The sequence below is a fragment of the Rhinoderma darwinii genome, chromosome 1 (genome assembly GCF_050947455.1).
Source record: "Rhinoderma darwinii isolate aRhiDar2 chromosome 1, aRhiDar2.hap1, whole genome shotgun sequence".
Classification (NCBI taxonomy): domain Eukaryota; kingdom Metazoa; phylum Chordata; class Amphibia; order Anura; family Rhinodermatidae; genus Rhinoderma; species Rhinoderma darwinii.
This window is the reverse complement of record NC_134687.1, coordinates 6035057-6107145: the sequence shown is the minus strand read 5'-3', so window position 1 is coordinate 6107145 and position 72089 is coordinate 6035057. Positions and strand designations below refer to the sequence as shown.

The 72089-nt window shown below is 41.7% G+C and overlaps 1 protein-coding gene across 1 annotated transcript; it reads left to right on the top strand.

The window, feature by feature from the left end:
- Positions 1-28153: 28153 nt before the first annotated feature.
- Positions 28154-71121, top strand: LOC142665302 (vomeronasal type-2 receptor 26-like). Its single transcript, XM_075844961.1, has 8 exons — positions 28154-28350; positions 28800-28921; positions 43437-43506; positions 44858-45149; positions 54930-55709; positions 57258-57488; positions 59637-59760; positions 70214-71121. The coding sequence occupies exons 1-8, from the start codon at positions 28154-28156 to the stop codon at positions 71119-71121; spliced, it is 2724 nt and encodes a 907-aa protein (XP_075701076.1).
- The last annotated feature ends 968 nt before the right edge of the window (positions 71122-72089 follow it).

Here is a 72089-nt window from a genome sequence, read left to right as displayed (position 1 = left end):
AGGTATGAATGCCAAGATGTGGACCCCGGAGGCTGAAGCCGCATTTGAATCCTTAAAGAAAGCCTTCACATCTGCCTCCATTCTGCACCATCCGGACGTATCCTTACAGTTTTCGTTAGAGGTGGACGCCTCCTCGGTGGGTGCTGGTGCACTGTTGTTCCAGAAAAGACCAAAAGGCAAGGCCGTGGTATGTGGCTACTATTCCAAGCTGTTTTCTCCCGCAGAGCGTAACTACTCGATTGGGGACCGGGAGTTACTGGCCATCAAACTGGCTCTGCAGGAGTGGAGACACTTACTGGAAGGCGCGGTTCATCCTATCCTGATCTTCACGGATCACAAGAATTTGACCTACCTACAGACAGCCCAGCAGTTGAATCCTCGTCAAGCCAGGTGGTCGCTGTTCTTTGCTCGGTTCCGGTTCGAACTCCACTACCGTCCCGCCGACAAGAATGTGAGGGCCGATGCCTTGTCTAGATCTTTCGAAACCGAGGACGTCATGGAATCTCCACAGAATATCATTGACCCATCCTGTATCTTCTCTGTGAATCCCCTGCAAGTCAGAGACATTCCTCCGGGTAGGACTTTTGTGCGTCTGGTTGACCGAGGAAGAATTCTTCGCTGGGGTCACAGCTCTAAGCTGGCAGGTCACGCGGGTGCTCATAAGACCAAAGATTTAATCACCCATCAGTTCTGGTGGCCCACGCTGCCCAAAGATGTCATGGACTTTGTCTTCTCTTGCACAGTCTGTGCAGCAAATAAAGTTGCTCACTCCAGACCTGCGGGCCTGCTCCAACCACTGCCTGTGCCCATTGCCCCGTGGCAACATGTCGCTATGGACTTCGTCACGGATCTTCCTCCTACTGCGAGTTGCAGTGTGATCTGGGTGGTGGTGGATCGATTTTCCAAGATGGCTCACTTCATCCCGTTGACCGCTCTGCCGTCTGCTACGCGATTGGCTTACCTCTTCATACAGCACATCTTCCGTCTGCACGGATTGCCCCTGCATATTGTCTCGGACAGAGGTGTCCAGTTCACCTCGAAGTTTTGGAGAGCACTCTGCGGGCTCCTTGGTGTGAAATTGGACTTCTCTTCGGCCTATCATCCCCAGTCCAACGGGCAAGTCGAGAGAGTTAACCAGATTATGGAGAACTACCTACGTCACTTTGTGTCCAGGCGCCATGATGATTGGGTGCAGTTGCTCCCGTGGGCAGAGTTCTCCTATAACAACCACACCAGTGAGTCGACCACATCCAGTCCATTTTTCATTGTATACGGCCAACATCCTCGTATACCTCTTCCTGTTTCTACAATGTCCCAGGTGCCTGCAGCCGACTCCACCTTCAGGGACTTTCTACAGATATGGCAACAGACCCGATCTTCTATCCTCTTGGCGGTGGACCGCATGAAGAGAAAGGCAGATACATGAAGACGGGTGCCTCCGCAGTTCCTTCCAGGGACTAAAGTCTGGCTGTCTTCTAGGAATATCCGGCTGAAGGTGCCGTCATGCAAATTTGCCCCGAGGTTCCTTGGTCCCTTTGAAGTCCTGCTACAAATTAACCCGGTATCCTACAAGCTGCGGCTCCCAACCCACTCTCAGGATTCCTAACTCCTTTCACATCTCCCTGCTAAAACCGGTGGTCCTGAACCGCTACTCCAGGACTCCTAGTCCCACAGTGGTCCCTGGCGGCCCATCTGGGACTTTCGAGGTAAAGGAGATTCTGGCTACCAAGAAGGTGGGAGGAAGGACATTTTATTTGGTGGACTGGAGGGGGTTCGGCCCAGAAGAGACGTCTTGGGAGCCAGAGGAGAACATCGATGCCCCTGTCCTTGTGAGGAAGTTTCTCTCTCGCTCTGGTCCCAAGAAGAGGGGGTAAAGAGGGGGGATACTGTAACGTCTATGGCCACGGCCCGTCGATCGGTCGTTAACCCCGACGGCCGTGGCCATGGACAGCTTACCTGCCTGCAGCATCATCCCCCAGTCAGGCGCCGGCACTCTCTTCCGGATTCCGAGTGTCTCCGGCGGGTGCGCGCGCCCGCGCGTGCACGGCCTTAAAGGGCCAGTGCGCGCGTTTTTGCAAAAACTGCAATCTGGCCCAGGATGCCCTGGGCTATAAAAAGGGTTCTGCCCTCTTGCCCTTTGCCAGAGCGTTGTTAGTTTTCCCATTGTTCGTCTTGCTTATGGTCTCCCAGTGTCTTCCAGCCTCCCAGTGTACCTTGCTCCTGTATTCCGTATCCCGTATCCTTTTTCCGTGCTACCTAGTGCTATTGCCGTGCTGTGCTACCTACCATGCTGTACTACAGTCTACGCTGCCCTGCTACGCCTCACTGAACGACTTCCCACCGCCTGGTTCTGGACATGTCCGCCTCGCCACTGCCTACGATTGCCTCAGGTACTCTCGCTGAACCATTGAACTGTGTACTTTCCGGTTTGGCCAGCTGCCATCCCAACTACGCGGTACGGCCCAGTGGGTCCACACCCCGCATCGTGACAACTATACTTGCAGTTTTCCTACTACATACTAATTTTATATGTAATTAATCTACAGATTCAAGACTGTCTTTGATGCACAACGTTAGACATTCAGAAGTGCACGTAGAAACGGGAAAAAAAAAGGACCGGCATCCTTCTTTAATACCAGTTTGATTACTGCAAGGTCTCAGGGTGCAGCAAATCATAAACCAAGTAATTTCTTATATACTTTTTTCCTACTATGAACTCATTTTATATGTTTAAATTTATATGCATGCTACAGGTGCATTGCCTGCTTTAGAACCCACCACTATGCTTGCAGTTTACCTACTATGAACTAATTTTATATGTATTGGATCTACAGACTCAAGATGGTCTTTAGCAAACAACGCTAGACATTCTGATTTAGACCAACAGTGTGATAACTAAAAGCCTTCAAGCTCGGCATACGACGCCTCCAAGCCTACAGGTGAAACTGCTAGAGTGGCCGTCGGTGATCCGAAATTACTCAAAAAGCCCTATGATTGCGAATAGAGATGAGCGAACTGGGACAACCGAACCCGGTTTCGGTCCGAACTTCCGGAAAAGTTCGGTTCGCAGCGAATCCGAACTTCACCGGGTTCGGCCGAACCCGTTTTGACCGAAATCGGTCAAAAATATTATAAAAATCGGCAGCCACTTGTCTCTATCAATCACTGATAGAGAAAAGAGGCTGCTAATTAAAAATAAAATAAAAAGCATTTCATACGTACCTGGTCGTTGTCTTGGTGACGAGTCCCTCTTCTTCCTCCAGTCCGACCTTCTTTTCTGACGCGGCAGCCTGTGATTGGCTGCAGAGGCCTCTGCAGCCTGTGATTGGCTGCAGAGGCCTCTGCAGCCTGTGATTGGCTGCAGCGCTCACATGGGCTGCATCGTCATCAAGGAATGTCGGGCCGGATGTCGAGAGGGACGCGTCACCAAGGCAACGGCCAGGAGACCGGACTGGAGGAAGCAGAAAGTTCTCGGTAAGTATGAACGTGTTTTTTTTTTCAGGTTACTCTATATTGTGATCGGTAGTCACTGTCCAGGGTGCTGAAACAGTTACTGCCGATGAGTTAACTCTTTCAGCACCCTGGACAGTGACTATTTACTGACGTCGCCTTGCAACGCTGCCGTAATGACAGGTGCACACATGTAGCCACCCGTCATTACGGGGCCTCATGCACATGACCGTAAAAACACCCGTTATTACGGGTCGTAATTACGACCCAAAATAGCGGGCCCATAGACTTCTGTTACCCACTGGTACCTTCCCGTTTTCTCACGGGAAGGTGCCCGTGCCGTTAAAAAGATAGAACATGTTCTATTTTTTTATTTTACGGGCCGTGCTCGTAATTACGACTCGTAATTACGAGCACGGCCGGCCACGGGCAGCCGGCCGCTTTTGCGAGCCGTGCTGTCATTATAAAGTATAGCAGCACGGCCCGTAAAATAGAAAAATAGAACATGTTCTATTTTTTTAACGGCACGGGCACCTTCCCGTGAGAAAATGGGAAGGTACCCGTGGGTAACAGAAGTCTATGAGCCCGTTATTGCGGGTCGTAATTACGACCCGCAATAACGGGTGTTTTACGGTCGTGTGCATAATGGGAGCACGGCTCGGAAAAACGACCGGCTGCCCGTGGCCGGCCGTGCTCACCTCCTGAAATACTCTGTGCTGCCTTAAACTCTGTGGACAGGTCAGGATCCTGTTTCTTTTAAATGCTTCTAGGGAACCCGCTCGATCCACTAATATAAGGCTGCGCTACAGTGCAGCATTTAAAAGAGACAGGATCCTGACCTGTCCACAGAGTTTAAGGCAGTACAAAGTATTTCAGGAGATGAGCGTGTAGATTCAGTGCTGCTGTGAACTCTGCTCTTACCACTACGTAGCTCTCAGTCTGTTACCTCTCCTCCACTACTGTCCTCAATAACACCTTCATGATTGGCAAGTCACCACGTAACGGTAAGAGCAGAGTTCACAGCAGCACAGAGTATTTCAGGAGATGAGCGTGCGGATCTTGTGCGCGGTGCTGACTTGCCAATCATGTGAAGGTGTTATTGAGGACAGGAGTGGAGGAGAGGTAACAGACTGAGCTACGTAATGATAAGAACAGAGTTCACAGCAGCACAGAGTATTTCAGGAGAGGAGCGTGCAGATTCAGTGCTGCTGTGAACTCTGCTCTTACCATTACGTAGCTCTCAGTCTGTTACCTCTCCTCCACTCCTGTTCTCAATAACACCTTCACATGATTGGCAAGTCACCACCCCGCACAAGATCCGCACGCTCATCTCCTGAAATACTCTGTGCTGCTGTGAACTCTGCTCTTACCATTACGTGGTGACTTGCCAATCATGTGAAGGTGTTATTGAGGATAGGAGTGGAGGAGAGGTAACAGACTGAGAGCTACGTAATGGTAAGAGCAGAGTTCACAGCAGCACAGAATCTGCACGCTCCTCTCCTGAAATACTCTGTGCTGCTGTGAACTCTGCTCTTACCAGTACCTCTCCTCCACTCCTGTCCTCAAGAACACCTTCACATGATTGGCAAGTCACCACCCCGCACAAGATCCGCACGCTCATTTCCTGAAATACTCTGTGCTGCCTTAAACTCTATGGACAGGTCAGGATCCTGTTTCTTTTAAGGGCATGCCCCCACGTGGCGGATTTCCTCCGCAACTGTCCGCATCAATGCCGTGCAGAATCTGCGTTGCAGATTCTGCGGCGGATATGCCCAAAATGTGCAGTAAATTGATGCGGACTAGCTGCTGTGGACTGCGGTAAAAGTGCTTCCCTTCTCTCTATCAGTGCAGGATAGAGAGAAGGGACAGCACTTTCCCTAGTGAAAGTAAACGAATTTCATACTTACCGGCCGTTGTCTTGGTGACGCGTCCCTCTTTCGGCATCCAGCCCTACCTCCCTGGATGACGCGGCAGTCCATGTGACCGCTGCAGCCTGTGATTGGCTGCAGCCGTCACTTAGACTGAAACGTCATCCTGGGAAGCCGGACTGGAGACAGAAGCAGGGAGTTCTCGGTAAGTATGAACTTCTATTTTTTTACAGGTTGCTGTATATTGGGATCGGTAGTCACTGTCCAGGGTGCAGAAACAGTTACTGCCGATCGCTTAACTCTTTCAGCACCCTGGACAGTGACTATTTACTGACATCTCCTAGCAACGCTCCCGTAATTACGGGAGCCCCATTGACTTCCTCAGTCTAGCTGTAGACCTAGAAATACATAGGTCCAGCCAGAATGAAGAAATGTCATGTCCAAAAAGCAAGACGCATCCGCAGCACACATAACATGTGCATGACAGCTGCGGACTTCATAGCGGAATTTAGAATCCCCATTGAAGTCAATGGAGAAATTCCGCCATGAGTCCGCAACCAGTCCGCCACTGGTCCGCAACAGACAGAGCATGCTGCGGACACCAAATTCCGCTCCGCAGCCTATGCTCCGCAGCGGAATTTTACGCATCGTCTAAAAGAACACTGCTTAATAGAAGTGGAAGTCAATGGAGAAACGGCTCCGCTGCGGACTAACGCTGCGGAGTGTCCGCAGCGGAATTCAAGTGCAATTCCGCTACGTGGGGCTTTAGCCTAAATGCTGCACTGTAGCGCAGCCTTATATAGTGGATCGAGCGGGTTCCCCAGCAGCATTTAAAAGAAACAGTGTATGTGTTTGTGTATGTGTGTGTTTGTGCATATATGTGTGTTTGGGTATGTGTCTTTGTCTGTTTTTGTTTTTATATGTGTGTTTGTGTATATGTGTGTGTGTGTGTGTGTGTTTATGTGTGTTTGTGTATATATGGGTGTGTTTGTGTATATGTGTTTGTGTATATGTTTGTGTATATGTGTGTGTGTATATATGGGTGTATTTGTGTATATGTTTGTGTGTAGATGTTTGTGTGTGTGTGTTTTTGTATATGTGTGTGTTTGTGCATATGTGTGTATATTGGTGTGTGTTTATGTGTGTGTGTTTGTGTATATATGTGTGTGTTTGTGTATATGTGTATGTTTGGGTATGTGTGTTTTTGTTTGTATATGTGTTTGTGTATATGTGTTAGTTTGTGTATATGTGTGTGTATATGTGTGTGTGTGTTTGTGTATATCTTGTTGTGTTTAACTGTGTATATGTGTTTGTGTATATGTGTGTGTGTTTGTGTATATGTGTGTGTGTTTGTGTATATGTGTGTGTTCGTGTATATGTGTGTGTTTGGATATGTGTGTTTTTGTTTGTACATGTGTGAGTTCGTGTATATGTGTGTGTTTGTGTGTGTGTGTGTGTGTGTGTGTGTGTATATCTTGTTGTGTTTGTGTATATATGTGTGTGTTTGTGTATGGTTGTGTGTGCGTGCGTGTATATGTGTGTGTATATGTGTGTGTGTGTTTGTGTATATCTTGTTGTGTTTAACTGTGTATATGTGTTTGTGTATATGTGTGTGTGTTTGTGTATATGTGTGTGTGTGTATATGTGTGTGTTCCTGTATATGTGTGTGTTTGGATATGTGTGTTTTTGTTTGTATATGTGTGAGTTCGTGTATATGTGTGTGTTTGTGTGTGTGTGTGTGTGTGTGTGTGTGTGTATATCTTGTTGTGTTTGTGTATATATGTGTGTGTGTGTGTGTGTGTGTGTGTGTGTGTGTGTGTGTGTGTGCGTGCGTGTGTATATATGTGTGTAGGTGAGTAGAAGTATTGGTATTGTTCACATTGATAACTGTTTTTTTATGTTGTTGCAGATTTTGATGTACCGATTGGACTACATCTTCGATTCGTTGGACTTCTGTGTAGATCTACGTTTTTTCAAATTTTAATAAAATGGTTAATGAGGGTTTTGTTGGGGATTTCTTATTTCAATAAAAAAGAATTGTCTTTGTGTTTTTTTTTAAACTTTATTAGTGCCTAGATAATGGCAGTTGGCTGATTGACAGTGTCCATTATTAAGGCGGTACTTAGTGTTAGCCGGTTCAGAGGCTAGCACTAACCACCCATTATTACCCCGGTACCCACCACCACCAGGGGTGCCGGGAAGAGCTTGTTGTGATGGTCGGGTACTGGGGCGGCCGTAGGCTGGTATAATGAGGCTGGGAAGGGCCAAAAACAGTGGACCTTCCCACCCTTGTAATGCTAGGCTGCTGCTGCTGTGTTGTATCGGGCTGGTTATGAAAATGGGGGGGACCCCCACGTCTTTTTTTTTTTAAAATTTAACAAATTTAACAATAGACGGGTCCCCCACATTTTTAATAACCAGCCATATACAAGGCCGCAGCAGTCTGGCATTACATGGGTGGGAAGGGCCACTGGTTTTGTCCATTCCCAGGCTAATAACACTGTGTTGTATGTGGCTGGTTATGATAAATTGGGTGGAACCCCATGTCTTTTTTTAAAAAAAATAAAAATTAATAAATAATTTAAAAAAATGACGTGGGGTCCCCCACACTTTTATAACCAGCCAGATACAACACAGCAACAGCAGCCTAGCATTACAAGTGTGGGAAGGTCCACTGTTTTTGGACCTTCCCAGCCTCATAATACAAGCCTGCGGCCGCCCCAGAGCCCGACCATCACAACAGATGGTCGGGTACTGGATCATACCTGGCTCTTCCCGGCACCCCTGGTGGTGGTGGGTACCGGGGTAATAATGGTGGTTAGTGTTAGCCTCTGCACCGGCTAACACTAAGCCTCGCCTTAGTAATGGATGTTGTCACTCAGACAGCGGCCATTACTAAAGTGGTAGTAATAAAATTTGAAAAGAAAAAGACAAAGATATAGATAAAATATTTTATTGAAATAAAGCACCCCCAACACAACCCTCATTAACCATTTTATTGTAGAAAAAAAAACTGTCATCTAAGTAGTCCTCGAAACCGACGTAGTCCAAACACCAAACCTGTAAAAAAAAAATGAAATAAAACATGTCGTAGGCGTAGATTCAGTTTAATGTGTGATACTGACTGTTATACCATGTATAGAAGCCTGCCGCGAAGTTGACTTAGATACAGGGCACCAGCAGACAGTATCATACATGGCCATACAGACATATATACAAACAAACATACATGCAAACATACATACATACATATATACAAACATACATACATATATACAAGCATGCACATATATACATGCAGATATACATACATGCAAACATACACACATATATACATACATGCAAACTATCATACATACATACATGCATACACACACACATGAAAACATACATACAGACAAACATGCAAAGATACATACATATATACAAGCACGCACAAATATACATGCAAACATAAATACATGCAAACATAATTACATACATGCACATATATATAAACATACATGCAAACATACATGCAAAAAAAAAACCATGCAAACATAAATACATGCAAACATAATTACATACATGCACATACAGTGGAGGAAATAAGTATTTGATCCCTTGCTGATTTTGTAAGTTTGCCCACTGTCAAAGTCATGAACAGTCTAGAATTTTTAGGCTAGGTTAATTTTACCAGTGAGAGATAGATTATATAAAAAAAATAAGCATTGGTAACACATTAAGCCGTAATGGATTAAAATCCTGCAGTGCCCGCAAGGTCCCCCTGCTCAAGAAGGCACATGTACAGGCCCGTCTGAAGTTTGCAAATGAACATCTGGATGATTCTGAGAGTGATTGGGAGAAGGTGCTGTGGTCAGATGAGACTAAAATTGAGCTCTTTGGCATTAACTCAAATCGCCGTTTTTGGAGGAAGAGAAATGCTGCCTATGACCCAAAGAACACCGTCCCCACTGTCAAGCATGGAGGTGGAAACATTATGTTTTGGGGGTGTTTCTCTGCTAAGGGCACAGGACTACTTCACCGCATCAATGGGAGAATGGATGGAGCCATGTACCGTCAAATCCTGAGTGACAACCTCCTTCCCTCCACCAGGACATTAAAAATGGCTCGTGGCTGGGTCTTCCAGCACGACAATTACCCAAAACATACAGCCAAGGCAACAAAGGAGTGGCTCAAAAAGAAGCACATTAAGGTCATGGAGTGGCCTAGCCAGTCTCCAGACCTTAATCCCATCAAAAACTTATGGAGGGAGCTGAAGATCCGAGTTGCCAAGCGACAGCCTCTAAATCTTAATGATTTACAGATGATCTGCAAAGAGGAGTGGGCCAAAATTCCATCTAACATGTGTGCAAACCTCATCATCAACTACTAAAAATGTCTGACTGCTGTGCGTGCCAACAAGGGTTTTGCCACCAAGTATTAAGTCTTGTTTGCCAAAGGGATCAAATACTTATATCTCTGTGCACAATGCAAATAAATATATATAATTTTGACAATGTGATTTTTTTTATTTTTTTTTATATAATCTATCTCTCACTGGTAAAATTAACCTAGCCTAAATTCTAGACTGTTCATGTCTTTGACAGTGGGCAAACTTACAAAATCAGCAAGGGATCAAATACTTATTTCCTCCACTGTATATATAAACATACATGCAAACATACATGCAAAAATAAAAACATGCAAACATACATACATGCACATATATACATACATGCATGCCAACATACATATATGCCAACATACATACATGCAAACATACATACATACATACATGCAAACATATATACAAACATACATACATACATACATACATGCACATATATACATACATGCCAACATACATGCACATATATACATACATAACAACATACATACATACATACATACATACATACATACATACATGCAAATATATACATGCAAATATATACATGCCAATATACATGCAAACATACATGCACATATATACATACATACATACATACATGACAACATACATACATACATACATACATGCCAACACACATACATGCCAACATACATACATGCTAACATACATACATGCCAACATGCATACATGCAAACATACATACATACAAACATACATACATACATACATGCAAATATATACATGCAAATATACATACAAACATTCACATATATACATACATGCCAACATACATGCAAACATACATGCACATATATACATACATACATGACAACATACATACATACATACATACATGCCAACATACATACATGCAAACATACATACATGCAAACATACATACAAACATACATACATGCAAACATACATACATACATACATGCAAATATATACATGCAAATATATACATGCCAATATACATACACGCATGCACATATATACATACATGCCAACATACATGCAAGCATACATGCACATATATACAAACATACATGACAACATACATACATACATACATACATATATGCCAACATGCATACATGCCAACATACATACATGCAAACATACATGCACATATACACATACATACATGACAACATACATACATACATACATACATACATGCAAACATACATACATACATACATACAAACATGCAAACATACATACACATACATACATGCAAATATATACATGCAAATATACATACAAACATGCACATATATACATACATGCCAACATACATGCGAACATACATGCACATATATACATACATGACAACATACATGCATACATACATGCCAACATACATACATGCAAACATACATACATACATACATACATGCAAACATACATACAAACATACATACATGCAAACTTACATACATACATACATGCAAATATATACATGCAAATATATACATGCCAATATACATACACGCATGCACATATATACATACATGCCAACATACATGCACATATATACAAACATACATGACAACATACATACATACATACATATATGCCAACATGCATACATGCCAACATACATACATGCAAACATACATGCACATATACACATACATACATGACAACATACATACATGACAACATACATACATACCGGCAAACATACATACAAACATGCAAACATACATACACATACATACATGACAACATACATACATACATACACACATACATGCAAACATACATGCAAATATATACATGCAAATATACATACATGCATGCACATATATACATACATGCCAACATACATGCAAACATACATGCACATATAAACATACATACATACATACATACATGACAACATACATACATACATACATACATACATACATGCCAACATACATACATACATGCCAACATACATACATGCAAACATACATACAAACATACATACATGCAAACATACATACATGCAAATATATACATGCAAATATATACATACATACCAACATACATGTACATACATACATAAATGCATACATACATACATACATACATGCCAACATACATACATACATGCAAACATACATACAAACATACATACATGCAAACATACATACATACATACATACATACATGCAAATATATACATGTAAATATACACATGGCAATATACATACATACATGCACATATATACATACATGCCAACATACATGCAAACATACATGCACATATATACATACATACATGACAACATACATACATACATACATGCCAACATGCATACATGCCAACATACATACATGCAAAAATACATGCACATATACACATACATACATGACAACATACATACATGACAACATACATACATACATGCAAACATACATACATACATACATGCAAACATACATACACATACATACATGACAACATACATACATGCAAATATATACATGCAAATATATACATGCAAATATACATACAAACATGCACATATATACATACATGCCAACATACATGCAAACATACATGCACATATAAACATACATACATACATACATACATACATGACAACATACATGCATACATACATACATGCCAACATACATACATACATGCAAACATACATACATGCAAACATACATACAAACATACATACATACATACATGCAAACATACATACATACATACATACATGCAAATATATACATGCAAATATATACATACATACCAACATACATGCAAACATACATGTACATATATACATACATACATAAATACATACATGACAACATACATACATACATACATGACAGCATACATACATGACAACATACATACATACATACATGCCAACATACATACATGCAAACATACATACATACATGCAAATATACATACATAAATAAACTCACCTAAGACGTTCCCACGAAGATTTGTAATGTAATGTAGTGTAGTGTAGTGTAGTGTAGAGTGCGCTGCAGCCTGTGATTGGCTGCAGAGGCGGTCACGTGGGATGAAGCGTCATCCCTGGAGGCCGGCCTTCTGACGTCATCCTGACGTGCGTGACCGCCACTACAGCCTGTGATTGGCTGCAGCGGCGACATGGATGGAACATCATTTCTGGAGGCCGGACAGGAGGAAGGTAAGTATGAACGTATTATTTTTTTTATAAATTAAATAAAAATTGTATTTTCCGCACGCCGAGCATGTACTGTCAATGTTGCTGAAAGAGTTAGTGCAGCCCATTAACTCTATCAGCACCCTGGACAGTACTACGCTCGGCGCACGGAAATGACAGGTTCGGTCCGAATCAAACTTTTTAGTGAAATTCGGCGAACTAGCCGAACCGAACTTTTGATAAGTTCGCTCATCTCTAATTGCGAATCTGTGCAGACACGATATGGTAAACCAACGACTACAAGTCAAACAAATTCTTCAGAACTAAATATATCTCGCGAGTCAGTACCATATGAATTTATGCAGTGCTTTTGTCGACAAATTAAACTTTCTATTTGCTTTTAGTGCTCTCAAACGATTTAAACAATCTGAATTGAAATAATAAATCACAAGGTGTAGTGGTCATTTTTACAAAGGTTTATTAGCGCTAAAACAATTCTGACTAGATATGTCTGGGGGAGGCCTTAAATGGCACAGAGAATGGATGACGACACACAGACGACCAACGAACTACAGGTATAGTAAGTCTGTCAAGAAAGCGGTAAAAGCAACGAACCACATGTATCGTAGGTCTGTAAAGAAAGTGGTAAAAACCATAAATCATCTTAGATGACTAAAAGTGCCTTACATTATACAAAATATTGTGGAAGAGGTAGGTTTCAGAGAAAATACTCCTGAGAATTGTGTGCCTTTACCTGTAGAATGTCTCACACCTCCTACACATAATGAAATAGTACGCCAAGGGTCTCCTGAGCCAGAGAATGTTGTTTAAGAAGTACCCGTAGAACCTGAATTGAATAACCCCAACGGTGCTACAGAAGAGCCTGTATTTTTGGAGCACATCAACCAGTACCATAAGGATTTTGACAATTTTAAAGCTGTTGAGCATTTTCAGCACTTCAGATTAGCAAATATAGACCGTTTACCGTCCTTTGATCTGGCCCTCCGGGGTGTGCGTAACACTTAAACCGACTGAGGGCTGACGTGGGGCCCAATGATTTTGTTCAGTTAAAACAGCGGGTGACGGCCTCAATGGTTCTTTGTTTTCTACCAAAAGAACCATAGACGCCTTTGACGAGGATTCATTTTTGAACGCTGTGGTCAATTTACTGCAGAGTAACGCTGAACCTATCGGGCATGGGACATTAAGACTCGTTGTTACAATTGTTAGAAAAAGATTCGGAGGTGTTATGACCTGCAGACGGCTCAGATCGACCCCTTACAGCCGAATTATTAAAACAAAGAGACGTTGGCTTTATGTTTTATACAACACAGCTAACAATTTATGTCTTTTTAGACACTGAAAATGTTGCAGACTCTGTATTGTTGGCGAGGGCCTCCGAAGTTCATAGGACTTTGGACATACCCAATGACTGGCTAGTCAGTTTTAGCGACATACCTGCGTTTGAAAAGCATGTGAATGTGACCATTAAGATCTATTATCATCACCAGGGTGAATGGCATTGTTTCCACACAGAAACTCACTGCAAAGTTTTGTTTCTTTAACATGATGGCGTAGCATTACTACGGTATCAAAAAAAACGTAAAAGCGTTTTTTGGCTTTAACTATTTTTGGGACTACTGCCACACGGCTTTTCATCAGAAAAATAACCATTCATGCCGTTATTTTTGTAAAGCTTGTCAAAGAAAGACTTGTGTTGATAAAAAGGGTATGTCTCCTAGGTGCCCCAGCTGCCGTACATTTTGCCATTCACACGATTGTTTAAAGGGAAGGTGTCATGATTTTTTTTTATTTATTATATTATATTGCTTTTAATATAAAATAAACAAACATTGTATTTATTAGAGTTGTCACTTTCTACTTTTTACTGTATTCAAACTTTTACTTGTCTATGGGGCAGCCCTTTTTTTCATCTCTGTATGTGTCGATTAACGACACATACAGAGATGCTATACGGCACATACAACCCCATAGAGAATACAAACGGGAGCCGTTCCATTCTCAGAAGCGGGCGCCTTCTGTGGCTCGTTTGTAGAGAGAAATCCAGCACCATTTTCATGTGGACCAGAAGCCGTTGCTGGACAGTAGATGACTACTTCCGGCTGCGGCTTCCGGCCATATGTTCAACGAAGCGAAGGTGCAAGGAAGAGGAGCATAGACCAGCGGAGGTGGCGGCAGGAGCATGTAATTTATGTTTGTGTATGATGTGTGTATTGTGTTTGGGTATGTTCGTGTATGTTTGTGTCATACTGTCTACTGAGCCCTGTATCTAATCCTCCTAGCACTGTGCAGTCACTCAGAAAATGGCGGCACACAGTGTAGAAGGTTTGAAGACATTGAAACCCCTCGTTCTCCTGGCACTAGCCAGAAGAAGGGAGGGTGGGATTGTGTGAGGATACTAGAGGAGAGTGTGTCCACCCCAAATTTGCAGCATAAATCAATGAGGTTGCTTTACCACAGTGACCATGCTGCAATTTTGGGAACTGCTCCTCTAGGAGCCAGCACATGGAAATGTTAAAATTTAAAACAATGTGTAATCACTTATATACTAATTGTTTAACTGAAAAAAAATACAACATTTCTAGCGACACATTCCCTTTAAAGGTCCACATAAATCTTGTCCGCCTAAAAAACATAAATTGTAAACATAAATTGTAAATTTGTGCAGCAAACAAGTTTCTAAGACAAATCGGCATGAATGTGTAGTTTAAAATGTCAAATTTGCCATGCCATGATTGACACTTTTCAAGGGCACGTTTGTTGTTTGAGAAAAATTACGCCGGATGAGACGACTCAAAGATCAATTTTTTATGATTTTGAGTGTATGCAGGAGATCAGTATACATATACCAAACTAGCTTTTATACCCGGCGTTGCTCGGCAGGTTGACTTACGGTATAGGTAGAGTAAAAGCTCACTATTTAAATACCTCTCAGTATGAAATTAATTGCTAGAGAGTGTAAATAATGTTAGTGGAAGCATAAAAGAAATGAAATGAAGCAAAATATTCATTGCAGATTTATATAGTGTTGATTTAGGGCTGCATGTTACCCATAACATCAAATCGGAGCTCAGATTTCAATTCTTAACCTGATCTGGCAAAAAGAAAGCTGCGCTGTGATTGGTTGATAGGAGCATCAAAGACTGTTTTAGTGTGTTCTGATAAATCTGCCACCGCTTGATGTCGGAGATCCATCCCTGCAGTAACTTTTTTCTAGAAATGTATAATGCACTAAATATTTCAATTTTATGCAGAGCAGTAATTACGTTTCTCCTACTATTTGGGAATATTAGTATTGTGGGATTTTTTAAACACTAACAAAACTAATTTCCAGAATCTACACAACTTTGGACAATTCCACATCTGATGTGTTAGGTCTCCTCATCTTACTTTAACCCCTTCCCTCTTTAGCCACTTTTGACCTTCCTGACAGAGCCTCATTTTTCAAATCTGACATGTTTCACTTTATGTGGCAATAACGTCGAAATGCTTTCACCTATCCGGGCAATTCTGAGATTGTTTTCTCGTGACACATTGGACTTTAAGATAGTGGTAAAATTTGGTCGATACATTCAGTATTTAATTGTGAAAAACACGAAAATATAGTGAAAAATTGCAAAAATTAGCATTTTTCTCAATTTAAATGTATCTGCTTGTAAGACAGGCAGTTATACCACACAAAATTGTTGCTAATTAACATCCCCCATGTGTCTACTTTAGTTTGGCATCGTTTTTTGAACATTCTTTTATTTTTCTATGACCTCACAAGGCTTAGAACTTTAGCAGCAATTTCTCAAATTTTCAAGAAAATTTCAAAAGGCTATTTTTACAGGGGCCAGTTCAGTTGTGAAGTGGTTTTGAGGGCCTTATATATTAGAAACCCCCAAAAAGTCACCCCATTTTAAAAACTTCACCCCTCAAAGTATTCAAAACAGCATTTAGAAAATGTCTTAACCCTTTACACATTTCACAGGAATTAAAGCAAAGTAGAGGTGAAATTTACAAATTTCATATTTTTTTACAGAAATACATTTTTAATACAATTTTTTTTATAACACAGAAGGTTTTACCAGAGAAATGCAACTCAATATTTGTTGCCCAGTTTCTGCAGTTTTAGGAAATATCCCACATGTGGCCGTAGCGTGCTACTGGACTGAAACACCGGCCTCAGAAGCAAAGGAGCACCTAGTGGATTTTTGGGCCTTATTTTTGTTAGAATATATTTTAGGCACCATGTCCGGTTTGAAGGGCTCTTGCGGTGCCAAAACAGTGAAAATCCCCAAAAAGTGACCCCATCTGGGAAACTAGACACCTCAAGGAAATTATCTAGGGGTGTAGTGAGCATTTTGACCGCACAGGTTTTTTACAGAAATTATTGGAAATAGGCCGTGAAAATTAAAATCAACATTTCTTCAAAGAAAATGTAGGTTTAGCGATTTTTTTTCTCATTTCCACAAGGACTAAAGGAGAAAAAGCACCGCAAAATTTGTAAAGCAATTTCTCCCGAGTAAAACACTACCCCACATGTGGTAATAAATGGATATTTGGACACACGGCAGGGCTTAGAAGGGAAAGAGCGCCGTTTGGCTTTTGGAGCTCAAATTTAGCAGGAATGGTTTGAGAGGCCATGTCACATTTACAAAGCCCCTGAGGGGACAAAACAGTGGAAACCCCCCACAAGTGACCCCATTTCGGAAACTACACCCATTGAGAAAATTATCTGGGGGTTTAGTGAGCGTTTTGACCTCACAGGTTTTTTGCATAAATTATTGGAAGTAGGCTGTGAAAATGATCATCTAAATTTTTTCAAAGAAAATGTAGGTTTAGCTAATTTATTCTCATTTCCACAAGGACTGAAGGAGAAAAAGCACCGTAAAATTTGTAAAGCAATTTCTCCCGAGTAAAACAATACCCCACATGTGGTAATAAACGGCTGTTTGAACACACGGCAGGGCTTAGAAGGGAAAGAGCGCCATTTGGCTTTTGGAGTCCACATTTAGCAGGAATGGTTTGCGGAGGCCATGTCACATTTACGAAGCCCCTAAGGGACCAAAACAGTGGAAACCCCCAACAAGTGACCCCATTTTGGAGACTACACCCATTGAGGAAATTATCTAGGGGTATAGTGAGCGATTTGACATCACAGTTTTTTTGCAGAAAATATTGGAAGTAGGCCCTGAAAATAATAATCTACATTTTTTCAAAAAAAATCTAGGTTTAGCACATTTTTTCTCATTTCCAGAAGGACTGAAGGAGAAAAAGCACCACAAAATTTGTAAAGCAATTTCTCCCGAGTAAAACAATACCCCACATGTGGTAATAAACGGCTGTTTGGACACACGGCGTGGCTTAGAAGGGAAAGAGCACTATTTGGCTTTTTGAGATCACATTTAGCAGGAATGGTTTGCGGAGGCCAGGTCACATTTGCAAAGCCCCTGAGGGGACAAAACAATGAAAACGCCCAAAAAGGGACTCCATTTAGGAAACTACACCTCTTGAGGAATTCATCTAGGGGTGTAGTAAGAATTTTGACCCCACAGATGTTTCATAGAATTTATTAGAATTAGGCAGTGAAAATAAAAACAGTCCTTTTTCTTCAATAAGACGTAGCTTTAGCGCAAATTTTTTCATTTTCTCAACAAATAAAGGAAAAAAAGAACCCAAAATTTGTAAAGCAATTTCTCCCGAGTACGGCAATACCCCATATGTGGTCATAAACTGCTGTTTGGGCACATGGCAGGGCTCAGAAGGAAAGGACCGCCATTTGGAGTGCAGATGTTGCTGGATTGGTTTCTGGGCGCCTGTGGGCCCAAAACAGTGGAAACCCCCCAGAAGTGACCCCATTTTGGAAACGACACCCCTCAATGCATTTACCAAGGGGTGTAGTAAGCATTTTAACCCTGCAGGTGTTTTGTAGAAATTAGTGTTCACTCGATGTTGCAGAGTGAAAATGGGATTTTCTTCCATAGATATGCCAATATGTGGTGCCCGGCTTGTGCCACCATAACAAGACAGCCCTCTAATTATTATGCGGTGTTTCCCGGTTTTAGAAACACCCTACATGTGGCCCTAATCTTTTGCCTGGACATATGACAGGGCTCAGGAGTGAAGAGTACCATGCGGAGTGGAGGCCTAATTTGGCGATTTACAAAGTATTGGTTCACAACTGCAGAGGCTCAGATGTGAAATAATAAAAAGAAACCCCTGAGAAGTGACCCCATTATGGAAACTGCACCCCTCAAGGCATTTATTAAGAGGTGTAGTGAGCATTTTCACCCCACAGGTCTTTTCCATAAATGAATGCACTGCGGATGGTGCAAATTAAAAATGTATATTTTTCCCTAGATATGCCATTCAGTGGCAAATATGTCATGCCAAGCTTATGACACTGGAGACACACACCCCAAAAATTGTTAAAAGGGTTCTCCCGGGTATGACGATGCCATATATGTTGAAGGAAACTGCTGTTTGGGCACGCTGTAGGGTTCAAAGCCGAGGGATCACCATTTAGCTTTTGGAGAGCGGATTTTGCTTGGTACTAAATTTGTTTGAGTATTGCTGGTGTTTTATAATGTGGGGGTACATGTAAGCGGGGCGGAGTATATAAGGGGCATAGTCAGGTGGTATGAAAAAAAAATAATAATCCATAGATGTGTGTTACGCTGTGAAGCAATCCTTTCCGCACAGGCCAGTGTCGCACTGATAAATGGTGTAATTTCTTATCCCCCTTTTGGCCCACACTCCGCGCCTTTGCAGTTTGGGGAATTTTGCTGGGAAGTGTTGTCCTGGTATAATACGGGCACCGTCGCTTCCAGCGGATATGTTTGGGCCCTCCCTTTCCTGGTTCCCTAATTTTAGGTCCTTGATAAATCGCCTCTTCAAACTGAAGAAATGTTCCCCTCGGGCACAACTGCATATTTTTTTATTTCCTGACTTATTGGAGCCATAACTAATTTTATTTTTCATAGACGTAGCGGTATGAGGGCTGGTTTGTTGCGGGACGAGCTGTAGTTATTATTGGTACCATTTTGGGGTACATACGACTTTTTGATCACCTTTTATCCTATTTTTTGGGATGCCAGGTAAACAAAAAAATGCAATTCTGGCACAGCTTTTTTCGTTTTTTTTTATACAGCGTTCACCATGCGTTATAAATTACATGTTAACTTTATTCTGCGGGTCAGTACGATTCTGGCGATACCTAATTTATAGCACTTTTTTATGTTTTACAACTTTTTTCACAATAAAATTACTTTTGTAAAAAGAATGTATTTTTTTTCTGTCGCCAAGTTGTGAGAACCATAACATTTTAATTTTTTTGTCGACGGAGGTGTATGAGGGCTTGTTTTTTGCGGGACGAGCTATAGTTTTTATAGGTACCATTTTTGGATACGCGCGACTTTTTGATCACTTTTTATTCTAATATTTGTAGGGCAAAGTGACTAAAAAACAGAAACTCTGGTAACGTTTTTTACGGGTTTTTTTACGCTGTTCACCGCGTGCAATAAATAATACAATATTTTGATACCTCAGGTCGTTACGGTCGTGGCGATACCAAATACATATGGTTTATTATTATTTTTCAATAATAAAGGACTTGATAAGAGTAAAAGGGGGATTGTGTTTTATTTGATTACTTGAAACTTTTATTGTTTTCAAACTTTAATTTTTTGCACTTTTTTTTTACACTTTTTTATACTTTTTTTACACTTTTCTTCAAGTCCCACTAGGGGACTTGAAGGTCCAACGGTCAGATTTTTTTTTTTCTAATACATTGCACTACCTATGTAGTGCAATGTATTAGATCTGTCAGTCATTCACTGACAGCAAGCCGATTAGGCTTCGCCTCCCGGCGGGGCCTAAATCGGCTTCCGTAATGGCAGAGCAGGAGAACATTGTGTCTCCTGTTGCCATAACAGCAGTCGCCAGTCCCGATTGCCTGTCAGGGCTGGCGATTTGCTAGTAACCGCTACGATGCAGCAATCGCTTTCGATTGCTGCATCGAAGGGGTTAATGGCAGGGATCGGAGCTAGCTCCGGTTCCTGCCATTACAGGTGGATGTCAGCTGTACAGTACAGCTGACTTCCACCGCTGATGACGCCGGATCAGCTCCTGACCCGGCGCCATCTTGCCGGCAGCTACGGAAGCCGATCAGGCTCCGCCGCCGGGCGGATCTTGACCGGCTTCGGTGCTAGGCAGACCGGGGGGCCAGTATTAGGCCTCCGGTTGCCATTGCAGCCACCGGAACCCCGGCAATTTCATTGCTGGGGCTCCGATGAGCTGCAAACACCTTAAGTGCAGCGATTGCGTTTGAGCGCTGCACTTAAGGGGTTAATGGCGGGGATCAAAGCTAATTTCGGTCCCCGCCGTTACAGTCGGATGTCAGCTGTAAGATACAGCTGAGATCCGGTGATGATGGCACCGACTCAGCTTTTGAGCCGGTGCCAAACATTTGACGTACATGTACGGCAAGATGCGGGAAGTCAATGCTTTCCATGACGTACATGTACGGCAAATGTCGGGAAGGGGTTAAACTTGGGGCAGAATTCTGTTTATCTCTTACATTTTATAAGAACTATAATAAGCTTTTTATACAGTTGTGACATCCTTTGGGATGGCTATAAACATATCTTGGTAACACTGAATCTGGTATCTAATTCCATGATTTTTATATTATGACTCCAAAATCATTATCTCATTACTTTATTTAAACCTCCATTCAAATGTTTTATTTAGAAGAATTTAATTGTTATTATTATTATTACTGAACAATTTATACTCAACCCCTGAGCTCTAATAGCAAAATCTGTAGCAAACCAGATGGTACAGGTCAACTGGAAACCACAAAAGGTCTCTAAACAAACATTTTTAAGAACTCAAAACAAGGACATTTAATTTGCAATGCTAAAAATATAAACATGCTGCAATGCCCATGTGGGGAAGTGTACATTGGTAAGACTGCACGGTTTATTAAGCTGGGTCCTAATGAACATCGATCAGCTATTAAAAAATGTTAGCAAAAAAATGAAGGAAAAAGTGAAGGAAGCTAAAAGAGTATTATCTAAAAAGGATTATAAACAGCAAATTATTTTGCTAGGCTTTTTTTTTTTTTTTTTAAAATGGGCCATAAAGTTTTTGATCTAAGATGGTTTATTTATTGAAGAAGTAGGGGAAAGTGGTGATGAACAGATAAGAACACAGTTGCTTTGAAGAGAGGTGGATTGGATTTTTACATTGGACTCTTTGACTCCTAAAGGGTTAAATGAACACTGCAGTTTTAATGTATCCAAAAAAGAGAGATAGAAGCAGCACTCAAAAAAACTCTGGTTTATTCATCCAGCATGCACTGCAACAGTTTTAATGTATGTTTATAGGTCTCTGTCCTGTGAAGCGCATGGTAACATGAGGTACTGGACCGAACGTTGCTGGAAAGGTAGAGACACATTGTTCATGACTTCTATTAGAGAATGTTGTAATACGCTTCTAGAAAAATTGCTCCTATGTGAATAATATTTCTGATTTGTTTAACTTTCCAAAGGGGGTATTTTAAACTTGTTTTTATTAAATTAATTAATAGGGACTCTTGTATTGAAGGGTATATAATCAGGTGATGGGACACACCATGCATGCTTGAAAAAGGGATTGCTACCGTGAAATGTTTCGGTATGTTTAACGCTTGTTGCCCTCCAGCAATGTCTTTCCATGTGAACTATGGCGAGACTAACCACTTTTACATTAAATGGTGAATATTATATGCAATGTTATTTCTGTGCTGACAAATTTTGTACTGAATTGTATAAAAAGTTTTATACCTGTAAAAATCGTAAATTCATTTATGCTATGATCACGTGGTCATGACATCATAAAGGTCCTTTAGTCCACTATGATTTAGCAAAGGTCCTTTAGTCTGCAGCAAGAGAAGAAGCAGAAAACTTATAGGACAGCACTAGGTTGGGCAGCATCTACTGTATACACGTCACCAGTCAAAGAGCTGTGTGCTGATGGCGTGGATAGCTAATGCCTACGGAATGAGACGCAGAGAGGGAGCACGGAATGGCTGCTTTATACCTTTGCAGTCCAAGCTGAAGCTATTAGCACTGTAAGGCCGGGTTCACACGGAGTATTTTGCAGTAGGAATATCTGCCTCAAAATTCCGTTTGGAACTTTGAGGCAGATTTTCCTCTCCCTGCACGCCGATTTTCGCGGAGTTTTTTGCTGCGTTTTTCGCCCGCGGCCATTGAGCGCCGCGGGCATAAAACACAGCGAAATACGCTTTCTCTGCCTCCCATTGAAGTCAATGGGAGGTCAGAGGCAGAAGCGCCCGAAGATGGGGCATGTCGCTTCTTTTTCCCGCGAGGCAGTTTTTACTGCTTGCGGGAAAAAGACGCCGACGCCTCCCATTAAAATCAATGGGAGGCATTTTCGGCCCGTTTTTGCCGAGTTTTGCGACGCGGTTTCCGCGTCAAAAAACTCGGCAAAATATTCCGTGTGAACCCAGCCTAAGGGTATGTTCACACGATGAGAGGCATTTACGTGTGAAAAGACAGACTGTTAACAGCTGCCTCGTTTCACACGTAAATGCTCCTCCTCGCATTTTGCGAGCCGTCTGAGACGCTCGTAAATCTTGAGCCGTGCTTCATTGAGTTCAATGAAGAACAGCTCAAATTACGTGGCAAAGAAGTGCCCTGCACTTCTTTGCCGAGGCAGTCCATTTACGCGTCGTCGTTTGACAGCTGTCAAACGACGACGTGTAAATTACAGGTTATCTGCACAATACGTCGGCAAACCCATTCAAATGAATGGGCAGATGTTTGCCGACGTATTGTAGCCCTATTTTCAGACGTAAAACGAGGCATAATACGCCACGTTTACGTCTGAAAATAGGTCGTGTGAACCCAGCCTAAGCTTCACATTTAGTGGCAGCTCAGTGGTCCCACTCAGCATCTAATTCACATATTTTTCTGTGTTCCAGTTGGGTCCAAGTTTTAAATCAACACCCCACCGCTCCAGGCTGCTGGCAGATTTGAAACAATCATCTGACAGAAGTATTTATGAATTAAACAAAAAAAGGTTTGTTAGTACAATGCTGCTGACCCATACATTCTGTCACCCTAGGCCTCTGCCCTCAGGTGCCTTATTGTAAATATGGCCCTGCATTGTGCATCATAAAGGTCACAAAAGTCTCAAAATTTTACGTGAATAAAGACTATTGCGGCTTTTCTGACTTTTTTTTGGGCAGAAAACTGGTGTCAATCGTTTTATAGATTCCCCCTATTGTTTTTATTGTATTTTAACAAGTAAATTGAGTTGCAGGAAAAAGAAGGAGACGATAGGAGTGCTAGGGAAAACATGGTATCATATCACCATATGCGATAACAAATATTTTAATGTAGAAGAACTAGTTTAGTAAGGTGTGTTCAAGACGTACGTCGCCCTATCGCTGGCATTCTAATATTGAGGGCATATCGGCGTTCCGTGCCCACCGTTATGCTCCCGGCTGGCGTGGACGCTTGTGCAACTCTGCTCGCTGCCGCTCTCCTTCGCCCTGTTTTGCACAAAGTCTCACAATCATCCCCAACCATTTTTTTGATGCTCAGTACCTACTTAAGGCATCCTCACTGGTCACCTGATGCCTAAGCAACATTAGTGTTCATAATTGTCCTTTGAATTTGGGAAATTCTACAACCTAGGGTTGGTACGAGGGAAGACTCTAGGTCAAAATTAATTATGCCAGTAAATCGGTATTGAGGTAATATTACTACCACAATTCAGACCTATCACGAATGGTGCCACAGGAAACGTAGTCCATTAAGTCCTGGTGACTCATCTCCGACTACCAACTTTTTGTCTGAAGAAACCCTTAGCGGTGGCTTCCGTTGATGGTCAACATCTTCCGGATCCCATTTAATTTGCCACACAGACTCTGACTCTATAGGTGGGAGAACTACATTCTGAAAAGATCTCCTACTCTATGTTACCAGTGACCATTACTTCACTGTTTTTGTGACTACCCTGGCTACCTACTGACTCCTTGCTTGTCAGATTGACTTATCGTCACGGACAACTCCTCCTCAGGATTGTTTCTATCTTTTGTCCCTACCGGAGACTGATTAGATGGATCTCATTGTTCATTCATAGACTATTGTGGTCTTAACAAGATTACTGTGAAGAGTAAGTACCCGAATTCTTTGAAGGGAACCGTGAATGTGACAAGTCGAAGACGGCCTTTAATACTCAAGATGGCTACTATGAATACCTCATAATGCTGTTTGGAGTTTGCAATGCTCCTGCTGTGTTTCAAGAGTTTGTGAATTATATTTTCTGGGACCTGTTATACGACAACATGGTGGTTTATCTTGATGACATCCTGATCTTCTAACCCAATTTGACTTTTCACCGGAAACATGTCTGCCAAGTTTTTTATTGGTTTCGCGAAAATAACCTCTATATCAAGTTAGAAAATATGTCTTTGAGAGATCCTCTCTTCCTTTTTTAGGTTATATTATCTCTGAACAGGGTTTAAGGATGGATCCTGACTAATTATCTGCTGTATTGAATTGGCCTCGCCTTTAGAGTCTTTCAGAAATTTAACACTTCCTTATGTTTGCAAACTTTTACCAGAAATTCATTCCTAGCAACTTGGTAGTCTCTCCACAACGAAATCCAGATAGCCATAGAGGGGAAAAAGGTTGAATATCGGGGTGGCTCTTAAACAACGCCCTTAGAGTTAGCCCAAAGACAAATTGATTGAGTAGCACACTGGGTTCACAACTCGCTGGTTATTACAAAGATACAGTATCAAAATGATGTCATATCATAAAAATGATCTAAAAGAACACAAATAGGGGATATAAAACGTGGACACTCAGACGTGCGTGGAGAGGTGGTAATAGTATTTTAACATCCGTGGTTAAACTAGGAAAAGTTTAGGATCCCAAAACATCAGATGCAGTTAAAGATTATTCGAGGTACCAGGTGGTTAGACTAAAACAATGGTAATATCACTGCAAATTAGAATGTAATGGTATGCCCATTGAAGGAAAAAGTTATTGCTCTAAGAGTGCAGCGACACTAAAATAAATTTTCAAGAAAATATATATTTTTATTGTGCAGAAGTAGTGGAACAAAAAAAAAATGTTGGTATCACCATAACCGTACCTAACCTCAGAATAAAGTTAACATATCATTTATACCACACGATGAACGATGTCAAAAGAAAATCAATAAAAATATTTTTTCTACCCCCAACAAAATATTATAAAAGTTATACAATACATTACATCTATCCCAAAATGGTTCCAGTAAAAAATACAACTTGTCCCACAAGAAACAAACCCTCACACAGCTATGTCAATGAAAAATAAAAATGTTATGGCTCCAAAAATGCGACAATGAAAAACCTGAGAAAATAAAAATGTACGCGTCCTGAAAGCCAAAATAGGCCATGTTCTTAAGCGGTTTCTAAAGACCCCATACCAGACTATCCCCTTAATACAGACTCCAGATAAAACTAATCACTCAATACAGACCCCAGACCAGACTATCCCCTTATACAGACTGCAGACTAGAATATCCACAAATACTGATCCCAGACAAGACTATCCTCTGAATACAGATTCCAGACCAGACAATCCCACGTAATATAGACACCATACCAGACTTACAGATACTCACCTCTCCCCTTTCCTCAACTCCTTTTTCACTCCCAGGCACCGCCGTAGACAATGCTTTGGCGCTAGGGCTATTGTTTGCAGCACCATGTAGGAGTGAAGAGGAGTGCAGGAAAGGGATTGATTAACCCTATAATTCTCGACTAGAGTTCCCTGGGGTTCCTCTGAATCTGTTATGGGGTTTCCCAGAAGACAGAAGCAAGCTCTAACGGTGGGATGGGGTATTTTTGTGTACTTTATTGTAAACCATGATTTGTTATAAAGTTTACTTTAGTGTGTATTTCTACTGTTTGCATGTGATTTGTGGCTTTTTGTACTATTATGTGTATTGCCCAACTATTGTCTGCCACAACCAGGAATTGAACACAGTAGGGGGAGATAATTGGATTTGCTTAGTTTGCAGGTCTGCACTCTAGTTAAATTGACCTGGGGAGGATGAGGTGTTATGGATGTAGACCTTCATGGTAGCTGAAGCTGAGGCCAGCGCTCTGAGGATGTTCCTGTGAATTATAATTTATTGTCCGCGTATTGTGTTCTACTGGACTGTACCTTATTTTGTGGACAGTGTTCTGTTCCTGCGTGGAAAACTACCTGTTCTGTCATCATTTGATGCAATAAACCTTGTTGGAGCTGCACTGTCATCACTTGCTCTGTTGATCGTGTAATCACCTAATGAACCCCATGACAATCAGTTTTATTAAAGGGAAGCCAAACTGATTTTAATCTGAAATAAGATGCGTGGCATGAGGGGAAGCAAAGCAACTAATCTCAGCCTAAATACAAAGCAATAAACTCCTTTACCAGCCCCTACACCAAGCTTCTTCGAGAAATGTTAATAGGAGTTCCCTGAGAGAAGAAAACATTTTCAGGGATTTCCTCACGGTTATAAGGTTTAGAATCACTGGCCAAACCAGACCCTCAATATAACAGCCCAGATATCTTCTCCCAGGACCGCTGTGAGTAGGAGTAAGTTTTTTGTTGTTTTACATTTTAAGCTGTGTTTAAATTTGGTAGATTTTACTTCAAATCTGTGTCAACTCTGCATGTGTTACATGCATATTTTGCTGCAGGTTTCCATTGGAGGGGGTCAGAGCAAACCACGCTGGTGGATGGATGCTTAGCCGCTGTGCTCTTCGTTGCAACTTAAGGATCTACAGCCATTCAGCCAACAGTTTCAACACAGTATGGTTGGACCTAGCAAAGATAGAGCCATGGTATCGCTGGGCACCCTGAAAACGAAAAAAAAAAATGGAGATTTAGATAAATTATTATTATTCTGCTGGTGGGAAAACCTATGATGACGCTGGTCTGAAAGAAGACAGAAATTAAAGACTACTCAGCCGAGGAGAGTGATGGTACTTGCTCTGACTCGGTGGCGGAAGATTGCTTAGCTGTGGGTTTATCTCACTCATCTTTTAAGAAGATGTTATCTCAAGCCCTAACTCCTGTGCTTAAGAAATTGGCAGACATTAAAGCCGATATAAAGGAAATCTGATTGGTGGCGGAGCATAGCCATGTAGCAGGATGGCAGCATGAAGACAGATATCCATTGCTACATCTAGCCAAAACGCTAGCTAAAACAGCCCACACGTCATAAAAATGGTCAATACTGCAAAGGATACACTCCGGGAGCAGACTGGCACCCCTAAATCTGGAAAAGCACAAGCCAACATGGAGAAATTCCTACATAAGAGACAAATTGTGTCTCCGGCCCGGAAGCTTAAGATGGCATCCAACCACACCAATGCACAAACACTGGATGAGGACTCGGAGGCAGAGAGTGGGGGAGAACACAGGTTGGAGACAAATATGACCCAGCTCATCTATCAAAGGGATTTATTAAGCGGACTCTGTATAAAGCCCTTACTCCTATCACGAAAGAACTCACAGATATCTAATCTGACCTGCGTCAGATAGGAATGAGAGCGTAGGTGCTTGAATCTACACAGAATGATATGAGAGCCTACCATGGGAAGGTGAAGGAGACCCTGAACTCACAACAAGACAAAATAAATTAGGTGTTCCTGCGGGCAGTGGATCAGGAATCATAGAAGCAGGAGGAAGAATATTAGATTACTAGGAGTGCCGGAGTCCTATGCACACAAAGTCCTACCTATAGTTGCTCATGATGTCTTCTCTCCTTAATGTGACTAGACAGCGATAACACAATCAAAATTCAGCGTATTCACAGAGCGCTGGGACCGAAACCCCGCTCTAATGATCTTCCACATGATATTATATGTAGCTTTCTTAGCTATGCCGATACGGCTGCCATCCTCAAAGCGGCAAGAGCAAAAGGAGACCTGGTTTTTGAAGGAGCCACAATTTTCCTCTATCAGGACATTGCACCTTCCATTCTACAAAAAGGTAAGGCATTTAGGCCTCTACTTGAGGTTTTGCGTTCCAATAAATCTCCATTTCACTGGCATTTCCCATTCAGGACTAGCAATTCAAAAAGATGGCGGCCAAGTCACCATAAGAAAACATGACGACCTGGCACAAGCCTGGGATGTATAGGGATGCATTGGATATAACTCTATGGATGACACCGGCACCTGAACTGCTGTTACCCCCTACAATTGATGTTAACCCATTGTCGGTAGTGGGGAAAGCTAAATCTCCTTCGGAAAAGAGACCAATGCTGAAGGCTACAACGGCAGGGACTTGAACCCCATCTGGGGCGATTTTTATCCCACCAACAGTCACTTTACACTTAAGTGACACCTCGTTCCCTCGTTTTTATTTTTCCGTCGATTAAGTGGTATGAGGGCTGATTTTTTCGTGGGATAAACTAAAGTTTTTAATGATACAATTTTGGGGTACATGCAACGTTTTGATCACTTTTTATTTCATTTTTTGTGGAAGATGAGGTGACCAAAAAATAGGTGATTCTGGCGTTTACATTATTAGTTTTTTTTTACGCCGTACACCGTGTGGGTTAAATAATGATATATTGTAATAGTTCAGACTTTTACGGATGCAGAGATACCAATTATGTTTATTTATTTATTATTACTATGCTCTAGGGGGAAAATGGGAAAAGGTTTTTTTTTTAAACTTTGAATATATATATCTGGTTTTTTTTACATTAAAAAACGTTATTTTACAAATTTGTACTTTTTTTATTAGTGCCCCCAGGGGACTTCAACCAGTGATCGTTAGATCGCTTGCACTATATACTGCAATACTAATGTATTGCAGTATATCGTGATTCTAACAGGGCTTAATAGGAGGCACAAAGATGGCGGACCTGGGGGCCATCATTAGGCCCCCAGGCAGCCATAGCAACCATCGCCACCCCGCAATTACATTGCGGGGGGCGTGATGAGCTGTTAGATGGGGTCATCCCACTTTTTCTAACGATTTAAATGCCGCGGTCGCTATTGACCGCAGCATTTATCGGGTTAAACGAGCGGGATCGCGCTCGAGCGTGATCCCGCTCGTTACTCTGAAGTGTCGTCTGTAACATACAGTCGACACCCACATCACGGAGTGAACCTGTTCCATACTTCCCCTACCCGACTATGACGTATGAATACGTCAAATGTCGGGAAGTGGTTAATTTACCCATTAGGCGTCTATGGGGGACAGTGTCAAATGCCTTTGCAAAGTCCAAAAACACTATATCCACAGCGGCCCCTCTGTCTAGGCTTCTGCTCACCTCTTCATAAAAACAAATCAGGTTGGTTTGACAACTTTTGTCCTTAGTAAAACCGTGTTGGCTGTCACTTGTAATACTATTTTTTGTAACATAATCCTGTATATAGTCCCTCAATAGCCCCTCAAGCATTTTCCCCATGATGAATGTTAAGCTTACTGGTCTATAATTACCCGGGGGAAGACCTAGAGCCCTTTTTGAAAATAGGCACTACATATGCCCTGCGACCAGTTCCTTGGCACTATACCAGTCACTAGAGAATCTCTGAATATTATGAAGGGGGGGCCAGAAATAACTAAACAAAGCTCTTTAAGAACTCTAGGGTCCCGGGGCCTTGTGGACATTTATTTCATTTAACTTAGCTTGGACCATATCTACATTCAGCCAATTCAAATCAACTGATATATTAACAGCACTGGCACCGGATACATCAGCTGCTCTTTCTTCTATTGTATATACAGAGCTAAAAAACCCATTTAGTAACTCTGCCTTCTCTTGGTCGCCTTTGTCCATCTCCCCATTACCACTATCCTTGGCTTTTTTGAATTTACATACTTGAATATTTTTTGGGGATTTGTTTAACGAACATTGGCCACCTGCCTTTCATTTTGTATTCTTGCTGATTTTATTACTTTTTTGCAGATTTCATTAAGCTCTTTATATTTTACAAAGGCTACAGCTGTACCCTCAGATTTGTATTTTTCAAATGCCCTTTTTTTGTCATGTATTGCCCTTTTTACAGAAGGTGTAAGCCATGTGGGGTTTAATTTTAGTCGTTTATACTTGTTACTAGAGATGAGCGAACCGGGACAACCGAACCCGGTATCGGTCCGAACATCAGGAAAATTTATATGCCCTTTGGGGGTAAATGTTTTTTGCCCTCTTCTGGTTCTCTCTATTGTTATGCTGTTGGACACTATGAATGGGTACGGTGCTGATTATCCTTAACACTTTCCTACAATGGGCTAAAAATTAAAGATAAGATAAAATATAGATCGAACCTATTGAAGGAGTGTTTATAAAATATTAAGCTATTAGACTGTGATACTGACGTGATATTTCTTTAGTACTCTAATCTATGACATCCACTCGTGGTTACATGCCTCTTTGAGCATGCTACATTAAGAAGCAAGTATGTTGGCAGATGAACAGTTAAATTACTACTTACTATGAACTTGGAGTGTCTGGACATGTGATCAGCACTCGATGACATTGCTTGCTGCTAGCGGTCACATGATCGCGGTCGCCAGGCAACAGGGACGCTACTGTAATGCATATTGAATCCTGCGCATGGGCAGTAGGACTGAATGCCGATACATGAAAATTTAACATTGACGAATTATTGACAGCTCGTTTTAGACGGTCCGGCCATCCATCCACTAGGGTACTATGTATATGCTATGTATGTATTTTATTGTACGTTTATTGATGTACTTTGTTTACTGTTTGAAAAAGACACTCACTGGGGTCGAAACGTCACTTTTTATGGGGAAATAAAGACACCTCTTTTTGATACTTGGATAACTTGTGTGCTGCGGTTTTTCTACCTTCTTGTGTCTACTTTGGAGATGGATTGGCTATGACTCGACACTGCCTGCACCTATTGAAAAATAAACTTCTCCTGTTTAAATGCCCCCTGTGACTGCTCTCTGGGACTGTGATGTGCTGCTGATCTCTTTCTTTTGGATACTTCTCACATACAGACATACTGTACATCACCACCTTCATATCACTTCTCACATACAGACATACATCACCACCTTCATATCACTTCTCACATACAGACATAGACCACCGCCTTCATATCACTTCTCACATACATACATACATACATACATACATACATACATACATACACCACAGCCTTCATATCACTTCTCACATACAGATATACATCACTAACTTCATATCACTTCTCACATACAGACATCACCTTCATACCACTTCTCACATACAGACATACATCACTACCTTCATATCACTTCTCACATACAGACATACACCACCTTCATATCACTTCTTACATACAGACATACACCACCTTCATATCACTTCTCACATACGATGTCTGAGAAGAAAAAAATGTACACAGCGCCACATGGTGCAAGATAAACCTTGATAGGTAGGGCAATGAATGGTAGAGGTAAGTCGTTAGACTCACCATAGAAGCTATTGAAAAATAAACTTCTCCTGTTTAAATGCCCCCTGTGAATGCTCTCTGGGACTGTGATGTGCTTCTGATCTCTTTCTTTTGGATACTTCTCACATACAGACATACTGTGCATCACCACCTTCATATCACTTCTCACATACAGACATACATCACCACCTTCATATCACTTCTCACATACAGACATAGACCACCGCCTTCATATCACTTCTCACATACATACATACATACATACATACATACATACATACATACACCACAGCCTTCATATCACTTCTCACATACAGATATACATCACTAACTTCATATCACTTCTCACATACAGACATCACCTTCATACCACTTCTCACATACAGACATACATCACTACCTTCATATCACTTCTCACATACAGACATACACCACCTTCATATCACTTCTTACATACAGACATACACCACCTTCATATCACTTCTCACATACGATGTCTGAGAAGAAAAAAATGTACACAGCGCCACATGGTGCAAGATAAACCTTGATAGGTAGGGCAATGAATGGTAGAGGTAAGTCGTTAGACTCACCATAGAAGCTATTGAAAAATAAACTTCTCCTGTTTAAATGCCCCCTGTGAATGCTCTCTGGGACTGTGATGTGCTTCTGATCTCTTTCTTTTGGATACTTCTCACATACAGACATACTGTGCATCACCACCTTCATATCACTTCTCACATACAGACATACACCACCACCTTCATATCACTTCTCACATACAGACATAGACCACCGCCTTCATATCACTTCTCACATACATACATACATACATACACCACAGCCTTCATATCACTTCTCACATACAGACATACATCACTAACTTCATATCACTTCTCACATACAGACATCACCTTCATACCACTTCTCACATACAGACATACATCACTACCTTCATATCACTTCTCACATACAGACATACACCACCTTCATATCACTTCTTACATACAGACATACACCACCTTCATATCACTTCTCACATACAATGTCTGAGAAGAAAAAAATGTACACAGCGCCACATGGTGCAAGATAAACCTTGATAGGTAGGGCAATGAATGGTAGAGGTAAGTTGTTAGACTCACCATAGAAGCTCATACTGGCAGGTACAGCTTAGTGTAGAAGGCCGTTTTTGTAGCCAGGTTGCAGCTTTCCGTATCCAGGTACCGGCATCAATAATATTGAGCCGCAGGTAAATAGAGGTTATATATTTTTGAAAAAAAATATATATTTTTAAAAAACTGGATATTTTGGAAAGCACTCCTCAATGTAAAGAATAAGCAGAGGGGTGCTGGTAAGCAGGTTTATTGTACAACAATGGATGGGCAACGCGTTTCAACGCAGAACATGCGTCTTCGTCAGGCCGAAAAAAAATTATCATATGTATCAACTGAAATATCCAGTTTTTTTAAAAATATATATTTTTTTCAAAAATGTATAACCTCTACTTCTCACAGACATACACCACGTTTATATCACTTCTCACATACAGACATACACCGCCTTCAAATCACTTCTCACATACAGACAACGCCACTGTCACGTTGGGTACGTGGAACCACTGGGCCGTACCACCTTGACGGTATGGCAGCTGGCCAGCAGGATGCAGATCACAATCTATAGTTTGTAAAGTGTAAATGTGGCAGCTCGAGACAGTAGCAAGACAGGCTCGGCTGGGACTAGGCAGCAGGCAGACGTCAGGCGTGGTGTAGCAGGACAGGCATGGTATACAGCACAGCACGACTTCAACTCAGCACGGCACTTGAACAGGATAGCACGGGATACGGGTACAGGAACAGGGAACACTGGGAACTGGAAAACACTAGGAGACCATTTGCTTAGGCAAACTTTGGGTGCAAGAACAACGCTCAGGCATGGGAGGAAAGGGCTGAGCCCTTCTTAAAGTCCAGGGTGCTCATGGGCTAATTTTGACATTAACTCAGGTGTGTGCGGGCGCGAGCGTGTGCGTGCACCCTACGGGACCCGGCCGAGGTAAGCGGAAGTGAGCACTGGCGTCTCCTGAGACCCATGGCTGCGGCTGTCAGGAGGTGAGTAAGCCTGACGGCTCATGGCCATGGACATGACAGCCACCTTCATATCACTTCTCACATACAGACATACATCACCACCTTCATATCACTTCCCACATACAGACACCGCTGCCGCTATATCACTTCTCACATACAGACATCACCATCTTCATATCACTTCTCACATACAGACCTCACCATCTTCATATCACTTCTCACATACAGACACACATCACCACCTTCATATAATTTCCCACATACATACATACATACATACACCACCACCTTCATATCACTTCTCATATACAGACATACACCACCGCCTTCATATCACTTCTCACATACAGACATACACCACCGCCTTTCCTATTTGCCCTGTCTTTCCGAAACAGTGTTAAACCCTGTAGATTTACAGCCCAGTCATGAGAAGAGTCCGGCCATGTTTCAGCAACACCAACTATATCTATATGTTCCTCCAGTACCAAGGCCTCAAGCTCCCCCATTTTGCTTGCTAGATTTCTGGCATTTGTGAACATACACTTTAACTTGCATTTCAAATTTCCACATTTGGTATCAGAATTGTGATTATTTGACATTATTTGGGCATTTTTATTTTCACTGCTGTTTTGTAACAAAAGAATCTTTTTATCCTGTTGTCTAGTCCTCTCCTCACAGTCTATCCCCCCCCCCCAGCCAATATATTCTGACCCCTCTCTAACCTGACTACCCCTTTATTTTCTACATTGACCTCCCCCTCAACCCCTAGTTCAAAAACTCCACCATCCCAGCTAGAATTCTCTCTCCCAGCACAGCGGACCCCCTTTCATTAAGGTGCAAATCATCTGCAGAATACAGTTTGTACCACAATGAAAAGTAAGCCCAGTGCTCTAGGAACCTAAAGCCTTCTGCTCTGCACTAAGACTTCAGCCATGCATTTAACTCCCTGAGCTCCTGCTGTCTTTCCTGTAATGCGCGTGGCACAGGCAGCATTCCTGAGAATACTAGCTTGGAGGTGCTTCCCTTCAGCTTGTAGCCTAGTTCCTTAAAATTATTCTTAAGGCTTCACCACCTACCATGTATTCTATCGTTGGTACCCACATGGACCACGAAAGCAGGATCATCACAAGCCCCTCCCAATAATTTATCCAACCATTCGACCACTTGCCGAACCCTGGCACCAGGTAGACAGCAAACCATTCGGTTGAGGCGGTCTTGGCGACAAATTATTCTATCTGACTTCCTGATTATAGAATCCCCTACAACTACTAATTGCCTTGTCTTATCTACATTACCATCTCACCGACTACTAGCTGAGCTGGGCTGCTCTCCCGACTGTTAGGAAGATCAGTATCCCCTAGGGCTGCCATTTCTGAGACTGACACCCTCGCATCATCACCCAACTCGGCAATTTTGCTTGGAATAACATAAAAACCACAAAAGAGGCCATACTCACTAGGTAGGTGGGTGGGTGAAAACCCGTTCCCATCAGGACGCAGACGGGTCAAAGAATGCTGCAGAAGGAGTGTGCATTAAATAGTGATAGCCCCTCCCACTAGTCTTGAGGGGAGTGGCGGACTAAGTGCTCAAAGGTGTGCGATAAATGTGTGTTAGTGTAGTGCTAGGGTGTGAATGGATGGTAAAAAATAAATATGTATGTATGAAAGTGTCAGAACTGTGTAATAATGTAATAAAAATAAATAAATAAAATAAATGTGATGAATAGGGGTCAGTGCTGTGAATAGTACATGGGGTGTCAGTACTATGTGTAATACGTGGAGGGATAATGTGCTGGTCGTCAGGCATGGCGTATCTTGCCGAATAACAGCCTATTTGTAACGCCGCTAGTGTTAGCTAAAGCGGGCTGCTCTGCATTCCAAACCAAACGCCAGCACATCATGCCCTCCCAGCATATAAGACCCGGCTGCGTCCTGAAAAAAAGTGTAGTATACGTAGTAAGAAATATCCATGAAACATGGGGTATTAGTTGTTATTTTGGCCAAAATACGCAAAGCTCGCAACCCAACGTCAAGGGTCCCCAGTGCCTTGCGAGTCCCTAACCAGAACTTTTCGTTCCTAATTTAAAAACACAAACAGAAAAAATGGGACATAAATATCATCAAAACCACAAAAGAGGCCATACTCACTAGGTAGGTGGGTGGGTGAAAACCCGTTCCCATCAGGACGCAGACGGGTCAAAGAATGCTGCAGAAGGAGTGTGCATTAAATAGTGATAGCCCCTCCCACTAGTCTTGAGGGGAGTGGCGGACTAAGTGCTCAAAGGTGTGCGATAAATGTGTGTTAGTGTAGTGCTAGGGTGTGAATGGATGGTAAAAAATAAATATGTATGTATGAAAGTGTCAGAACTGTGTAATAATGTAATAAAAATAAATAAATAAAATAAATGTGATGAATAGGGGTCAGTGCTGTGAATAGTACATGGGGTGTCAGTACTATGTGTAATACGTGGAGGGATAATGTGCTGGTCGTCAGGCATGGCGTATCTTGCCGAATAACAGCCTATTTGTAACGCCGCTAGTGTTAGCTAAAGCGGGCTGCTCTGCATTCCAAACCAAACGCCAGCACATCATGCCCTCCCAGCATATAAGACCCGGCTGCGTCCTGAAAAAAAGTGTAGTATACGTAGTAAGAAATATCCATGAAACATGGGGTATTAGTTGTTATTTTGGCCAAAATACGCAAAGCTCGCAACCCAACGTCAAGGGTCCCCAGTGCCTTGCGAGTCCCTAACCAGAACTTTTCGTTCCTAATTTAAAAACACAAACAGAAAAAATGGGACATAAATATCATCAAAACCACAAAAGAGGCCATACTCACTAGGTAGGTGGGTGGGTGAAAACCCGTTCCCATCAGCACGCAGACGGGTCAAAGAATGCTGCAGAAGGAGTGTGCATTAAATAGTGATAGCCCCTCCCACTAGTCTTGAGGGGAGTGGCGGACTAAGTGCTCAAAGGTGTGCGATAAATGTGTGTTAGTGTAGTGCTAGGGTGTGAATGGATGGTAAAAAATAAATATGTATGTATGAAAGTGTCAGAACTGTGTAATAATGTAATAAAAATAAATAAATAAAATAAATGTGATGAATAGGGGTCAGTGCTGTGAATAGTACATGGGGTGTCAGTACTATGTGTAATACGTGGAGGGATAATGTGCTGGTCGTCAGGCATGGCGTATCTTGCCGAATAACAGCCTATTTGTAACGCCGCTAGTGTTAGCTAAAGCGGGCTGCTCTGCATTCCAAACCAAACGCCAGCACATCATGCCCTCCCAGCATATAAGACCCGGCTGCGTCCTGAAAAAAAGTGTAGTATACGTAGTAAGAAATATCCATGAAACATGGGGTATTAGTTGTTATTTTGGCCAAAATACGCAAAGCTCGCAACCCAACGTCAAGGGTCCCCAGTGCCTTGCGAGTCCCTAACCAGAACAGCCCGCTTTAGCTAACACTAGCGGCGTTACAAATAGGCTGTTATTCGGCAAGATACGCCATGCCTGACGACCAGCACATTATCCCTCCACGTATTACACATAGTACTGACACCCCATGTACTATTCACAGCACTGACCCCTATTCATCACATTTATTTTATTTATTTATTTTTATTACATTATTACACAGTTCTGACACTTTCATACATACATATTTATTTTTTACCATCCATTCACACCCTAGCACTACACTAACACACATTTATCGCACACCTTTGAGCACTTAGTCCGCCACTCCCCTCAAGACTAGTGGGAGGGGCTATCACTATTTAATGCACACTCCTTCTGCAGCATTCTTTGACCCGTCTGCGTCCTGATGGGAACGGGTTTTCACCCACCCACCTACCTAGTGAGTATGGCCTCTTTTGTGGTTTTGATGATATTTATGTCCCATTTTTTCTGTTTGGAATAACATAAACTGGATTGGCCTTCCTTTTCTTGAACCCCTTTCTACTGCCACTAACTACATTAACCCAGCTACTTGCCTGGTTCTGCTGATCCATGTCTTCTACCCCACTAACTGCTTGCTCAGTGAGCAGCATGCTCCACTCAAGGTTGTTTACCGCCCTCAGTGTTGCATTTTGCTCCTCCAGATCTCTAATGCGAGCTTCCAGGCGAACAACATGCTCACATCTGCCATTGAGGTATTCACCCTGGAACTCCAGCTCCAGTCGTGCATACATAAGGCAAACTGTGCACTGAAGAAAACCTCCAATCTTACTATCCATTATCCTAGTTAAACTTTATTATTTAACATCCTCTGAGCTTGTTGGTCGAGAGGGATGCACGGAGAAGTTAATTGAAGAATTTTTGAAAGTCATAAGGTGCTTACATCTATACCCTTTGTGAAAAGTCCGGGCCCAGATGGACTGCCCATTATTTATTATAAAAAATGTAAGAAGATTATTCTCCTTCATTTCGTCTCCCTCTGTAATTCTTGTTACAAGGTTTCCAATTGCCTCCTTTAAGACCTTGAGGCGTTTACCACTGTCATTCCCAAAGAAGTCTCTGCGGTAACTAAAGACCCATCTCCCTCTTAAACTCGGATCTCAAGTGGTGGACTAAATTTTTGGCTAAAAGATTAAACCCTTTTCTTGGAACTCTATTGGCCATCGCATGCGACTATGCTGGCTGAAGACTGACTCACAGGTTGACGCTGGCTGAACACTGTCTTTATGAAACAGCCTCATGCTGATAGGTCCGCATCAGAGGCTCAGTGGTAGCTCTGCCCATTAAGAATCGCTGGCAGCCAAACCCACTTTGCTAGCCAGTGGGTCATTTCCATATTAATTGCTAAATAAAGAGGGTCCATAGCTCAGCAAAGTGGGATGCACAAATACAGGACAAACACCGGTGGACTCACAGACACAGCATCTATTAGGTAAGACTACCAACTCCCTTTGTAGGACCTAGTGACAGGCCCTCTTTAAATGGTAGCAAATATCAAGGATAGTAAATGAATGCAATGAGCCGTACTGATATCTGACAGAAAAAAGACTGTAAATGGTTAGTACCTGCCTGATCACAGATACATCATGTTTTTTTTATAAAATCTAATGCTAAATTTACACAATGAATACAAGGTAAAGTATTTATAAGCAGCTGCTGATATCAGAGCACTCCAGTGCTGAGGTTCTGTATCCACCATGCTGATCTGATGTTGAGGTTCTGCAGAACCATGCACCATATTCAATGAAAAATCATTGTCTGGATAATGAACGGGTCTCCAATTCACTGTTCTTCTTACTTATATACTGTCTTATTACTTATATCCTATGGAAGTCTGACCCCTCCGGATGTGCTACACATACAAAGCCCTGCATTTGAATATGAATATTATCAGGACGGAGACATCATTCTCGGAGGGCTGATTCCTGCTCATTCTCTGCACTTTACCGAAGAAGATTCTAAATTGCAGTCACACTGGTTCTGCTTAACGTAAGTGTCTTTCTACTTTACATATTTTCATAATATTTCCCTTTGATACAAAGTATGGGAAAAAATGTCATTTTCCATATGATGCAAACACAGGAAAGTTTATCTAGAAATGGTCTCAGATCCATCATTCTGATCTCTAGAGCCGGAGATATAATTGCTGGTTGCAATATTTGCAGTAGTTTTCTCTATAAACAGAAGGAGAAAGTGCAGAAGTCCAGACACAAAATATAATGTATCTTCCTATCTGCATAATATTACTGAATACTGTACATGGTTATTATCAGGCAGGATCAGGATTCCCTCCACGCTCATGTACATGACGGCATTATGTCTCTGTACAATCTGTGTATGATGTACAAGTGTATGGAGCCATAATAAAGTCCCCATAGAAGTCTATAGACCCTGACTGTAGCTCCATATGATTCCGGGTTTATAGGCTATGTTCACACGGAGTATTTTGCAGGAGGAATATCTGCCTCAAAATTCAGTTTGGAAGTTTGAGGCAGATTTTCCTCTCCCTGCACGCCGATTTTCGCTGAGTTTTTCGCGGCGTTTTTCGCCCGCGGCCATTGAGCGCCGCGGGCATGAAACACAGCGAAATACGCTTTCTCTGCCTCCCATTGAAGTCAATGGCAGGTCAGAGGCGGAAGGGCCCGAAGATAGGGCATGTCGCTTCTTTTTCCCGCGAGGCAGTTTTACTGCTCGCGGGAAAAAGACGCCGACAGCTCCCATTGAAATCAATGGGAGGCATTTTCGGGCCGTTTTTACCGAGTTTTGCGACACGGTTTCCGCGTCAAAAAACTCGGCAAAATTCTCCGTGTGAACATGCAAAGGGTAAAATCTGCAGTAAAATCCACATGCGAGGAAAGCGTCACAACATGCACCTCCTGAAAGTTACTGCTATTTATTTATGTTAAATTTCCCTTTAAAACTCAACAACACAAACATGATCCAGACTCCTTTATTCTGTCAAAGAAAATGATCCAGACGGGTTTTTATTTATTCACAATACAAATCACTTGTAACTGGAGGCAACGGGATAGGAATCTGCTGCAATATGTATGCAAAAGTAATTTTTGTTTTGTAATCTTGAAAAAATAAACATTACCTTTCAACAGAATGCAAATATATGGTGTGAACAGCGCCTTAGGCCAGGATCACACAGACATTTATTTTTCTGTTTTTGTGCAGTTTTTAATTTAGTTTTATTAGCCAAACACAGAAGTGAACACAAAAGAAAAGTGATGCAGAAGTCTTTTCTTTATACGTTTCCTTCCTTTCAGATCCATTTCTGGCATTGGCCAAAAAAATTAATAAAATGAGCCAAAAGTTGCACAAAAAACGACATTAAAACTTTGTGTGTGATCCTGGCCTTAGTGTTATCTAGAGGTCGAGCGGCAGGATAATCGCAGAGGATTTCTTGTAGTTGGACAGTTTAAAATTTAGGTGACTTTTGCCTAAGTCCAGGTTCACAAAGGTGTTTTTTTATTGTTTAAAACTGCATAATAAATCCGACATAAACGCCTGCAGTTTTCTATAGTTACGAGCTTTTTATGGCGTTTTTCAGGGTAAGTTCACATGTAGCATAAATACCGCATAATACAGTAGCAGCAGAGAGGATGAGATGTGAACAAATAGAATCCACACGTTGTGTAAATAATGAGCAGAAAAAATGCACAGAAATTGACCTGCGGTGCGGTTTTTATTTCGCAACATGTCAATTGTATTTGCGTAATCGCTGTTTTTTTGTTGCAGTTTTTTTCCCATTGAATTCAATAGGGATTTAACACCCGCAACAAATAAGGAATTTTGCGTTTTTTGCGGAAAAGCTGTGATTCTGCCACAAAAAACAAAACTCAGAATTTTTTTTAATCATATACTTACCCAGAATTCTTTGCTTCTTCATCCAGGCCGGCCTCCTGGGATGATGTTCCATCCCATGTGACCGCTGCATTAAATCACAGGCTGCAGTGGTCACATGGGATAGATCGTCATCTCAGGAGGCCGGTCTGCAGGATATCAGAGGGTAAGTACGTGTTTTGTTTTTTTCTGTGCAGTTTTCCAGAACGGACATTCCGGCCTGAAAAAACGCACCATGGCGGATACTCTGTGTGTTTTTACGCAGCGTATCAGTCCTGTTTGAACATGGCCTAATGCTGTTTTTGAATGAAGTCTTAATTTACATTCTTCTTTTTATGCGTTTTTTTCAAGGCATATTAAAAAGCCCATTTATGTCTATAAAGAAAAAACACAAAAAAGAGCAGCACCAAGGAAGACATTAATTCCTTTGTGCAAGCCTCAGGACCACGACCTCTAGTCCCAAAATTTAGAAAATCCAAAGAATAGGCAGCACTCCACATCATAGTATCAAAGTGAAAAAAATAATTATTCACCCATATTGCAAATTGCGACAATTCAGCCCCAGCATGGGACTGAGAAAGGTCCATGCTGGGGCTGAAACGTCGCACTTTGCCATATGGGTGTATGGGTGAATATTTTTTTTCGCACTTTGATACTATGATGTGGAGTGCTGCCTATTCTTTGGATTTCTATAAAAAAAAATATTTGAAAAATTTCATACCTAGAACAACCCGCATTTTTTTTTTAAAAAAATGAACACAAAAATGCCAAAATAAAAGCACAAACCAAAACGCTATGTGCGTTGAGAAATTCATGTTTCTACAGAACAACAGCAAACATCTGGCCAATATGTTTTTAGCTTTAAAAAAATAGCAAAAAAGCGCTAAAAAAAACCACAGTAAAAAATGTGCCTAATTAGTAGTAGTCTATGCGACCATACCGCACCTCCCTATGCTTCAGATCTCATCAGTATGTATGCGATAAAAAAAAATAATTGCGAGCTCCACCTGCTGCCATATTACGGAAGTATAACAAGCATTGCTTCTAGGGGAGAATATCTCTGTACTACGGTGCCATATGGAGGAAAATACAGCGGCTCATAAAGTATCTATGGCTCTAGAGTACGTTAGCTCTGGAATAATCCTGCCATATATCTCCATGTCACATCTTTTCTGTGTGCATGAGGCCCTAAGTATAAGTCACTGAAGAGATATAAGTGAACTGTCTCAGCATAGAAAATCATTGCTACAACTTAAAGGCTATGGAATCCTTTTTATAATAACACAATGTATCACGGTATTTAAAGCAACTTTTTAATTGGATTTTATTTACATTTTTTTTACTTTTTTGAGACACAGCTTCTATGTATCCTGGATATACAGAAGCTGTATCCTGCGCTGAAACCGAAATCCGTCAGGTCATCGGGACTGACGGCTTTGGGGACACACAGGATCCAATTAATAACGATCACATCTAAGTTCATAAACTTACATGTGATCGATCCTGCGTGTCAGAAACACACAGGACGTGCTGACAGTGAAGCCATCAGTCCCACTGACCTGACTGACTCGAGTTTGAGCACAAGATACAGTTTCTATGTATCCATCTCAAAAATATATTTTTATTTATAAAAAAAACTATTGAAAAGTTGCATTAAAAGCCATGATACATTGTTTTATTTATTTTTTTAAAAAGTGTTCAAAGGTTTAGATAAAATGCAGCAAGGCAGCACATCCAAGAAAACTGGAATATTATTGACCGACAGGTGTGACATTTCAGTCCAACAGGACCTTTCTCAAGCAGGTGAACATACAAATGAACCACAGTATACAAGGACTCATGGAGTCATAATTGCCAGTAATACAATAAATATATAAAAAGTGTATAAATGCATAACGGACATTATAAGAAACATGATACAATATATCACATTATTGATGATCTACATATGCTTTATAAATGCTGCTAGCAGGATACAGACGTGCCCATAACTGGCAATGCCGCTAAGGCCTCATTTACACGAGCGTAATATACGTGCGTGCGACGCGCGCGCTTTTCACGCGTGTCGTACGCACCTATATTACTTTATGGGGCAGTGCAGACGATGCGTGAATTTTGCGCAGCGCGAGTGCGTTGAGGAAAACTCACGACATGTTCTATAATCGTGAGTTTTTCGCGCATCACGCACCCATTGAAGTCAATGGGTGCGTGAAAACCACAAAGGTCGCACGGAAGCACTTCCGTGTGAACTGCGTGATTCGCGCAAGACCTGTCAAACTGAATGTAAACAGAAAAGCACCACGTGCTTTTCTGTTTACAAACATCCGAACGGAGTGTCTTAGACATGAGCGAACCGAACTTTACCGGGTTCGGCCGAACTCGTTTTGACCGAACCCGGCAGGAGACAGTCACTGTGGAGGGTGCTGAAAGAGTTAAACTGGTTCAGCACCCTGGACAGTGACTTCCAATTCCAATATACGTGAACGTGTAAAAAAAAAAAAAAGTTCTGACTTACCGATAACTCCCGGCTTCTTCCTCCAGTCTGACCTCCCGGGATGACAATTCAGTCCAAGTGACAGCTGCAGCCAATCACAAGCCAAGCACAGGCTGCAGCGGTCAGATGGACTGCCGCGTCATCCAGGGAGGTGGGGCCAGATGTCAAGAGAGGCACGTCACCAAGGACGCGTCACCAAGGATGCGTCACCAAGGCAACGGCCGGGAAGTTCTCGGTAAGTACGAACCTCTTTTTTTTTAAACAGGTTACTCGATATGGTGATCGGAATGCACTGTCGAGGGTGCTGAAAGAGTTACTGCCGATCAGTTAACTTTTTCAGCACCATGGACAGTGACTGACGTCGACTAGCCTCAACTCTATGATGGCGGCTGCACGAAAATCACGCAGCCGCGCATCATACACGGATGACACACGGAGCTGTCAAGTGCCTTTTGCGCATGCAAAACGCTGTGTTTTTTGCGCGCGCAAAACGCACACGCTCGTGTAAATGAGGCCTAAGACTTTCACCTTTATATAAACCAGGGAGACAACGTGTACATGGAAACATTCTGTACATCACACAAACAGTTTTTATATAATCAAAATGTTATATGTCTTATAGACCAGAAATTGATGAATATAGAGGAATCTTGTCCTTCATCTTTGCTGTTGATGAGATTAATAAAGATCCCGACCTTCTCCCCAATATTACTCTGGGGTATCATATACTGGATACGTGTGGAAATTCATTCAGAGCTTTATATTCTGTCTTTCAAATACTAACTGGAAAGAAAAGGAGGTTCCCTAATTATTCCTGCAGGGACCGCGGTGAAGTGGCTGCTTTTGTGGTTGGTCCTAGTTTTGACACAAGACATGCCATTGTTGACTTACTCACTATATACAGGTACACCCAGGTAAGAGCAATCTACACAGCATCAGATTCAATCTTTAGATGCAGATGCAGATTTTCATTAAAATAAATTCTAAAGATTAAATAATTATAATTTGTAGTTCTGCTGATATTCTTACTTGTACTTGTATTGTGGGTAATATAGAAATTAGTTGTAATGGTGGGGGGTAGGGAAACGGACAAGTGAGCCCTAATCTACCCGCCACTCTGTCCCTGCCTACTTGCAACGACCCGCCCTAGGCGACGGGGTACAACTGGGCGGCGGTCCCTGCGCTCAGTAAGTGCATGACAAACACGACAAACAAACAAGGGAATACAAGCAAGGGAAATAGGCAGTTGCTCACGGAAACACGGAGAGCAATAGAGTAGTGAACGAGCCGAGTCAAGCCAGGAGAGTGCGAGGTACAAAGCGAAAAGCAGAAGAGTAGTCGGTAAGCCGGGGTCCGTATGAAGCAGGATCAAAAATAGCAGGAGCTGTAGCTGGGCCAGGAAACCACAAGGACAGATTCACAAGCACAGATGGACAGGAAGGGCAGGCTTAAATAGACCGAGGGCGGGAGCTAGCTGAGTCTGGCCAGGTTGCGATAGGCTCTCCCACTCCTAAGCCTGCCAGCCTGAGTGGAGGAAGCTGGTGTCTGTCTCAGGGATGTAGACTCAGGTGCTGACTGATTAGTTCTGGGAGTTAACCCCGAAGCAGTGCCTGGCAGATCCTTTACAGTACCCCCCCTTTTATGAGGGGCCACCGGACCCTTTCTAAGTGGACCTGGCTTACTGGGGAAACGCAGGTGGAACCTCCTGACCAATACCCCAGCGTGAACATCCCGGGCGGGTACCCAAGTCCTCTCCTCGGGACCGTATCCTCTCCAATGGACCAGGTACTGGAGGGAGCCTTGGACCATCTTGCTGTCCACGATCCTGGCCACTTCAAATTCCACCCCCTCAGGGGTGAGGACGGGAACAGGAGGTTTCCTCGAGGGAGCCAAGGACGGGGAGCAGCGTTTCAGGAGGGAGGCATGAAACACGTTGTGTATACGAAAAGACGGGGGTAACTCCAGCCGGAAAGAGACAGGACTGAGGACCTCAACGACCTTATACGGCCCAATAAACCGGGGAGCAAACTTTTTGGACGGAACCTTGAGACGCAAGTTCCTAGATGACAACCACACCAGATCCCCGACCACAAACAGGGGGTTAGCAGAACGTCTTCTATCGGCCTGAGCCTTCTGTACGCTCTGGGACGCCTCTAGGTTCTTCTGAACCTGGGCCCAGACTGTGCACAGATCCCGATGAACGACCTCCACCTCGGGATTGTTGGAACAACCAGGTGAAACGGAGGAGAACCGTGGATTAAACCCAAAATTACAGAAAAAGGGAGAGACCCCTGACGAGTTACTGACCCGGTTATTAAGGGAAAATTCGGCGAGGGGAATGAAAGAGACCCAATCAAATTGACAGTCAGAGACAAAACATCTTAAGTATTGTTCTAGAGACTGATTAGTCCTCTCCGTTTGGCCATTGGTTTCAGGATGGAAGGCAGAGGAGAAGGACAGATCCATCCCCAACTTATTACAGAAGGCTCTCCAAAACAATGAAACAAATTGTACCCCTCTGTCAGAAACAATATTGACGGGGACCCCATGGAGACGCAGGATATGTTTGATAAACAAGGTAGCCAACGTCTTGGCGTTGGGTAGTTTCTTGAGGGGCACAAAGTGGCACATTTTACTGAAGCGGTCTACCACCACCCACACCACCGATTTGCCTTGGGATGGAGGCAAATCGGTGATAAAATCCATGGAGATATGTGTCCAAGGTCTCTGGGGAATGGGCAATGAACGCAGTAAGCCCGCTGGTCGGGACCTGGGAGTCTTGGACCTGGCACAAACCTCACAGGCGGCGACGTAGGCCTTAACGTCTTTAGGCAAACCAGGCCACCAATAATTTCTGGTAATGAGGTGTTTGGTACCCAGGATGCCTGGATGGCCAGATAGTGCGGAGTCGTGATTTTCCCTAAGTACCCTTAGCCGGAATTGCAGGGGAACAAACAGCTTGTTCTCAGGAAGGTTCCCAGGAGCTGAACGTTGATCAGCAGCAATTTCAGAGACTAAATCAGACTCGATAGAGGAAATGACTATACCTGGAGGCAAAATACAAGCAGGATCTTCCTCCGAAGGAGGGCTGGCCATGAAGCTACGCGACAGTGCATCCGCCTTAATATTTTTAGACCCGGCCCTATAGGTAACCAAAAAATTGAATCTGGTAAAAAACAACGCCCATCGAGCTTGTCTCGGGTTTAGCCTCCGGGCAGATTCTAGGATAACCAGATTCTTGTGGTCGGTAAGGACCGTTACCTGGTGCCTAGCCCCCTCCAGGAAGTGGCGCCACTCTTCAAATGCCCATTTAATGGCTAAGAGTTCGCGGTTGCCAATATCATAGTTACTTTCCGTTGGCGAAAACTTCCTGGAGAAGTAGGCACAGGGGCGGAGATGGGTGAGGGACCTAGTACCCTGGGACAAGACAGCCCCCACTCCCACCTCAGATGCGTCAACTTCCACGATAAATGGCTCCATTTGGTTGGGCTGCACCAGTACCGGGGCCGAGATAAAGCACTTCTTAAGGGCCTCAAAAGCCCGGACAGCCTCAGGAGGCCAGTGGAGGAGATCGGCACCTTTGCGAGTGAGGTCCGTAAGGGGCTTAGCGATGACCGAGAAGTTAGCAATAAATCTCCTGTAATAATTAGCGAACCCCAAAAAACACTGTAACGCCTTCAGGGAGGCAGGTTGGACCCATTCCGCCACCGCCTGAACCTTGGCGGGGTCCATGCGGAATTCATGAGGAGTGAGGATTTGACCCAAAAATGGAATCTCCTGTACCCCAAATACACATTTTTCGATTTTGGCAAACAGTTTGTTTTCCCATAGGACCTGGAGCACCTTCCTGACATGCTCTATGTGGGAGGACCAGTCCTTGGAAAACACCAATATGTCATCAAGGTACACTACAAGAAATATCCCCAGGTAATTTCTCAAAATCTCATTTATGAAGTTCTGAAAGACCGCAGGGGGCTTGTAAATTTGTAATGGTGGGGGGTAGGGAAACGGACAAGTGAGCCCTAATCTACCCGCCACTCTGTCCCTGCCTACTTGCAACGACCCGCCCTAGGCGACGGGGTACAACTGGGCGGCGGTCCCTGCGCTCAGTAAGTGCATGACAAACACGACAAACAAACAAGGGAATACAAGCAAGGGAAATAGGCAGTTGCTCACGGAAACACGGAGAGCAATAGAGTAGTGAACGAGCCGAGTCAAGCCAGGAGAGTGCGAGGTACAAAGCGAAAAGCAGAAGAGTAGTCGGTAAGCCGGGGTCCGTATGAAGCAGGATCAAAAATAGCAGGAGCTGTAGCTGGGCCAGGAAACCACAAGGACAGATTCACAAGCACAGATGGACAGGAAGGGCAGGCTTAAATAGACCGAGGGCGGGAGCTAGCTGAGTCTGGCCAGGTTGCGATAGGCTCTCCCACTCCTAAGCCTGCCAGCCTGAGTGGAGGAAGCTGGTGTCTGTCTCAGGGATGTAGACTCAGGTGCTGACTGATTAGTTCTGGGAGTTAACCCCGAAGCAGTGCCTGGCAGATCCTTTACAGTACCCCCCCTTTTATGAGGGGCCACCAGACCCTTTCTAAGTGGACCTGGCTTACTGGGGAAACGCAGGTGGAACCTCCTGACCAATACCCCAGCGTGAACATCCCGGGCGGGTACCCAAGTCCTCTCCTCGGGACCGTATCCTCTCCAATGGACCAGGTACTGGAGGGAGCCTTGGACCATCTTGCTGTCCACGATCCTGGCCACTTCAAATTCCACCCCCTCAGGGGTGAGGACGGGAACAGGAGGTTTCCTCGAGGGAGCCAAGGACGGGGAGCAGCGTTTCAGGAGGGAGGCATGAAACACGTTGTGTATACGAAAAGACGGGGGTAACTCCAGCCGGAAAGAGACAGGACTGAGGACCTCAACGACCTTATACGGCCCAATAAACCGGGGAGCAAACTTTTTGGACGGAACCTTGAGACGCAAGTTCCTAGATGACAACCACACCAGATCCCCGACCACAAACAGGGGGTTAGCAGAACGTCTTCTATCGGCCTGAGCCTTCTGTACGCTCTGGGACGCCTCTAGGTTCTTCTGAACCTGGGCCCAGACTGTGCACAGATCCCGATGAACGACCTCCACCTCGGGATTGTTGGAACAACCAGGTGAAACGGAGGAGAACCGTGGATTAAACCCAAAATTACAGAAAAAGGGAGAGACCCCTGACGAGTTACTGACCCGGTTATTAAGGGAAAATTCGGCGAGGGGAATGAAAGAGACCCAATCAAATTGACAGTCAGAGACAAAACATCTTAAGTATTGTTCTAGAGACTGATTAGTCCTCTCCGTTTGGCCATTGGTTTCAGGATGGAAGGCAGAGGAGAAGGACAGATCCATCCCCAACTTATTACAGAAGGCTCTCCAAAACAATGAAACAAATTGTACCCCTCTGTCAGAAACAATATTGACGGGGACCCCATGGAGACGCAGGATATGTTTGATAAACAAGGTAGCCAACGTCTTGGCGTTGGGTAGTTTCTTGAGGGGCACAAAGTGGCACATTTTACTGAAGCGGTCTACCACCACCCACACCACCGATTTGCCTTGGGATGGAGGCAAATCGGTGATAAAATCCATGGAGATATGTGTCCAAGGTCTCTGGGGAATGGGCAATGAACGCAGTAAGCCCGCTGGTCGGGACCTGGGAGTCTTGGACCTGGCACAAACCTCACAGGCGGCGACGTAGGCCTTAACGTCTTTAGGCAAACCAGGCCACCAATAATTTCTGGTAATGAGGTGTTTGGTACCCAGGATGCCTGGATGGCCAGATAGTGCGGAGTCGTGATTTTCCCTAAGTACCCTTAGCCGGAATTGCAGGGGAACAAACAGCTTGTTCTCAGGAAGGTTCCCAGGAGCTGAACGTTGATCAGCAGCAATTTCAGAGACTAAATCAGACTCGATAGAGGAAATGACTATACCTGGAGGCAAAATACAAGCAGGATCTTCCTCCGAAGGAGGGCTGGCCATGAAGCTACGCGACAGTGCATCCGCCTTAATATTTTTAGACCCGGCCCTATAGGTAACCAAAAAATTGAATCTGGTAAAAAACAACGCCCATCGAGCTTGTCTCGGGTTTAGCCTCCGGGCAGATTCTAGGATAACCAGATTCTTGTGGTCGGTAAGGACCGTTACCTGGTGCCTAGCCCCCTCCAGGAAGTGGCGCCACTCTTCAAATGCCCATTTAATGGCTAAGAGTTCGCGGTTGCCAATATCATAGTTACTTTCCGTTGGCGAAAACTTCCTGGAGAAGTAGGCACAGGGGCGGAGATGGGTGAGGGACCTAGTACCCTGGGACAAGACAGCCCCCACTCCCACCTCAGATGCGTCAACTTCCACGATAAATGGCTCCATTTGGTTGGGCTGCACCAGTACCGGGGCCGAGATAAAGCACTTCTTAAGGGCCTCAAAAGCCCGGACAGCCTCAGGAGGCCAGTGGAGGAGATCGGCACCTTTGCGAGTGAGGTCCGTAAGGGGCTTAGCGATGACCGAGAAGTTAGCAATAAATCTCCTGTAATAATTAGCGAACCCCAAAAAACACTGTAACGCCTTCAGGGAGGCAGGTTGGACCCATTCCGCCACCGCCTGAACCTTGGCGGGGTCCATGCGGAATTCATGAGGAGTGAGGATTTGACCCAAAAATGGAATCTCCTGTACCCCAAATACACATTTTTCGATTTTGGCAAACAGTTTGTTTTCCCATAGGACCTGGAGCACCTTCCTGACATGCTCTATGTGGGAGGACCAGTCCTTGGAAAACACCAATATGTCATCAAGGTACACTACAAGAAATATCCCCAGGTAATTTCTCAAAATCTCATTTATGAAGTTCTGAAAGACCGCAGGGGGCTTGTAAATTTGTAATGGTGGGGGGTAGGGAAACGGACAAGTGAGCCCTAATCTACCCGCCACTCTGTCCCTGCCTACTTGCAACGACCCGCCCTAGGCGACGGGGTACAACTGGGCGGCGGTCCCTGCGCTCAGTAAGTGCATGACAAACAAACAAGGGAATACAAGCAAGGGAAATAGGCAGTTGCTCACGGAAACACGGAGAGCAATAGAGTAGTGAACGAGCCGAGTCAAGCCAGGAGAGTGCGAGGTACAAAGCGAAAAGCAGAAGAGTAGTCGGTAAGCCGGGGTCCGTATGAAGCAGGATCAAAAATAGCAGGAGCTGTAGCTGGGCCAGGAAACCACAAGGACAGATTCACAAGCACAGATGGACAGGAAGGGCAGGCTTAAATAGACCGAGGGCGGGAGCTAGCTGAGTCTGGCCAGGTTGCGATAGGCTCTCCCACTCCTAAGCCTGCCAGCCTGAGTGGAGGAAGCTGGTGTCTGTCTCAGGGATGTAGACTCAGGTGCTGACTGATTAGTTCTGGGAGTTAACCCCGAAGCAGTGCCTGGCAGATCCTTTACAGTACCCCCCCTTTTATGAGGGGCCACCGGACCCTTTCTAAGTGGACCTGGCTTACTGGGGAAACGCAGGTGGAACCTCCTGACCAATACCCCAGCGTGAACATCCCGGGCGGGTACCCAAGTCCTCTCCTCGGGACCGTATCCTCTCCAATGGACCAGGTACTGGAGGGAGCCTTGGACCATCTTGCTGTCCACGATCCTGGCCACTTCAAATTCCACCCCCTCAGGGGTGAGGACGGGAACAGGAGGTTTCCTCGAGGGAGCCAAGGACGGGGAGCAGCGTTTCAGGAGGGAGGCATGAAACACGTTGTGTATACGAAAAGACGGGGGTAACTCCAGCCGGAAAGAGACAGGACTGAGGACCTCAACGACCTTATACGGCCCAATAAACCGGGGAGCAAACTTTTTGGACGGAACCTTGAGACGCAAGTTCCTAGATGACAACCACACCAGATCCCCGACCACAAACAGGGGGTTAGCAGAACGTCTTCTATCGGCCTGAGCCTTCTGTACGCTCTGGGACGCCTCTAGGTTCTTCTGAACCTGGGCCCAGACTGTGCACAGATCCCGATGAACGACCTCCACCTCGGGATTGTTGGAACAACTAGGTGAAACGGAGGAGAACCGTGGATTAAACCCAAAATTACAGAAAAAGGGAGAGACCCCTGACGAGTTACTGACCCGGTTATTAAGGGAAAATTCGGCGAGGGGAATGAAAGAGACCCAATCAAATTGACAGTCAGAGACAAAACATCTTAAGTATTGTTCTAGAGACTGATTAGTCCTCTCCGTTTGGCCATTGGTTTCAGGATGGAAGGCAGAGGAGAAGGACAGATCCATCCCCAACTTATTACAGAAGGCTCTCCAAAACAATGAAACAAATTGTACCCCTCTGTCAGAAACAATATTGACGGGGACCCCATGGAGACGCAGGATATGTTTGATAAACAAGGTAGCCAACGTCTTGGCGTTGGGTAGTTTCTTGAGGGGCACAAAGTGGCACATTTTACTGAAGCGGTCTACCACCACCCACACCACCGATTTGCCTTGGGATGGAGGCAAATCGGTGATAAAATCCATGGAGATATGTGTCCAAGGTCTCTGGGGAATGGGCAATGAACGCAGTAAGCCCGCTGGTCGGGACCTGGGAGTCTTGGACCTGGCACAAACCTCACAGGCGGCGACGTAGGCCTTAACGTCTTTAGGCAAACCAGGCCACCAATAATTTCTGGTAATGAGGTGTTTGGTACCCAGGATGCCTGGATGGCCAGATAGTGCGGAGTCGTGATTTTCCCTAAGTACCCTTAGCCGGAATTGCAGGGGAACAAACAGCTTGTTCTCAGGAAGGTTCCCAGGAGCTGAACGTTGATCAGCAGCAATTTCAGAGACTAAATCAGACTCGATAGAGGAAATGACTATACCTGGAGGCAAAATACAAGCAGGATCTTCCTCCGAAGGAGGGCTGGCCATGAAGCTACGCGACAGTGCATCCGCCTTAACATTTTTAGACCCGGCCCTATAGGTAACCAAAAAATTGAATCTGGTAAAAAACAACGCCCATCGAGCTTGTCTCGGGTTTAGCCTCCGGGCAGATTCTAGGATAACCAGATTCTTGTGGTCGGTAAGGACCGTTACCTGGTGCCTAGCCCCCTCCAGGAAGTGGCGCCACTCTTCAAATGCCCATTTAATGGCTAAGAGTTCGCGGTTGCCAATATCATAGTTACTTTCCGTTGGCGAAAACTTCCTGGAGAAGTAGGCACAGGGGCGGAGATGGGTGAGGGACCTAGTACCCTGGGACAAGACAGCCCCCACTCCCACCTCAGATGCGTCAACTTCCACGATAAATGGCTCCATTTGGTTGGGCTGCACCAGTACCGGGGCCGAGATAAAGCACTTCTTAAGGGCCTCAAAAGCCCGGACAGCCTCAGGAGGCCAGTGGAGGAGATCGGCACCTTTGCGAGTGAGGTCCGTAAGGGGCTTAGCGATGACCGAGAAGTTAGCAATAAATCTCCTGTAATAATTAGCGAACCCCAAAAAACACTGTAACGCCTTCAGGGAGGCAGGTTGGACCCATTCCGCCACCGCCTGAACCTTGGCGGGGTCCATGCGGAATTCATGAGGAGTGAGGATTTGACCCAAAAATGGAATCTCCTGTACCCCAAATACACATTTTTCGATTTTGGCAAACAGTTTGTTTTCCCATAGGACCTGGAGCACCTTCCTGACATGCTCTATGTGGGAGGACCAGTCCTTGGAAAACACCAATATGTCATCAAGGTACACTACAAGAAATATCCCCAGGTAATTTCTCAAAATCTCATTTATGAAGTTCTGAAAGACCGCAGGGGGCTTGTAAATTTGTAATGGTGGGGGGTAGGGAAACGGACAAGTGAGCCCTAATCTACCCGCCACTCTGTCCCTGCCTACTTGCAACGACCCGCCCTAGGCGACGGGGTACAACTGGGCGGCGGTCCCTGCGCTCAGTAAGTGCATGACAAACACGACAAACAAACAAGGGAATACAAGCAAGGGAAATAGGCAGTTGCTCACGGAAACACGGAGAGCAATAGAGTAGTGAACGAGCCGAGTCAAGCCAGGAGAGTGCGAGGTACAAAGCGAAAAGCAGAAGAGTAGTCGGTAAGCCGGGGTCCGTATGAAGCAGGATCAAAAATAGCAGGAGCTGTAGCTGGGCCAGGAAACCACAAGGACAGATTCACAAGCACAGATGGACAGGAAGGGCAGGCTTAAATAGACCGAGGGCGGGAGCTAGCTGAGTCTGGCCAGGTTGCGATAGGCTCTCCCACTCCTAAGCCTGCCAGCCTGAGTGGAGGAAGCTGGTGTCTGTCTCAGTGATGTAGACTCAGGTGCTGACTGATTAGTTCTGGGAGTTAACCCCGAAGCAGTGCCTGGCAGATCCTTTACATTAGTATTTAGGATGTTTTTGTTGTTCCGCAGCCGCTGTTCTGTATCTTGTTCTCGTCATTTATTTTCTTCTTCTGGTTTATGGAGACAGGTGAACCTCATCCTCTGTCTAGAAATAAATGAAGGAATAATTTAGAGATAAATAAACATTATTATTTGGGATAATTTCATATAATAAAGTGCCCCCCAGCGCTGCCTCTACAGCTATTATTACACCTCTTTATACCTCCATTCTGGACCCTTCTTGTAGGATGTATAAATAATTATCTGATAGAAATGAAGTTATGATATAAAATGTTTTCTTCCTGTAGATCAATTATGGAGTTGCTGACCCTCTCCTGGATGATAGAGTCTTATATCCAACTTTATATCGCTTTGCCCCTGATGATAAAATTCGATATGCAGCTATTGTTAAGTGTCTGAGATTCTTTGGATGGAATTGGGTTGGAATTATTAGAACACATAATAGAAGTGGTGACTTGGAAGTAAAAGATCTGACTAAATTGATGGCCCAATATGGGATTTGCATTGAGTTTATTATTACTCTGAGTCAGGATTATTTAGCTGACATAAAGGCCGATATTAATAAATATGTTACTAGAATTATAGTGATCTGTGGTATTTACGATCCACTTTATCTTATTTTTATAAACAAAAATTTATCACTTATGGAAAAATTTACACTGATTTTCCATGAGTCGTGGGTTGGTGTTATAAGTTTTAACTATAAATTTTCACATTTCATTAACTGCAGTTTAATGTTCAGGATACCAGTAAACACAATTCCCCAAATAAATACATTTCTTAACAGTGTAAGTTCCTCTTCCCATCCTAATGACCCACTGCTGGAAGAAATTCTGTATGTTCATGCTTATTGTCTGACTAAAAATCAAGAGAAAAATAAAATGCTTAGTATTCATTATGAGCAACGCTTTAACTGCACTGGACCATATTCTATTCCATCTTCATCATATCTCTTGAAGGATTCAGTCTTTTACTATACATATGTGTCAGTGTATATTCTCGCTCATGCCTTACACAACATAAAAACTGTTGGGAATAAATCAGAAACATATAAATTACGACAAAATGTAAGTAGTAATGTATATATAATGTTTCTATGTATTTTCTATGGAGGAGCATTTATTGCTGCAGTCTTTCTTAATATGGTGTAGCTATAGGGATTGCAGCGGACGCAATTGCAACCAAGACCCGATAGCCTGAGGGACCAATGGCCCCCCACACCATGTTTATCCACAGTTACTTAAGTAAATGTAGTAAACTATACGGACCCCTGTTACTATAGTAAAAATGTACTTATAACTCACACCATAAATTGGGTGCCAGCGCATTGCCCAGACCTGACGCCCTTAAGAGTTGCGACAAGTCTGAAAAGAGAAGGGTAAATATAAAAATACTGTCTGCTGGATCCTGTATCTAAGCCTATTGTGTGTAATACCTGCTGCTGGACTGCTGTATTTGATTCTATTGTGTGTGTGATACTCTGCAGTGAGCTGCTGTATCTAATACTATCCAGTGGCAGGGCTATAGGGGTCAAAAACTTAGATGCTGTCTCCTATATATAATTCAAGAGAGCAGCACTATACATACCTCGCTGCTGAGTTCCTTCAAAAACTGTGTGCAAGTGTACCTAGATGAATTGATGCTGTATTGAAGGCAAAGTGCGGTCACATCAAATATTGATCTGATTTACATTTATTTTATTTTCAATTACTTTGCATCTTGTTAACTGATAAAAAAGCTATGAACACTTCTATTTTTCAAAAGCATTTTAACATTGCAGTATTTTTCCAGAACTGGCTAAAACTTTTGCACTGTACTTTTTATTGCTGGTTGGGGAGATGGGTAGGCCCCCTCTTCACCAGTACAGACTAGATATTATATATTACAGATACAATTAAGCATCGGGTGTGCAGTTCTTTATAGAAGCAATCTGTGTGAGAGCTGAGTGACAAAGTCTGTGGGGAAAAATGATGCTAAAATGCGGGTTTTGAAGCAGGGAGACAGAAGCCCCCAAACTGAGATGTTGGATGTTTTGGATGTGGATGCAAACACATTGTCCTATAACCCCAGCAAAGTTGATTCTGACAAAGAGTATTTCTTACTATATATACAGTGTACTATATCACTTAATGTCACAAGTTGTGATGTTGTAACAGACAATAAAACACCTAGATCTATTATAAATTGAAACCATGCCCCCAAACACATGAGAAAACCCAATCTACATATATTCTGAAAGGAGTCACCGTGTTATAATCAAAACTGCCTAATACTAATTCTAATACTTTGGGAATATCTGCTGCTGAAATTCGGGTCGAAAAACATAATTTTTCATGAAAAAGACAAAAAGTCATACTTTGTAACTAAAATGTTTTACAGAAGTAGAGTAATCCTAAAAGCCACCAGACCTTAAATAACAGAAATTTTGAACATTCCCATACCTTACACTACTTGGTTTGATGGACTAGAGTTTCAATAAATTACAACGTAGTACCTAACATCTGGAGGGGTAGGAGGTTGCTTTGAGTTGGGGGTTGTATATTTTCATTGATAATTGCTACTGTTACATAATAATATTCTATTGTTGCTACATCATCTTTATCACTTTTTGACAGTTGCAAAAGTTTATGAAAAAAATTCACTACACAGATCCCAATGGAGAGACTATCTTCTTTAATGAGAGAGGTGAAGTGCCTTCTGAGTGGACCTTGGTAAACCTGTTCATGAAACCAGACAATAAGACAGACAATGATACACAAGTAACCTTGGCAAACTTTAAAGATTCACCAGAAGAAGACATGGTCCTCATTACTGACCCAGGAAAAATCAGATGGAAAAATGGCAGAGTAAGTGGATATTAAATACATTACATGTGAGATATAGACAAGATACAAAATAACATGAGGAAAATCTCAACATTAGAGAAAAATAATCATTTTTCTGTTATTGTTGAGAGAAGCTGAAAGTTCGGCAGCCCTTGTTGGATTATATGTGAACTCCAGTAGGACAATATATGATTTATGAGCGCAAACATCCACAACTAAATTACAAATATAATTAGTAAAAGTCAGGAGTTTTAACCCCTTGGTGCCGCAGACAGTTTTTTTTCCATTTTCAGTTTTCCTTCTTTGCCATTCAAAGTTATAACGTTTTAATTTTTCTGTCAACATTTTGTGGGACGAGTTGTAGTTTTTAATGGTACCATTTATTGTCTTTTTGTACTTATTGTAAAACACTGGCATAGTCTTTATAGGGTTTAATTTTAAGGCGTACCCCGTGTAGCAAAATTACATGTTAATTTAATTATGCAGGTCAGTATTATTATGGCGATACCAAATGTATATACTTTTTTTTTTTAAATGTTTTATTACTTTTACAAAATAAAAACAATTTGTAGAAAAAAATCCTTTTTTATTTTTCCATCAATGGAGCAGTATAAGGGCTTATTTTCTGTGGTTGAGTGTAATTTTCTTATAGGTACCATTTTGGGGTTCATACGTATTTTTGATCAATTTTATAAAATTTTTGGGCAGGCAAAGTGACCAAAAAAACATCAATTCTGTAATTTTTTTATTTCATTCTTTTGTGATGTTCACCGTTCAGGATTTTTACGCTATATTTTAACAGTTTGCATCTTTATAAATGTGGTGGATACAAAACTTTTTACTTCTTTATTGTTTACATTATTTTATATAATAAATAATATTAGGTTTTCTTTTACTTTTTAATGTTTTTTATAAATAGTTGTGTTTAATATTTTTTAGGTGTACTAGGAGTCTTGAACAGTAGCGGTTTTGATGGCTTGTATAATACATATGATGCATTGTCCTTTAACCTGTTCTCGCACCATAACATACTGTTGTGTCGTGGTTGGGGTGGTGATAATTGAAGTGAGCTCACCCGCTGAGCCCGCTCCATACGCAGCGGGTGTCAGCAGTGTTATACAGCTGACACCCGGGCCTAATGGCCAGGAACAGGGATCACGCTGTTCCTGGCAGTTTAACCCATTAGATGCTGTGATCAAGCATGATTGCAGCATCTAAGGTGATAGAAACAGGGGGGGGCACCCCACTCTGACAACTCATTTCCCTCCCCCAAAAAGCGAGATTTTTATGGCAGTCCAGGGGCCTAATGCAGGTCCCCAGGGCTGCCTTTCTTCATCTCCTGCTAAGCCTTGTCTTTGGCATGACTTAAAAGGAGCCTGTAAAAATGATAATATACTGCAATACATTAGTATTGTTGGGTATTGTAGTATATGGGGCAGCTATGGGGACATTATACTGTATGGGGGACATTATACTGTATGGAGCAGCTATGGGGGCATTATAGTGTATGGGGCAATTATGGGGGCATTACACTGTGTGTGGACAGCTATGGGGGCATTATACTGTATGGTGGCAGCTATGGTGGCATTATACTGTGTTTGGGCAGCTATTTGGGGCATTATACTGTTTGTGGGTAACTATGGGGGGCATTATATTGTGGGGGCAGCTATGGGGGGAATTATACTGTGTGTGGGTAGCTATGGGGAGCATTATACTGTGGAGGCATTCATGGCGTTGGTCGGGCAAGGCGGTTAGGCATAGGCGTGCACAGGGGTCTAGTGGTGTTGGAGAAGGATAGGGGGGCCCAAGCTGAATTCTTGCACCAGGGCCCATGAGCCTTTAGCTACGCCCCTGGGACAGAGTGGTGTCATACAGGATACAGGGATGGCATACAGGATACAGTGATGGCATACAAGTGGCAGGTGATGGCATATTAGGGGCAGATTTTTCTAAAGCCTGTTGTATGTTTTTCACACGATGGGCATTGTTACTAGTATATGTATAAAAAAAGTACGTGACAACCTGACATAAATATGGTATACATGTGTGGGATGAGATTAAGATTCTTTATTAAGTGATATAGAAATATAGAGTGGATGAAAAATAAAAGTCTACAACAAGTTTATTAAATATTCCATGTTACTGTGCATATTGTATTGTGTGTGACAGATGCCGGTGTCCCGGTGTAATGACCGATGTTCTCCAGGATACAGGAAAATTTCTAACGGAGGATATCACGTCTGCTGCTATAACTGTGTCCCATGTTCTGAGGAGGAAGTGTCGAATATAACAGGTAAGAATAGATGAACCTGCATATTCCCTGCATATAGATAGGAAATAAGTTGTAGTTGGTGCTAAATTTTCAATATTGTACATTAACCCCTTAAGGACCAGGCCTGTTGTGCTTTAATAACTAAACCATTTTATTTAATTTTTTTTCCTCCTCACAATTAATGAACCATAACTTTTTGTATTTTTCCATCTATGTAGCGGTATATGGGCTTGTTTTTTGCTGGATGAGTTTTATTTTTCAATGGCATCATACTGAGTACATTTAATTAATTGATTCGCTATCATTAATGTTTGGAAAGGAATGCAAAAAAACAGCAATTCTGCCACTGTTTATATGTTGATGGTTTGTTTTTTTTACCCTTTACTGTGCGGTAAAACTAACGTTAACTTTACGCTACAAGTCGGCAATAATAAATATGAACAGTCTATTTCATGTTTTAGTACTTTTGCACAACATGTTTAATGGCAAAAAGTCAGCAGTTCCTATTGGTATTGTTTTGGGGTACATAGAATTTATTGATTAGCTTTTATTATTTGTGTTGAGTATCGAAAGCAAAGGAAACAGCAATTCCACCATTGGGTTTTTTTACGCCATGAGCCATGCAGTGTCAATAATAAGTTATGTTTGTTCTACGAGTCATTACAATTAGGACGGTACCTAATATGTAGCTTGTTTTTTTACGGTAATCTACATATTTTTAACCCGCTTCATTCACAGTTATTTTCGGTTTTTAATTTTCGTTTTTTTCTTCCCACCTTCCAAAAGCCAGACTTTTCCCCCCATCAATATAGCCGTATAATGGCTTGTTTTTTGCGGGATGAGTTGAAGTTTTTCATGACACCACTTACTGTACCATATAATGTACTGGGACACTGGAAAAAAAAATATTTGTAAGGTTGAATAAGAAAAAAAAATACAGCTATTCTTCCATTTTTTGCCATGTTAACTTTATTCTGCCGGTCAATATGATTACAGTGATAACAAATTTATATAGTTTTTTTTTTCTACTACTTTTACAAGGAAAAAAATGTTTAAAAATAACATTTGTTTTTTGCCGCCATATTTTGAGAGCTATAACTTTTTTATTTTTCCGTCGTCTGAGTGATGTATCGGCTTATTTTTTGCAGGGTAAGCTGTAGTTTTTATTTGTACCATTTAGGGGTACAAACAATCATTTTTAAATACTTTTTACAATCTAAAATGTCAGTTGTAAGATACAGCCGACACGCTCGTTCTATGGAGCCGGCTCAGCCCGTGAGCTCACTCCATACGCCCCTACCTGACCTCCGCCGTATATAAATGGATGAATATCAGGAAGGAGTTAAAGGAATCCAATCAATTTTAAGGAAAAAAATATAGTATTTCAAAGCATTATTGCATATAAGTGTATCTAATATAACCAAATATATTACTCAGCTCTCTACTCACTAAAACATCTCAACAAGGAGATGAACCACCGGAGCAGTTAAAAAAGAGGTGAAATCCTCAATACCACAGAAAACAGAGACAAATTGATCGGTTTTTTTACCGCTCAGACGGTTGTGGATGTAAAGTCTGAAGTGTCCATCAAGGGTTTGACCTTTCCCCAGCTAGCATGCAGGAAAAACGATCCAAATTTAGACCGGTGTGTGTATCTCGCTGGTACTTGTGGTTCCACACAGCAATGCAACTGCTTTCTGTGTATATCCTTATACTTGATGTTCTAGATCTCCAGCGAGGGAGAAAAAGGAGATAGTGCACTACCTTTGGGAAACTACAAATCCCACGAGTTTATTCCATACTTACAAAAACAGACATAGATAAAAGCATAAGATAAGCTCCTGTAGCACGCCAAATAATGCAACACGACCCTGGGTTTCGCCCTTCCGGCTTCCTCTGGGGCATATAGGTGTGTGCTATAAATGTGTTTAAATAGCCGCCAATCTTCTTGACATACAAACATTTTAAATTACATATATATATATATATATATATATATATATATATATATATATATATATATAAATAAATACATACACATATATATATATCATATATATATATATATATATATATATATATGTGTATATATATATATATATATATATATATAGCTGCACTCACTGTTGGAATATTTCTATTTTTTATGTTATTTTATGTTGTTTCTACAATTTGCTATTATATATATATATATATATATATATATATATATATATATAATAACAAATTGTAAAAACAACATAAAATAACATAGAAAAAATAGACATTTTCCCGCGGTGAGTGCAGCTATGAATGAACTGAATAATAATCTCATTATTTGTTGTTAAACTGTGCTGCGGCATAATGAGATCTAATTACATGACTCCTCTATGCTACTCAACTAGAAGCTGTGTGAATAAGATTCAACTGTGAGTGAATCTATCCAAAACATATATAAAAAACATATCAGTATAATGTATTTTTTATGATGAACCCCATATTTCTTCCACCTATATGAATAACTGTGCTCGGTTGTATAAATCACAATAATCCACCTTATACCAATGACAATTTTGAAGTATAGGTTATTAATGTGGAGACAATATTATATGCCGATCTTACATCTTATACATTCGGGTAAAATACCCTTTTATAGTTAGACGTGGCTACAAGAAGTTGATGTAGATGTAATATAAAGCTGTGATAAATTAAGGAAAACATTTTAATTCAAAGTTTAATCCCAAAGGACATCATGTTCTTAAATGATAGATCCAATAGGATTCTCTTTGGCTCATTTTTTTATATATAATTTTCACCACGCCAGTGATTTTCAACAGATTCAACTTCATAGAATTTTGTACCATTGGGATTTTTATTATGAAACTTCACATAATGTGCAGATACACTACGGTCAATTTGTCCTTTCCTAATGTTATTACAATGCTCAGCTAATCGTGTTTTCAGTTTTCTAGCAGTTCATCCCACATACATAAGTCCACACGGGCAGGCCAGCATGTGTACGACTCCTCTAGTGTCACAGGTAATAACATTTTCAATGTTAAATTCTTTTGTCATGTTGGAATTAATAAATATTTTTAATACACCTTTCACTTTGTTGTAGCCAACTTCTTTACATGCCTTGCATTTATTACAGGAAAAAAACCTTTTGCAGAAATAATAGCTCCCTTGCTAGATTTTATATAGATACATGTTAATGTGTCCTTAATGTTTCTAGCTCTACGATAAATGACAATCGGGTCTGATGGTAACAATGGTCCTAATACAGGATCACTTTTTATAATATGCCCCTGAAGAGAAAGAAGTAATAAAAGGTACACGCATAAATTCTCCCTTTCTTTTATTTGCTTTTTTTCTGGGTATTTGATTCTCCCCTATGGCAATCAAGTTTCTCTTCAATCCCTTGTAATGCAGAATTGACAATTTCAGGACTATAATTCCTTTCCTTGAGACGTGATCGGATAATATCAGACTGAATGTGAAAATCTGTTGAATTGGTGCAGTTCTTTTTTATTCTTTTAAACTGTCCTTCAGGGATATTATTAAGCCATGGTTTAGAATGGCAGCTAGTGTATTCGATATAACTATTGCAATCCGTTTTGTTTTTCTTAAAAATGTTGTACTCAATTTATTTCCTTCTATAAAGACTTCCAAATCCCAAAAACAATTTTTTTTATAGCAATGTTCCGAAGTAAATTTTAGTTTTTTAGTATCTCTATTCATATATTTGATAAATGACACTAAACTATTCTCACTTCCTTCCCAAATGATGAAAATATTGTCTACATAGCGTTTGTATGTTCTAATAGACTTTAAAAATAAATTTTTATTTTAATATATTTGATCATCTTCCCAAACTGTTAGATATAAATTGGCATAACTGGGAGTGGATTTAGCTTCCATCGCCGTGCCTAGAATCTGAAGTAATATTGAGAATTATACCAAAAGCTATTTTTATCAATTTTAAGATGAAATCTTTTTGTTCTATTTGCATCTCAATATCTGATTTAAATTTATGTTGTATTGCATCTATACCCAAATTATGTTTTTATGCAAGTGTATAAGGACTGTACGTCACATGTGCAGAGGATGATTTTGTCAGTAACATTTAAGTCCTCATATAATGATTATTACCAATAATCGGCATAAATGCAGATTTTTCTCTCAAACTCGTGTGACAAAAAGGATCTATTTGATCTGCAATGAGTGTAATATCCTCTTTTTGTCCTATTTCTTTATTTGTTTGTATAGAATTTTTTTTTTCATGTTCAACGAACGAATACATGTATGTACATCTATAAAAGTGTCCCTGGAGAAATTACTTAGTGAAAATATGATTCCTGAGGGCCTTCGTTGGCAGCCTCAGCTAAATGGTGATAATAATTCTGAAGATCTAGCTATGTGGGAGGATTTTCTAAACCAAAGTTCCTTTAAAGGAATACAGTTTATTATCAATATAAAAAGAAATTACGAATATTGAATGAAAAAAATGGAAGAATATCTAATTAAATTAAAACCTTTTGAAAATCTAGATGACTATGAAGAGTTATCCGGTTTATGTCAGAAAAAAAATAAAAAAGGTAGAAAATGACATAAGAACTAAGAAACATAAAAAATATGCAAAAATTTAAAGTGATTACACTAATAAAACAGTCTATAAATGGCACAAAACAAAAATACATTATGAGATGCCACAAGCTTATATGAAGGGCAAAGAGGTACAGCAACAGCTAATGTCCCTAAACAGGGGTATGACTATCCTTACAAACATGCAAAATCCAACTAAAGGAGAAACTGGAATAGGTATAATAATTCCAGTCAGTATGATTATAGTCCTAGACGAAGGTCTGACTGGCATTTGGACCGACGTCCATATAATCAGAATTTTGAAAATATACAGCGATATGGGCATTTTGAGAGATCGCAAGGAGGCTATCACCATGGTGCCCCTATCATTCTAGAATCTATGCTCCTGTCAAACAGTGATTTTATAATGACCACAGATTTGTGGATTAACCCCAATTTTCTCCACCACCGCCAGCAAGAATTTTTTTTCCACCTTTAGAGGATAGAAATCATAATGATAAATAAAAAAAATTCCCCACCAATTAATGAAATCACAGAAATTAAGCTTATCCAAAGAGAATATTAAGATAAAAAACAGGGTCACATCCGGAAAAAGAAAATTAGAAGACAAAGAAGGAAAAAAGATGGAAAACAATATGCCCCTGAAAAAAAAATCGGAGGAAGTTTAAATACACCGGGTGTCTTTAATCCAAGTGACAAAATATTAACAGAGGCACATTACAAAGTCCTGAATAAAGGGATTAAATTCGCTCCCACTCAATGCCTTAATAAATGTAACACTTTTGTAAATGTACATAGTTGAACATAAAAAATAAAAAAAATTCTATACAAACAAATAAAGATATAGGACAAAAAGAGGGTATTACAGCCATTGCAGATCAAATAGATCCTTTTTGTCACACAAGTTTAAGAGAAAAATCTGCATTTATGCCGATTAATGGTAATAATTATTATATATAGACTTTAAAAAAAATTATACTTAATAAATTAGATAGCACATGATGGAAGAATATAAGAGAAAAAAATCTTACCTTTGATGAGAAAATGGCACTTAAAAAAAAGATAAAAATATAATTATAAAATCAGTTATATTAAATTTGAAAGATTACAATTCTGAGATGATGAGGTTATTATCAGATGAAAATACATTAAAAAAAATTAAAGAACAATCCAGTGGAAATATATAAAAAAACAACTAAATTGTCTCTTAACAGAGGCTAATAGTTTAGGGATATTAAATAAAAAATAATTTGAATACTTGAACATTAACCCCTTCCCAACATTTGGCGTATCCATACGCCAAAGTCGGGTAGGCAAAGTATGGAACGGGCTCACGGAGTGAACCTGCTCCATACGATGCCAGTACAGCCGACACTTCAGAGTAACACGCGGCATCGCGCTCGAGCGCTATCCCGCTCATTTAACTCGTTAAATGCCGCAGTCAATAGCGACCACAGCATTGAAATCGTTAGAAAGTGGGGGCAACCCCCTCTAACACCTCATCGTGCCCCCCACAATGCAATCGCAGGGGGGAGATGGTTGCTATGGCTGCCTGGGGGCCTAATGAAGGTCCCCAGGTCTGTCATCTTTGTGCACCTATTAAGCGCTGCCTCCGGCCTGTCAGAATCATGATATACTGCAATACATTAGTATTGCAGTATATCGTACAAGCGATCTAATGATCGCTGGTTGAAGTCCCCTAGGGGGACTAATAAAAAAAGTAAAAATGAGTTTAATAAAGTTATTTTTTGATGTAAAAAAAAAATGTAAAAGTTAAAAAAAATTTTTTCCCATTTTCCCCTTAGTGCATAGTAACAAAATCAATAAATAAACATAACTGGTATTGCCGCGTCTGTAAAAGTCTGAACTATTACAATATATCATTATTTAACCCACACTGTGAACGCCGTAAAAAAAAAAAAAAAAAAGTAAACGCAAGAATCTCTAGTTTTTGGTCACCTCATCTCCTGCAAAAATGAAATAAAAAGTGATCAAAACATTGCATGTACACCAAAATTGTATTATTAAAAACTACAGCTCATCTCACAAAAAATAAGCCCTCAGTCCGCTTAATCGACAGAAAAATAGAAAAGTTATGGCTCTCGGAATTTGGCGACACAAAATAAATTTTCTTTTTTACACTAAGGTTTTTAATTGAAAAAGTAGTAAAATATAGAAGAAACTATATATATTTGGTATCGCCGTATTCGTATTGACCCGCAGAATAAAGTTAACATGTTTTAATTGCACAGTAAATTCCGTAAAAACGACGAGCAAAAAACAATGGAGGAATCGCTGTTTTTTTCATTTCCTGCCCCACAAATAAGTTCTTTTTCCCGTTTCCTAGTACATTATATGGCACAATAAATGGTGCTACGAAAAAATAAAACTTGCCCCGCAAAAACCAAGCCCTCATAGGACTATATTGATGGAAAAATAACGAAGGTATGGCTTTTGGAATGTGAGGAGGAAAAACCAAAATGAAAATCTGAAAAAGGGCTGCGGCGTGAAGGGGTTAAATATCCCAAAGCGCCGGTGACATATTATTTACCCAAAGTACATAAAAACAAAACACATCAACCAGGACACCCAATTGTGGCAGGGATAGATTCCGTACTAAGTCGCATATCTGAATATATTCATTTATTTGTACAGAAGTTCATAATAAATGGTAGGTCGTACCTTAGAGATTCTACTCATCTCATAAATTAATTATAGGACTTAAATGTTACTGACAAAACCATCCTCTGCACATGTGACGTACAGTCCTTATACACTTGCATACCACATAATTTGGATATAGACGCAATACATTATATATTTAATGCAGATATTGAGATGCAAATAGAACAAAAAGATTTAATCTTAAAATTAATAAAATTTGGTCTGGAAAATTTTTTACTTTTGGTATAATTCTCAATATTACTTCAGATTGCAGGCACGGCGATGGGAGCTAGATTCACTCCCAGTTATGCCAATTTATATCTCACAGTTTGGGAAGTTGATGATATATGTTTAAATAAAAATGTATTTTTAAAGTCTATTAGAACATACAAATGCTATGTAGACAATATTTTCATCATTTGGGAAGGAAGTGAGGATAGTTTCGTGTCATTTATCAAATATATGAATAGAAATACTAAAAATCAAAAATTTGCTTCGGAACATTGCTATAACATTTTTGGGGATTAAGAAGTCTTTATAGACGGAAATATATTGAGTACAATTTTTTTATTTTTTTTTAAACGGATTGCAATAGTTATATTGAATACACTATCTGCCATTATAAACCATGGCTTAATAATATCTCTAAAGGACATTTTAAAAGAGTAAAAAAGAACTGCACCAATTCAACAGATTTTCACATTCAGTCTGATATTATCCAATCATGTCTCAAGGAAAGGAATTAGGGCACGGCCAGACGTGGCGGAATTGCTGTGGAATTCCGCTGCAGACAGTCCGCAGTGGAATTCTCCTGCGGCCGTTTTTTACAGTTGTTTCAATATATTTTTAGGAAGGGTTAGTTCAGATTTTGCGGAAAACTCTGCTGTGGACCATAGGCTGCGGTGCAGATTTTTCCCTCCGAAGCATGCACTGTCTGTTGCAGAGAAGAAGCAGAATTTCACTGCGGATTTCAGCCTTTGCAATGCAAAAACTGAAATATGTGGCAAGTCCGCTGTGTTTTCTGCAACGTCTGAATTACCTGTCAAATCTGCAAATGTTGCTGCAGATTCGTTGTGTAATTGCCCCAAATCTGCACCAACATTTGCAGCGGAAAATCTCTGCCATGTGTGAACATGCCCTAAGGCTGGATTCACACGACGATGTTACGTCCGTAAAGGACGGAATGTATTTTCGACTGCAAATCCCGGACCGAACACACTGCAGGGAGCCGGGCTCCTAGCATCATAGATATGTAGGATGCTAGGAGTCCCTGCCTCGCTGCGGGACAACTGTCCCGTACTGTAATCATGTTACCCAGAAAAAAGCAAATAAAAGAAAGGGAGAATTTATGCGTGTACCTTTTATTACTTCTTTCTCTTCAGGGGCATATTATAAAAAGTGATCCTGTATTAGGACCATTGTTACCATCAGACCCGATTGTCGTTTATCGTAGAGCTAGAAACATTAAGGACACATTAACATATATCTATATAAAATCTAGCAAGGGAGCAGTTATTTCTGCAAAACGTTTTTTTCCTGTAATAAATGCAAGGCATGTAAAGAAGTTGACTACAACAAAGTGAAAGGCGTATTCAAAACATTTACTAATTCCAACATGACAAAAGAATTTAACATTGAAAATGTTATTCCCTGTGATACTAGAGGAGTCGTACACATGCTGGCCTGCCCGTGTGGACTTATGTATGTGGGAAGAACTGCTAGAAAACTGAAAACACGATTAGCTGAGCATTGTAATAGCATTAGGAAAGGACAAATTGACCGTAGTGTATCTGCACATTATGTGAAGTTTCATAATAAAAATCCTAATGGTACAAAATTCTATGAAGTTGAATCTGTTGAAAATCACTGGCGTGGTGAAAATTATATATAAAAAAATGAGCCAAAGAGAATCCTATTGGATCTATCATTTAAAAACATGATGTCCTTTGGGATTAAACTTGGACTTTGAATTAAAATGTTTTCCTTAATTTATCACAGCTTTATATTACATCTATATCAACTTCTTGTAGCCACCGTCTAACTATAAAAGGGTATTTTACCCGAATGTATAAGATGTAAGATTGGCATATAATATTGTCTCCACATTAATAACCTATACTTCAAAATTGTCATTGGTATAAGGTGGATTATTGTGATTTATACAACCGAGCACAGTTATTCATATAGGTGGAAGAAATATGGGGTTCATCATAAAAAAGACATTATACTGATATGTTTTTTATATATGTTTTGAATAGATTCACTCACAGTTGAATCTTATTCACACAGCTTCTAGTTGAGTAGCATAGAGGAGTCATGTAATTAGATCTCATTATGCCGCAGCGCAGTTTAACAACAAATAATGAGATTATTATTCAATTCATTCATAGTTGCACTCACCGTGGGAAAATTTCTATTTTTTTATATGTTATTTTATGTTGTTTTTACAATTTGTTATTTCATATAAATATGTAATTGAGAGTGTTTCTATGTCAAGAAGATTGGCGGCTATTTAAACACATGTATGATACACACCTATATGCCCCAGAGGAAGCCGGAAGGGCGAAACCCAGGGTCGTGTTGTATTATTTGGCATGGTACAAGAGCTTATTTTATGCTTTTATCTATATTTGTTTTTGCAAGTTGGAAGAAACTCGTGGAATTTGTAGTTTCCCAAAGGTAGTACACTATCTCTTTTTTATCTCCGTTGCTGGAGATCTAGAACATCAAGTATAAGGATGTACACAGCAAGCAGTTTCATTGCTTTGTGGAACCACAAGTACCAGTGGGATACACACAGAGTGGACATTTGGATCGTTCTTTAAGCATGCTAGCTGGGGGAAGGTCAAACCCTTGATGGACTCTTCAGACTTCACATTCACAACCGTCTGAGCGGTAAAAAACGATCAATTTATATCAGTGTATCTGACATGCCTCCGACATGGCCATACGGGCAGTTACTGATGTCGCGGTCACTATTGACCGTGGCATTTAAGCGGTAAACTGCCCAGATCTCAGTTATGCAGCAGGAATGGGGCTGTTTATAACAGACTTGCTCCTGCCACTGATCTCTTGAGTACAATGGTAGTACCCAAAATATCTAAATGACAAATATATCTGTCACAATGCGGGAAATAGCAGCGTCGTCATTAAGGAATTAAACAAAGAAAAACTAATTTTTATGCTAAAACTGAACCTGACAACTTTTTTCTGTTTGTAATTTTAGACAGCGAACTCTGCCGTAGGTGTTCCTCTGAAGAGTGGCCTGATGAAAAGAAAGTGAAATGTATCCCCAAGACCTATGATTTTCTATCATATGAAAAAGACTTTATAGTCTCTGTTTTTTCTGTAATAGCTTTATTTTGTTCAGTTATAACATTGTTTATATTGAGAAGCTTTATTTATAATTGGGACACGCCAATTGTTAAAGCCAATAACCGGACTGTGAGCTTCATCCTCCTGGTCTCCATCTTGTTGAGCTTCCTCTGTGTCTTCTTCTTCCTTGGTCGTCCAGTGGACATTACCTGCTTACTGAGACAAACAACATTTGGGATTTTCTTCTCCATTGCTGTCTCTTCTCTTCTGGCCAAGACTATCACAGTCTGCATTGCATTCAAAGCAACCAAACCTGGAAGCATCTGGGTGAAGTGGGTATCACTCAAGGTCTCTAATTATGTGGTATTTGTATGTTCTTCTGTACAAGTTCTTATTTGTGTTATTTGGTTATTGGTGTCACCTCCTTATGTAGAATTTGACTATGACTCCTATCCTGGGAAGATCATCATTCAGTGTAATCAAGGCTCAGATATCTGTTTCTACTCTATGTTGGGATATATGGGGTTACTAGCAGCTGTGAGCTTTGTTCTGGCTTTCATGGTGAGGACATTACCGGACAGTTTTAATGAGGCCAAGTACATCACCTTCAGCATGCTGGTGTTCTGCAGTGTCTGGATTGCCATGATCCCGGCCTATCTAAGCACCAAGGGAAAATACATGGTGGTTGTAGAGATATTCGCCATATTGACCTCATGTGCCGGCATTCTTGGTTGTATATTTTTTCCTAAACTATATATTCTGCTTGTGAAACCCGAACTAAACTCAAGAAATACCATTCTGGAGAAGAACAAGATGTGAAACATTTTATAATTACTATTACTATGTTTTTCTAATTAGTAACACTAGAGAAGTTTGTCTTTCTCCTAAGAAATATTGAAAGAATTGTTAAAATATTATTATATCACAATATTATTACATATACCAGTGGTTTCCAAACTTTCTGAGGCTGGGACCCACTTTTGGGCCAGACTTTAGTTTGGGACCCCCCTCTACCATTCTTACCCCCATTTCGACTGATGTATTTCAACATCATTCATAGTTAATTGCCGATACTTAGCTCAATTTGAAAAAAAAGTCCCTGCAACATCGAAAACAATGACAATTGTGCAGATGGGGCATGGGACGGGCTCAAGTTATCCTGCTGCTGTACATCGCTGAGGCCAAAATATGGCTGCTGATAGTAGGTCACGTGACCTGACCCGTTTATCAGTGGCCACCAGAGACATACCTATGGGTTTAGTACAGAGGGTGAAACAAAGTTGAGTGGATCCCTTACACGGTATAATGACAGTGTCACGGTGGGGGGTGGACCCACTGGGCCGTACCGCATAGCGGGATAGAAGCTGGCCAAACAGGTATATATGCAAAGTCTATAGTTCTGAAAGGGTACCTGAGGCAATGTAGACAGTAGCGGTGGTTTCAGGCTAAGATGAGGCTCCGGCAGTAGACATCCACACTGCGGGGTGCAACACATTAGATGCAGCAGAGGGTACAACACGACTCCAACTCTTGAAGGCACAGAGGCACGGTAGCATGGGATACAGGGTACAGACGGCAGGAACTGGAAACACTGGGAACTGGAAAACACATAGGAGACCATTTGCAAGGACAAACTAGGGTAACACAACAATGCTCAGGCAATGATTGAGAGGGCAGAGTTCCATTTATAGTTCAGAGGCATTCTGGGCTAATTGCAGCTATTCTGCAAATGTGCGTGTACTGGCCCTTTAAGGTCGAGCACTCGCGGGCGCGCGCAACCTGCGGGA

Excerpts from the sequence above, each read along its gene's own strand:
- LOC142665302 (XM_075844961.1), top strand. The coding sequence starts at position 28,154 with ATGGTCAATACTGCAAAGGATACACTCCGGGAGCAGACTGGCACCCCT. Across the intron at positions 28,922-43,436 it reads ACCTTCCATTCTACAAAAAG|TGTTCAAAGGTTTAGATAAA; the intron begins GTAAGGCATTTA and ends TTTTTTAAAAAG. Across the intron at positions 57,489-59,636 it reads TCAGATGGAAAAATGGCAGA|ATGCCGGTGTCCCGGTGTAA; the intron begins GTAAGTGGATAT and ends TGTGTGTGACAG.